This window comes from Peromyscus californicus, unplaced genomic scaffold, assembly GCF_007827085.1.
Source record: "Peromyscus californicus insignis strain IS unplaced genomic scaffold, ASM782708v3 Scaffold_2__1_contigs__length_46816999, whole genome shotgun sequence".
NCBI classification, from domain to species: Eukaryota; Metazoa; Chordata; class Mammalia; order Rodentia; family Cricetidae; genus Peromyscus; species Peromyscus californicus.
The window spans coordinates 2,238,928-2,299,875 of record NW_026294540.1 but is presented as its reverse complement, the minus strand read 5'-3'; the positions used below and the strand labels follow the sequence as shown (position 1 = coordinate 2,299,875).

The window sequence follows — 60,948 nt, the reverse complement described above, 5'->3', positions numbered from 1 at the left end:
TCATGTAGCCCAGGCTGACTCCAAGCTCTCTATGTAGCTGAGGCTGGCTTTCCTGCCTCCACATCCCAAGTGCTGGGATTACAGGTGTGCATCACCACGCAGGGCTGTGGACTCCGGTCCTTCTAACCTCCTGAGTCCAGACTCTTAGACGCTCTCAGTTCCTGCTTTGGGGGAACCGTCATTCATAATGATAAGCACTTCTTCTGTTAACAAGGATGGTAAAAGTGGCCAAGACCCAGCTCACGTGGAGGTCAGAGGACAACTTGAAGGAATCAGTTCCTTCCGTCCATCACGTGGTCCTGAGCATTGAAGTCGGGTCATCAGGCTTGGTGGTAGGCACCCCTTTGAGACATCTCATCAGCCATCAGCCTCCACTTGGTCTTTGTTTGTTTGTTTTTGTTTTTCGAGACAGGGTTTCTCTGTGTAGCCCTGGCTGTCCTGGAACTCGCTCTGTAGACCAGGCTGGCTTCGAACTCACAGAGATCCACCTGCTTCTGCCTCCTGATTGCTGGGATTAAGGGCGTGCGCCACCACTGCCCGACCCACTTTGTCTTTTTATTTCCAATTTAATCCACAACATAATTGAGGCTCAGAGGCATTAGGAACCCGCACAAAGGTACTCAGCTCACAGGTGTGGGATGCAGACCAGGCTGTTGCCTGTGGAGGCCGCGCGCGTCCCATCTACCCTTCGCCAAGTCCCGCATGGGTGACAGCTCTTTTGCTCTTGCAGGAAGGAAGAGGTGTTGCTGTTTCCTGGCCATCAGGAGACTCGCTCTTTATCCGGGTCATCTCGCTCAGCCGCGGGGGCGAGTTTTACCACAAGTGGTTCCTGCCGTGCTACCTACTCCTGTGACAGGCCCTTCTCAGGCTGCCTCAGAGGCAGGGTTCAGGGGGTTCCACGCCTTGGGTGTTTGTCCGCCACGCTTTGCTTCGTGAAGCATGTTTGCAAGCCGCAGCCTCTTGCTCCTGCGTGCACACCCACAGACCCTTCCACAGGTCTTGCCGACTGCACCGGCTCTGGCCCTGACCAACACTCTTACCTCCCCCTCCGAAGACTTGTGCTCTGTCTGCTCTGTATTTGCTATCCAAAGCCCTTGCCCCGTGCCCCTGGGGTTTAGAATGCCCCTCCTTCCAAGCCTCTGTAGAATTGTCTCCACCCTTTAAATGAGTGGCCTCAAGCCAGAGCCTGACGCCCAGCTAGAAGAGGCAGGGGCATGTGGAGTGGTAGAGGAGGGTAGGTGTGGGGAGTGGAGGAGGGTAGAGACGGCAGCCCTGAGGTCTGGCTTATGCCTGTCCTATCATGCAGACGGACAGAAGGTCACACACTGTCAAGGTGATGCTGGACCCCAGGTCTAGTGTTTCCCTGGTCCTAGTCAGGAGTCCTGTGGAACTGATGGAGGTGGAGTGTCCACCTCTCATTTTCCCTAGTGCTGTCCCTGGGGCGGGCCACTGTTCCCTCCCCACTAAAGCCAGAGCTGCTGACATGTCCACCCTGGGCCTTGGCCAGGACTGGCTTTTGTTTCGACCACTGGCTTGCTGAGTCTGTGTTTGTCCCTCGGGGGCCCCTGCCCCTTTCCTGCCTATAAGAGCCTGACCTTGTCTGGTCCTGGTTCTGACATGTGCTCTGGGCCCTTCTTGGTAAGTCTGGGTGGGAGGCAGGAGTGGAGCTGAGCTGTCTGGTGGCATCCTTTTGGGGATGTCACTGGTCACCCTGAATGCCACCATAACCCAGGTAGTCTCCGAATGTCCAGACTGTTGCTGCCTATGACTTATTTAAATGCAAAACCCCCCACCCCCGCCACTGTTCTGTGGCCTATGTGTCCACTATGAGAGCCATGCCTTGGGCTAGCATTGCACTTTTGTGTGTATGTGTTGGTGTGTGTGTGTGTGTGTGGGGAGTAGTGATGCATCCACCTCATTCCACCCAAATAGCCACAGCCACCCCACTGTGAGCTGGGGCTGGAGGTGATGACACCCAGATGTGGCTGAGGAGATGCCGTTTGCAGGTGGGCGGGATGGGAGAAGGGTCACCCCAGTTTAGGAACACCCAGACCCATCTGGATTCTGCCCCTGCTTCAGTCAGGGAGTCAAAGGTGACTGTGTTCTTCTCTCTGTAGGACCGGGCCAACATGACCCTGCAGTGCACCAAGTCAGCCGGACACTGGAGGGTAGGGAGTGGCCCCGGGGAGCAGGCGTCCTGGGAGGAGAGGGCGGAAACCAAGCTAAGAACCCCCCAAACAGAACTTTACTGAACCCTCTGTCCTGGGGGAGGGGTGCCAACTGCCATGCACCCAAGTCTCAGACCAGGGAGTCACACAGCCTGAGCTTGAACTTGGGTCTTCTGGTCCCCACCATTGACCCACTTCACACAATCTTCCTGCTGTATTTCTTTGACCATGCTTGGCTTCAGAAAGAGGAACTCAAAGCTGGGTGTGATGGATGGCACATGCCCATAATCCTAGCCTGAGCAAGTGCAGGCCAGAAGCTTGTGAGTTCAAGGCCAGCCTGGGCCTCATGAGATCGTCTCTCAAAACAAAGAGTATGGAGGAGCCATGTAAAAGTATTCCGTGAAGGCCTTGAGAAATGGAAGCTCTGTCTGCATTTCCCCCCCTGATGTCAGCGGGGAGTGATGGTGGACAGAAGTCGTCCATACTCTAGGCCTACACTGTCCAGGACAGCCCACAGTCCACCCTGCTCACCCACCTGGCCCTGGAGGCACTTGGTTTTCCTGTTTGGCCTCACCCCGAGTCCAGGGCGAGACCCTCACTGCTCACAGAACCCTGATGTCCACACATCTCCCTTCTTTCCTATGCAGATGGTGGTGTGGGATGAAGAGGGCTTCCAGGGCCGTCGGCATGAGTTCACAGCTGAGTGTCCCAGCGTGCTGGAGCTCGGCTTTGAGACCGTGCGGTCTTTGAAAGTCCTGAGTGGAGCGTGAGTATGGAAGATATTGAGTCAGGATGGGGAGGCAGAGGTGGAGCTTGAACTTGGGTCTTCTGGTCCCCACCATTGACCCACTTCACACAATCTTCCTGCTGTATTTCTTTGACCATGCTTGGCTTCAGAAAGAGGAACTCAAAGCTGGGTGTGATGGATGGCACATGCCCATAATCCTAGCCTGAGCAAGTGCAGGCCAGAAGCTTGTGAGTTCAAGGCCAGCCTGGGCCTCATGAGATCGTCTCTCAAAACAAATAGTATGGAGGAGCCATGTAAAAGTCTACTGCGAAGGCCTTGAGGTGGGGAGGGGGACAGGAAGGGATCCGGAGAGGACGCTGGAACCCATACATGTTCCCAGACATATCTTTCTAGGCTTTGACTGTACCTCTGTGTTCCTCCCAGGTGCAGAAGAGAATGCAGGGTTGTTGAGTCACATTATCCAGGTCGTGCACGTCCCACTTGTAAGGGACACCATCACACAGTCCCTGCCCATTAGATGAGGCAGCCCCATTGGGTCTGAAGATGTCCCTCTTAGACGTAAACTGAAAGTAAGCATCATTTACCCTTGGCCCTCGAGACTAGCAGCCTGCAGCAGCCCTTCCTACAAGGATGGGGAGATTTATAAATCTACTGAATCTGCTCGAGAGTCACTGGCCACATGTGACCACTGAGGAAGAATTTCATATGCATATTCTGTGACTTAGGAGCTGAATTTTAATTTTTACTTAATCTTCAGATTAATTGTAATTAGTTTGTATGTGGCTGATGCTTATTCCATTGGGTAGAAGATCCCAGAAAATTAGGAAGAAAACCAAAAGGAGAGTGGTACTTTCTCTGTATGACTCAGAGCCAAGGCTACTTCTGTGGGTGCCTCCCAAGGTCACCTTGGTGGTCTGTATGCATCTTACACCACGGCAATTGTTTTAAGATTTGTTTATTTATTATGTATACAGCGCTCTGTCTGCATGTATCCCTGCAGGCCAGAAGAGGGCACCAGATGTCCTTACAGATGGTTGTGAGCCGCCACGTGGTTGCTGGGAACTGAACTCAGGACCTCTGGAAGAGCAGCCAGTGCTCTTAACCTCTGAGCCATCTCTCCAGCCTGGCGATTGTTCTTGATTGTTCTTTTAGCTTCTGCTCTATTCAGGTGGGAGACAGGGCTCAGGACAGCTGCCTATCTAGGGAGGGTGTCCTGCAAACTGCCAGGTGAGGCTGGACAGGAGGAAAAGAGCCTGGATAGACTCAGAGCACTTATCACTTACACAGACAGCACACACACAAGTCTCCAGGGTTCTCTGTCCCTGAGGGAGACACAACACAAGGGGACTGATAGGGCGCTGCTTCCATGCTTCTGCCCAAGGTGGGGATGCGGAAGGCCCTCCTGCCGTGGGGAATGAGCATGAGGGAGAAGCTGTCCCAGAACCTGGGGAGGGGGAATGAGCAACAGCTCAGGGCAGACAGCTCCTGACTCCTGTCAATCTCTGTGTCTGACAGGATCATGAGGAGTCACAGCCCATGGCTGAACCCTGTCTACACGATGTGACCTTTGTGGCAATGAATGTGTGAGGACCCCAGAGCACCTGCCTAGGGCAGACCCTTCCCTGTTGGACACAGGAAGCCAGTGTGATGCTGGCTCTAGGCAGAATTTCCTATGCTGGGCTTAGGCAGGGTTTCTCACACTTGGCATTAGCAAGGTCTAGGCATGACTGTTCTTGGGCAGGGTGACCTGGGTGCTGCTCCACTGTTGGCTTCCACTTACTGAAAGGCCATTGCGTCCCCTCCCAAGTTGTAAAGCTGTAACAACCCAGGTACTGTCCACTGGCCTCAGAGGCTCACTCACCCCCATTAGAGCCCTGACCCAGTTCTCAGGCTGGCAGCTCTTCTTTCTTGCCATTTCTGCCCTGTTTGTCTGCAGGTGGGTGGGCTTTGAGCATGCTGGCTTCCAAGGGCAACAATACGTGCTGGAGAGAGGGGAGTACCCAGGCTGGGACGCCTGGAGTGGCAACACAGCCTACCCCGCTGAGAGGCTTACTTCCTTCCGGCCTGTGGCCTGCGCTGTGAGTCCTACTGCCTGTACACACACACACACACACACTCCGTGACCAGAGCCCTGCTCATGGACACTTGGGAAGCAGATCTCTAAGCTCAAGCTCTCATCCATCAAGAGAGTGATATGGGTGGTCTCTCTCTTCAGTTACCCCCAGTCTCTGTAATTTGGCAGAAAGTGATAGCACCCATGCTGTGGCTACACCCCAACACGAAATCTCAGCCTGTAGCAATTTTGGGTACGGCGGGAGCCCCTTTGTTGGTATTTCCCTCTTTTCATGGTTCAGGGCCCCTGGGAGAGCTGGATGCCAGGGAAGGCAGAGCTGGCTGGGAGGATGGGTCCTACATATTGTCCCCAACTCACCGTCTCCTCTCCATTGTACATTGCTGCTGTTGATGGAGATGGACGGAGCCAGGCATTGCTCTCCCATCCCAAAGATGGAAGGGAGATATGGTTGGCTCCGTGTTAAAGCTATGGGAAAGTAGAGCCCCAGAAACACTCACTGGGTGGTGCACTTGAGCTCAGTCAGCTGGCAAAGGGCAGAATCAGGAGTCTAACCCAGATATTCACATGGTTTTTATAGCACAACACCCTGTCTTCGTGCCTGGTCTCCTGCTATGGGACATTTAGCTCAGTTCCTTTATTTTTCACAGTTATGGTGGATATCCTTGTAGTTTTTGTTCTGTCCTTGTGGAAGACAGATGCTGAAGCATCTTGTAAAGCTTCCCGTCGCCTGCTGCCCTTCTCAGAGCTCTGGATAGAAGGCTGACTTGGGAGACAAAGGCTGAGCAAGGGGCAGTGGCTCCTGTGTGTCCCATCCGGCACCTGGCGGTCTGACCCAGCTCTCTGTTGTCTGTAGAACCACCGTGACTCGAGGCTGACCATCTTCGAGCAGGAGAACTTCCTCGGCAGGAAAGGCGAGCTGAGCGATGACTATCCCTCTCTGCAGGCCATGGGCTGGGACGGCACGGAAGTGGGCTCCTTCCATGTTCAGTCTGGGGCGTAAGTGGACCCCTACGGCTCTGGCTGCCAGGACAAAAGAGATGTGGGAAGGGCTGGGACACATTCTGTAGAGACTGTGTGCCCAGCATGCCGGAGAACATGGAGGCACAGAGGGCATCAGACAGAATGTATGGGGTTGCAAGTGGCAGATGGGCACCCAGGGCAAGCTGGTTTAGGGACAAAGGATGTATGTGGGTCCCGGTGAACAGCTTCAGGCACAGCTGGATCCAGAAACTGCTGGAATCTGCCGCCCTCCCCGTCTCACTACACCTAGCTCTGTTCTTAAACCAGCTCTCCCCCAATGTAAAGCCAAAGATGGAGACTTCGGCGTTACACTCTGTCCACAGCGCGAGAGACGATGCCTGACTCCATCTATCCAGCTTGGGTCATGTGCTCCCCGCTGAACCAATCACCATGTCCAAATGAATGGGATACTCTGATTGGCTGGATAGGGTCACATGGTTTTTGAGACTCTTGCTTCAGTGTCGTATGTCTCCCCCAAAACCGCCCCCCCCCCAACCACTTGACTGGGACCGGGAAGGAGATCAGGTGGGAGGGAGATCGGGTGTGTGAGGCCAAGTCTCCTTCTCCAGGGCTCTTGGCTCCTACAAGCAAGGATGAAGGTGCGAAGTGGGCCTTTTGTTTAGACGGTGACGAACCAGATTCAGGATGTGTCTCAATATGGGTGACACTGTTCTGGAGAGAGGAAGGTGGACGCTCAGGAAACCCAAGTCAAGAATCCCTGTCGTGAATAACGCAAGGGGTCTATGCCTCGGAACAACTGTGAGGGAGGGCTGGACAGAGAAAGACTTCCTGTCCATCCCCTCATTCCTGCTTTCCTCATGAGCCGTTCACTGGTTCCTCTGGTGCACAGTGTCTGTGCAGGGAGACTGAGGGATGAGCTCCAGGCGTCCGGCGCCAGGGCTTACTCTAGGGAAGGCAGACAGCTCAAAAAGTAATCTTAAAATTATCCAGTTTGGGGCTGGAGAGATGGCTCAGCAGTTAAGAGCACTGGGTATTCTTCCAGAGGTCCTGAGTTCAATTCCCAGCAACCACATGGTGGCTCACAACCACCTGTAATGAGATCTGGCGCTCTCTTCTGGCCTGCAGGGACACATGCAGACAGAACACTGTATACATAATAAATAAATAAATCTTTAAAAAAATTATCCAGTTTTATCCCTGTTAAGAAGGGACAACCAGGGGCCTGGTAGAGACAGGTGGATGGACAGTCTTGAGAGAGACCATACACTGTGGCCCTGAAGAGTGGCTGGAAGGCTGTCTCTGCCCCGGGGAACAGCAGCAGTGAAGGCCTTGTGGGGGGAGACAGCTCCTGCGCACACGTGTGGGGTACCAGGGCCACGAAGCCCACCTGGCTGGTTGGGCTTTTCAGGGCATCTCTGCCTGACTTGGTTTGGGCCTCAGAGCCCCTGTGTGGTAACCGTCTCTTCCATTTTCCAGGTGGGTTTGTTCCCAGTTTCCCGGCTACCGAGGTTTTCAGTACGTACTGGAGAGCGATCACCACTCGGGTGACTACAAGCACTTTAGGGAGTGGGGCTCCCATGCCCACACCTTCCAGGTGCAGAGTGTGCGCAGGATCCAGCAGTGAGCAGGCACAGGCGCACTGGGGTGCCTCCGTGAACGACTGAGTGACTGGCTGGAGATGTGGCTGTTCTTGGTTCTGGCTACCCCTATGTCTCCTGGGAACCCCGCACCCCTGTCAGCCAGCCCATGCCCCACCAGCTCACGAAGCTCAAAGAAATAAAATTAAAAACAAAAGGCTCAGTATCACTTGTGTTTTTCAATTTCACCTCTCTTCCTGATGAAGCGATCTGTAGCTTTATAAAATTTCTGTCATTTGTCTGGTTTTAAGGCTTATTTGTGTGTGTGTGTGTGTGTGTGTGTGTGTGTGTGTGTGTGTGTGTGTGTCACATGCACCTATGTTTGTGAATGCCATATATGCAGAAGGCGGCTTGGAGCTGGGTTACAGGTGGTTGTGAGGGGCTGGGTGTGGGAAATCTGGTCCACATGCTAGAACAGCAAGCCCTCTCAGATGCTGAACCCTCTCTATCCCTAATCTCTCTCTCTCTCTCTCTCTCTCTCTCTCTCTCTCTCTCTCTCTCTCTCTCTCTCTTGGTTTTTTGAGACAGGGTTTCTCTGTGTAGCTTTGTGCCTTTCCTGGAACTCATTCTGTAGCCCAGGCTGGCCTCAAACTCACAGAGATCCACCTGGCTCTGCCTCCCGAGTGCTGGGATTAAAGGTGTGCGCCACCACCGCCCAGCTCCTATTGTCCCTTTTACTGATTTATGCTATAATTTTTTTCTTTTATTTCATGTGTCTGGGTGTTTTGCCTGCATGTAGGTCTGTGCACCCAAAGAGGGCGTCAGATCCTCTGAGACCAGAGTTAGAGACAGATGTGTGGTTGATATATTGTGCACCCCAATAAACTTATCTGGGGGTCAGAGAACAGAACAGCCATAATATTAAACATAGAGGTTAGGCAGTGGTAGCACATGCCTTTAATCCTAGCATTCCAGAGGCAGAGATCCATCTGGATCTCTGCGAGTTCAAAGCTACACTGGAAACAGCCAGGCATGGTGACTCACGCCTTTAATCCCAGGAAGTGATGGCAGGAAGCAGAAAGGTATATAAGGTGTGAGGACCAGGAACTAGAGCTGGTTAAGCTTTTAAGTTTTTGAGCAGCAATTCAGCTGAGATTCGTTCTGCATGAGGACTCAGAGGCTTCCAGTCTGAAGAAACAGAATCAGCTGAGGAATTGGCAAGGTGAGGAAGCTGTGACTTGTTCTGCTTCTCTGACCTTCCAGCATTCACCCCAATACCAGGCTCTGGGTTTGTTTTTATTAAGACCATTTAAGATTCATGCTACACAGATGTGAGCCTCCATGTCCATGCTGGGAATTGAACCTGGGTCCTCTGGGAACAGCTTATTCAATGGCCATGCACACACTCTGTCAGCCTTCGCACTCAGATCAGAGGAAGGCTTTGACACTGCCATGGTCTGAGGCGTTTGTTCTTGTCCACAATCCACACTCACCCAGGGCTTCCTCAGCTCCCTACAGGGGAGGGTCTCTCGGTGAAACCCAGAGCTCCCAGACAAAGCTAATCTTTGCTCCCTTGACTCAGCCCTCTCTTCTCACAGGCTACCAAACCCACCCAGCATTTACACAGGTTCTGGAGATCTGAACTTGCGTCCTCACGCTTTGGTGGCAAACGGTTAGCCACCGAGTGCCCCCCTTTTTGAGAATGCCATTACATAGCCCAGGTTGCCCTCGGGCCACCATCCTCTTGGGTTGTGCTAGGGTTTAGTCGTGAAACATTCTGCTTGTTTTCTGTGTGTAAGTTATCGGGATTGGACTAAAGTCCCAGGCATGCTAGGTGAGTGGTTTGCCACTGAGTTATAACCCAGCCTCATCTCACCATTTTGTCTATTTATGCTACATCTTCCTACCCCAAGAATTTTGATAAACCAAGAATAGCGGCACATGCCCATTGGGATCAGCACTCAAGAGACTGAGGCAAAAGGATTACTATGAGTTTGAGGCTAGCCTGGACTATACAGTGAATGGAGGCTCAGAGAGGTCAAGGAATTTTCCTGAGGACACTCAGCCCATAGGATCATTTAGTCCACTGTGAGTCGTGCAAGATTTCGGGGGCATGATGAAGAGCTAAAGGGGATCAAATGAGGCTTATAAACAATAAGTTTGATGGGCTCATGCTTTGCCCTAAGAGTTAAGAAAGCAGTCCTCACAGTTTAGTACGAGTAACTGTGCATCCTCTTATATACGGGAGCAAGGCAGGGAATATGGGTGGAAGGGAAAAGAGAGGGTCAGAGAGGTCACAGGTGATTGGTGACCTCTGTTAAGAGCCAGCTCAAGCCAGAGCCAGGAGGGAGGCTGGCAACTGTATTTAAAAAAAAAAAAAAAGTCCCAGATGTGAGGCTGTGTTGGAGTGACAGAGAAGAAAACAGTTGACCCAGCGGGGCGATCTTGGGAGGGAAGCAGAAAGCATGAAATTATTCTTCAAATCTTCCCAGGAGGTCAGTTTCCCAAGATCCTAAAAGAAAGGCAATTAAAGCTGGTTGCTTCGGACCAAAGCAGCCAGCAGGCAGGGGGCACCTGTCACCGCAAACACTGCTTAGCAGAGAAAGGACTGACCGCAGGGTTCAGGAGGGAGGAGCCACAAGCTGGTGAAATCCTGGCCCAGAGAGCACAAAGGACTGGCCCAGGGTGACGCAGTGAAATGCCTCTGTGCCTCTGCCCTTCGTGGCCTCCTTCTGGCTACTCACATCTCCCCAGGAAGTAGTCACACCTGGAGTTGGATTAGACCCGGTGGCCTCTGGCAGCTGTTCTTCCTCACCAAGCCTTGGGTTCCCTTCCCCGTGAAGGCACAGTATAGAGGTCCAGGGGGTGGTAAATGAGGAAGAAAACGCTGTGAAAACAAGACAAGCCTGTGCCTTTGTGGTCTCCTCCTGGTCTCCTCCGGGTGGCTCCTCCCACTGCTGAACCAGTGCCCAGGAGTAGAGACCAGAGAGCAGGCAGCAATGGCACCAGAGGGCCAGGAAGGAACCTCTCTGTGACAGCTTGAGTGTGTGTGTGTGTGTGTGTGTGTGTGTGTGTGTGTGTGTGTGTGAGAGAGAGAGAGAGAGAGAGAGAGAGAGAGAGAGAGAGAGAGAGAGAGAGAGAGAGAGAGGACAGCTCTAGAAAGAGGAGACTGTTGTTTGACGCTGTTCCCAGGGAAATGTGAACAAATGACCACACACCCCAGCAGACAGGGAATCAAAAACAGACCAAAGTTCAGATACCATTAAAGTCAGACTTGGTGAACCAATCATTTTTATTGGAGTTACTTACAGGAGTATGGGTGAAAGGTCACTGACAGGAGCAGAAATGACTTCAAGGCAGCTGCATCACCAAAGCCCACCCCAGCCCGGGTGACAGCTCATAAAGCTGGGAACCTGGAGTGCACTGCACAGCCTGCAGGCGGCTCAATGGGTCAAGAGTGTCCTTTCCTGGTGCCTCAGTTGGTCTGAGCCTCTTCCAGGCAGGTGGCTCCTCAGAGTGACTCTTTATCACTTATATCCTCTTGGGGAGGGGCGGGCCTAGTGAATCTGCTCAGTTTCAGGGACTTCCTGGAGCTGTTGTGAGTTGCTTCCTTCCTGAGCCTAAGGAGCTTCTCTGCAGGATGGAGTGTTTCACCGTAAACACCCTGAGTCTTAAAGAGCTTCCCTCCTCCGAGATGGAAGGGTCTAACCTCAGAGGGAACTGCTGCACAGTAGAAAGAGTGGGAGGGGAGAGGAAGATAAGGAAGTGGAAGGCAAAGAGGAGGAGGAGGAAGAGGAGGAGGAGAGGGAGGAGAAGGAGGAGGAGAAGGAAGAGGAGAAGGAGAAGGAGGAGGAGAAGGAGGAGGAGGAGGAAGAGAAGGAGAAGGAGGAGAAGGAGAAGGAAGAGAAGGAGGAAGAGAAGGAGAAGGAGGAGGAGAAGGAGGAGGAGGAGGAGGAGGAGGAGGAGGAGGAGGAGGAGGAGGAGGAGAAGCCAACCTTCCTTTCCACCCCCTGTGCTGCTGTCAACCGTCCTCCCCAAGAAGGAGCCGTGTGTTGCTGCTCCTCAGCCTGTGGGTGGGGATTCTGCCCACCCTCCTTCCAGGCCCATAATTACCAGATTAATAGACAGGGAAACCACAGGTGGGCGGCGCCTCCCTTTCCTGCCCACCCCTGGCTCTGCTCCAAGTCTTCCCTGAACTTGCCAACATAGAGGCTGTTTTGGTCCACACATTAGGGAGGGGCATCAGGGGAGCAGCAGAGGGGGACAGACATTTGTGCTCCAGAGGAGAAGCTCTAGCCTTGCACACTGTAGACTGAATCAATCCCCTCCCCCCGCCTTCTGCCCTGAGCTCACAGTCTCAGCCAGAGAGACCACAATCCTTTGTCACCCTGTTCTCTTGTCCCTTGCACAGATGGAAAGATTGAGGCCAACAAAAGCACACTGGTGTGCTCAAACCCACACAGAGGACCCAGCAAAGTTGCAGCACAAATCCTGGCCACCCCCACTCTCTCCAAGTACCCCTTTCCCATCATGAGTATGCCAGGCACCTTGAGCCAGCCAGGTGGGGTGGTTTTTCGAGACAGGGTTTCTCTGTGTAGTTTTGGTGCTTGTCCTGGATCTCGCTCTGTAGCCCAGGCTGGCCTCACAGAGATCTGCCTGGCTCTGCCTCCCGAGTGCTGGCATTAAAGGCATGCGCCACCACCACCTGGCTGGGGACTAACTTTTTAAAAATGATAATTTCACCTAAAAATTTATTATTATTATTATTTGTGTGTGTGTGTGTGGTTTATGCAGTAAGTGGAGATCGGAGGGCAACTTTTGGAGTTGATTGTCTTCTTCCACCACGTAGGTCTCAGTGTCCAAACTCGGGTCATCAGGCTTGGCAGCAAGTGCTTTTATCTGTAAGCCAGGGGTGGGGGGCAGATCTGAAGGGAGGGGGAGGAAGAGAGTTGGGGTGGGAAGGGGAGGCAGATTTTAGCTTAGGCTGGACACGAGCTCAAGCTGATCTTCCGGGTGACAGGCTGAACCCCAACACACCCTACCTCCACTTACCCCAGCTCCCATTCAGGCCCCCTCCCCACCACTGACACCCCCTTTCCCCATGGTACTGGCTTCTTTACTGAGGCCCTGGCAACTCCCAGGCTCCCCAGCATCTGTTTCTCTCTTGTGTGCTCGGGGATCAGGGCCTGCGCAGCCCTGACCCCTGGTGGTGAAATGTGAAAAACCCACCCACCCCGACGATGCTGAAGACTCCTGCCTCGGGGTGGGTGTGGGGTGCTGGAGCAGAGGGGGCTGGGCCAACCGGAGGGAAGACTTGATGCCAAGGAGAGGGGGCTTCCGGATGAGGTTGGGGCCTGAGCTTCTTCCTGCTTTCAAAGTAGCCATAGCAGAATCTCTGCATCTGTGTGTTTTCTGGGCCACAGTGGACATGTGTGAAATTGCATTTCCCTTTTCTCACTGGCTTCCAGGTTGCTCAGAACCAACACTGACCAGTCAGCTCCCAGCAACTGTTCAGAGCAGAGTGATTGGTGTCTAGAATAATTAGATCTCTGTTGATTCGGTCTTTTCCAAATTCCATTCTTCTCATTTGGTTTCTTATTTTGTCTGTGTAGCCCAGGCTGGACGAGAGCTGATTTTCTGCCTCGGCCACCGAAGTGCTGGGGTTATGGACATGTGCTGCCAACCCTAGGCTCCCTACCTTATTTTATGTAACATGGTATATGTAATATTTTATTACTGGTATGTATAATGTGGGTGTGGGTGTTGGGTGCATGTGTGTGCCTGTGCCTACGAAGGCTGGAGAGGTGGGGCACGGCCATAGTGTCATCCTCAGGGAAACCTCCTTTGAGGCAGGGTCTCTCTCTCACTGGCCTAGAGCTCTCTGATTAGATGAGGTTGTGTGACTAGTGAGCCCTGAGGATCAGTTTGTCTCTGTTTCCCCAGGGCTGGGATTACAGCCGAGTGTCACAGTGCCAGGGTACTGGAAGATCAGACACAGTCCTACTGCAGCAAGCACCTTACCAACTGAGTCTCCACAGACCTTATTTTGTATTCAGTTGTCTGGTTATGCTAAAACTGACCCCCTCTGTGTGTGTGTGTGTGTGTGTGTGTGTGTGTGTGTGTGTGTGTGTGTGTGTGTGATGCTGGGGGTCAAATCCAGACATCTGTGTGTGTTAGATTAGAACTTCCTCACTGGTCCATGCCCAGGCCTGTTAGCATCTTAAAGGCCATCTTAACTCTCCTCTTTGTGGGGAGAGTGGTACCAAGTCCAACATTGGTTAGGAAAGAGCATGCCTACACCCTGCACACCCACCCCCTGCACACCCACACCCTGCACACCCACACCCTGCATGACTGGCTTTCCTCTCCCGTGCCTGGACCACTGAGCATCTCAGTCACTCTTCTGCTCACCCAGGCCCCTCCTGGGCTCTCCGCAAATGCCTCGGACAAGCCAGAGAACAAAGGTTACTAGAAGCACCCATATGTTCCCACCCTTACTCTGCTACATGGGCCCAGCAGAAACCAGACTAGAGCCTCGACCCAGCCCAGCCCCCTTCTACTGGGGCACGCTGGCTGCAGAGCCCCGCCTCCCTCCTCCAAGCATACAGGCCGGGCTTGGCTGGTCCAGAGAGAGCCAGAGGCATCTCATAAATACAGAATGCACTGTGTGCAGACTGGCTGTGGTGGGACAGCAGGAGGGTGCGTGCAGCCGAGCTGAGAGGATCTCCCTAGGACTGCCGGGCCGACGGTGGGAGTGGGGTCTGGGCTGGACTTGGATGAAGAATGCCAGGGCTGTATCTTGGCTCAGACCTGTTTGTTCAGCTTCAGTTTCCTGGTCTGTAAAGTGGGCCTGGTGCCGATCCCTGGTACCACACCGGCTGGCTGTGTCTCTAGCAGCTGCAGTACCAGTCCCAGAATGGAACTCAGCAGGCCCTGAGTGTGCAAGTCCTCCCCCCCCACCCCCCACCCCCGGTGGCCATCCAACCTGAGGGTCTCCTGAGGAGTCTGTGGTATTTGTGCTATGAGCACAGTGGCCCTGCCTGTGTGCAAGTGTAGGACAGGCACATGTAATCTAAGAGGAGGAAGACACTGTCATCGACCCAGATAAGCCAGGTGTGCCCTGAGAGGGTCTGCAATTCTGTCACCCTTGAGCAGGGTGCTTGAGGGCTGGGTCGCCTTCTATAGGAGAGGGTCATCTTTTGGAGACAGTTGAAGCCCAGGGCTGCTGGAGACCTGGACTGCTCTGTCTCAGGCCGCGTGGGAGCAGACCCGGGCCCATACTCTTCTCTCACAGGTTGGTTTACACAGCTGTATGTCCAAAAGGCCTTCCAGACCATAGCCTGCTCAGCTGTTCTGTCTGCATGAGGACACAGAGGGCCTCCACCAGGGCAGACCCTTTGTCAAGCCGTGAAGTGAGAGAGGAAACAGAGCAAACGTCTTCCCTGAGGAGTTTCACAGGCTAGTATGTGTGTGCCAATGTGTGTAGGCATGTATGTGTGTGTGTGTGTGTGTGTGTGTGTGTGTGTGTCTATTCATGTATGCGTGCATGAGTGAGAATGTATGTAGATGTGTGTGCATATATGTGTGAATATGTGTTGTGTGGGCATGTATGTGTGCAGGCATATATATGCATGGACTCATAAACAAAAGGACTTATAATCTCATGCTCAAATCAGCCCCAGAGTAGAGGCTGTATCTACCCAGGGGTCATGAACCTCCGAACCCTGGCTTTATCTGGAAATGAGCAGGACCCCCAGAGAACACGAGGCTGGGCTGGACACGCCCATTTGGTAATGCCAGAGCTAGGTAAGGGATCACGGAGCTAGCAGGCAGCCAAGGCCAGGGCAGGACTTTGGAGGGCGGTGTAAAGCTTGCTGCTCCTGGTGAGGCCAGAGGGGCTGTGGCAGAGGACCGCTGAGGTCAGCCTGCATTTTCAGAGACTCCTGGAAGCGGCAAAGGGGACAAGTTGGGGCGCTTGGCGGGGGTAGCAGGAGCAGGCAACACGTTTAGTGATTCAGTGTGGGGGTGGGGGTGGGGGTGACACAGTGGGATGCTGGAGAGGATCCAGGGAAGGGCCTGGGTGGGGGCAGGGAAGGTGTGCTGTGAGTGTGGTATCCGTGAGGTCTTCCACAGGGCCCACCTCCCCCAACCCCAGTTCCTTCTGCCCCCTCTCTGGCCCCGCAGCATCTGTCGCATGGGTGGTGAAAAAGCCGAAAGACTTTGTCCCTGCTTCTGGGAGGCAGAGGGAGCAGCTGGAGGCCTGGCCGGTGCCTTTCTCTCCGCAGCAGCTCTGCGATTGGCTGGGCGGCACCTGCTGGGCGCCTGGGAGCCCAGGAGCAGGTGCAGGGCCGTCTGCAGGACTGTTTGCAGACGGATAATGAGGCGGGATGGAGGAGGCGCGTGTGCCCTGCCCTTCTCCATGGTCCAGACACAAAGGGCCAGACAAAGAAGCTCAGTGAGCAAGAGTGGAGGGGGGACGGGGCGGGGGCAAGGGGACAAGGGGACAGAGGGACAGGGGCCTGCGTGCAGCCCTAGGCACACAAAAGCGAAGGGGCAGAGATGACCCAACAAGGAGTCTGGGGGCAGGAGGCTCCAGAGCTGTCCTTGGGAGCAGTGTCCTGGCCCCTGAGCCCTGCTGTGGGGTGAGTCCTGGATGCCCTGGACTTTACTCTGTGAGCTCAAATCCTACTGATGAGGCCTGATGAGTGACCACGAGCATGGTGCAGGGAAGACATGGACACACACACACACACACACACACACACACACGTGAACAAGGCTCAGCGCTTGTGCGACTGTGCAGGAGTGCATTTGTATCTAAAGCCCTTTACAATAACTGCCTGGGGATGGGGATGTAGGGTCTCCCGAGCTGGGGAGGGAGAGACCTAAGCCAGCCGTGGGATAACGATAGGGAGAAAATTGAGTTATGTTTGAGAACGTGTGTGTGTGTGTGTGTGTGAGAGAGAGAGAGAGAGAGAGAGAGAGAGAGAGAGCAAACTAAGTCTCTGATGTCTCTCCTGCTTCCACGTGTGACACGATGGTACCCATGTGATGTGTCGAGCAGGTCACCGAGGCAGAGCCAGCGCAGGCAGCTTGGATCTGGATGTTTCCACCAGCAGAACTGCCGTCCACCTCAGGGGTTCTCAAGCTTCTCCCATTCATGACCCTTTCACCTGAGAAATGTTCACCCGATCCTGTGTGGAAAGATGGGAAATAGGTATACAAAGGAAGCAATCACCAAAGACACATCACAGATAAATTAATGTCCAGGCTGAGGAGATAGCCCAGTGGTTACAGAGCTCACCGTGCACAGGTGATGACTGAAGTTTGGATCGCTGGAACCCAAGACATGCTGGGTGGTGGACATTGCACCTGGCCTATAATTCCAGCCACAGAAGGGATGCCTGGGACAAGCTGTCTAGCCATATTGGTGAACTCTGGGTTTGATTGAGAGTCCTTGTCTCAATGAATAAGTAGGAAAAGCAATTGAGGATAGTTCCCAATCAGCCTTGGGGCCTCTACACACATATGAACACACATTCACACACATGGACCCCCCCTAGACATGCACCCTCACAGTGAGCCTACATGTATGCAAAACACCAATATACGTATTACACACACACAAATGAAAAAATATTTTTTAAAGATTTTAATTATTTACTTTAAATTAGGTAAATGTGTGTGTGTGTGTGTGTGTGTGTGTGTGTGTGTGTGTGTGTGTGTGTCCACGTGAGTGCAGGTGCCAGAGGAGGCCAGGCACCGGATCCACTGGAGCTGGAGTTAGAAGGGGTTGTGAGCCACCTGACATGGGTGCTGTAACAGAACTCGGGGTCTCTGTAGGAGCAACACTTCTGAACCACAGAGCCTTCTCTCCAGCCCCAGATGTTTTACTTTAAAACATTTCTTTTACCGGAAAGCTCACCTTTTATTGGAGGCAGAAGGTCGCACGCTTAAGAGGAGAGTTTTTACCAAATGTCTGATCCTGCAGGACCCAGGGCATCTCCAGCTTTTCAGAGTCGATTAATAGTTTGATTTCATAACTGTCAAATCTGAGAATGCTGTTTCACAGACAGTATACACAGGAGAAACATTCAGACTAATACACAAAGTTCTGGAAATTCTGTCCAAGCCCAAATTTATTTATTTATTTTTTTTGAAATGAAACCCAGGTCAGCCACTCAAACAGCAGTTTTTAAAATCATTCTCACAATTCAGCCACTGTGTTTGAAAGAGAGCAAACAACTGTGTGTACAGGTTGTTCCGCAGATGTAGAACAGTCATAGGCCCCGACCTGAGCACCACAGGTGCTGAGAAGCGTGTGTGTGTGTGTGTGTGTGTGTGTGTGTGTGTGTGTGTGTGTGTCTCGTGTGTTCAGCGCCAAGCTGATGAGACGCAACACAGGGCGCTGCCAGAAGCATCTTGGAGTCTTACATGTTTGATTTTGGATCCATTTTTAACCTTTGCACCTCAGAAACCTCTTACTGGTGCCAGTTTCTTGTGTGAATTCACATTCGGTTACATGACCCAATTTGAGGCGTGACCCTCTGTTTAAGCAGCTAGGATCAGGGTTGGAGGGATGCCCCCCGTGGGTAAGAGTGCTCAATGCTGCACAAGTGTGAGGATCTCTTCCCTCCTAGGGAGACCTGTGTGTGCCAACGTGACAGCAAGTGACTTTTCACGTGGAGCTGTGAACCAAGATTTACCCACCCCAGAGAGAGCATGAAGTAGTGAGCAGATCATGGAAACCGCCTGCTGCTCTGGCGACCACCCTGAGCGGGTGTTCCCTCTGAAGGGAGGCAGAGGTTAACTTCAGGGCGGTGCCTGCACCTGGGAAGGACTGCAGCACAGCCATGCATCCATGCCTAGCTGTGTGTGGCTCTTTGCTTCCCAGGGGACAATGGGCTGAGCATGGGTGCAGATGCTCTCAGGAAGCTTTGTTCCCCTCACAGCCTTACCACTCACTTCCTGGTTGGCTCGCCCCAGGTGAGCCCTTTGCTCCCTCGGAGTCTTCCAGACTTTATGTGTCTAGCAGAGATGATACCAGCAGTTTCTCAGAGGGTTGGAGAAGGGAATGAGGGTAAAGCACTCAGAACAGTGCCCTACAAGGGTGTGGACATAAATTGGAGTTCACTGCTTCTGAAGGAGATGGTGGGACCTGGAATTAGCCGCAGGGACTTGACAGGCGCAGTCCTCTGGACATCTCTTTAGGGTTGAAGAAAGAATACACTCTTCTATTTCTTCTTTCTTAGACACATTGTCATGGTCAGAGTCCCCCTGGAATCATGGGTGGCTTCCTTGAAGCCATAGCGTCTCATGTGAAGGGGGTGGGCACCAGGTCCGGATTAGGGTGCCTGTTTTGTTCTCAAGGGCATCCTTTGAAGTCTGATGGTGCCTCCTCCTGTTGCCCTGACAACCAGCCCCCAACAAGAGTTGGCTGGGGTCACTTTAAAGAAAGGTAGACCGGGGGGTATCGGCTAGTGTCTTGGGGAGTGGGTCTGCTCAGGGACCCTTAGGGCTCAAGGTAGCTGCATCTGTGAACCTCTCCCGTAAGTCAGTATCTCTGGCTAGCAATGGCGATGTTGGTTGTGTTCACTCACCGTCTCTACTTAGGCAATGAGCCGTGGGGTCAGAGCTACACAAGTGGGGAGGTGGGCTGGATTCCATCTCTCGCTGCCAGGCTGTCCGGGAATTCCACAGAACCATGCTGGCTAGAGGGCGGGGAGTAGAGTATGCCGCACTCCATTTGGTTTTCAGCAGATGAACAAAGGGAGGTCAAAGGTTCAAGTGCATCCTCAGGAGGACTAGATGAAGAATGACACCATGATGGAGAACCAGGGACAGAGGACATCCGGCCAGCCTAGGCTGGCTTGGGGGTCTGCTGGACATGGGGTCTATCCTCTCCTTACACCTCTCGGTTTACTTCTCACCTAGAATCTGTTAGTGCTAACCACAATCTCCTTCACACAGAGCCCACAGCATCCCCTAGCAGTGTGCACTTTGCCTTCCACCCTGCCCACTTGAGAAGACACTGGCAAGCAGGACCACAGACACACTGCTGATTTTTGAAAGAACTAAGACGGGGGGGGGGGGGCTGGAGAAGTAAGGCAGCGGTGGGCAGGTGCCTCGAGTCTTCCCCAGATGGATATTGGAGACTGGGCTGGGAGAGGATTCAAGAACACGGTATGAGAAAGACAGTTCATCTTCAGCATGGTCAGCGTGTCTGGATTTGGAGTCACCTGGGAGATACACACACCCCTGGGAGTGCCTGTGAGGATGCGTCCAGAGAGGTTTGACCCAGGAGGGAAGACCCACCCTGGATGTAGGCCGCTGCATCTCATGGGCTGGATTCTGGGGACTGAATAAGAAGGAGAAAGCAAGCTGAGGGTGGCCTTCACCCCTCTTTGCTTCCTGACGGCAGATGAAGTGTGACCAGTCACCTCACACTCCGGCAGCCGCGCCCTCTCAAGACACCGTGCTGGACACTACCCTCAAACCAGGAGCCGAAGCAAACCCTCCTTCCTTAGGTTGGTCTGTCAGGTCATTGACTACAGCAACAAGGCCGACAGGGGTTGCTTGGGAGTCTCAGAGAAGAAAGAGGCCACCTGTGTGCACCCTCCCTGTTCACTGCCAACCTTTCGGCTTGTACCATGGCAGGCCAGGAGGGGAAGCCAAGGTCAGGTGCTCTGCTCTAGGAATCATGACCAAGCACATTTGATTTGCTAATTGGCCCATGTGAGCGCTTCGTCCCCGGCAGGGATGTGTCCGAGGCCACGCTGGTGCCATCGGTTATCCAGTGCTGACCTCCAGCTCTGAACTTGGGACATGTGCTTGCGGGTCTGCTGAAAGGCAGGCTGGGGGCCCTCAGGGAGAGATGTGCATGACGATGACAGAACCTGGAAGCGTGAGTTCGAATCTCTCGCAGGTCTCTCACGGAGGCTGTGTACGGCCACCGTCACCTCTCACGGCCCCTGGATGTGAGCAGTGACGCTCAATAGATACCCAAATGTAAAAAATGAAAGGTGAGGGCCAGCCAGGGGGACAGCTCAGAGGGTCACTGCCTGCTAAGCCTGACCCCAGCTGGATTCCATTCCCTGGATCTACCAGGTGGGAGACGAGATCACACACTCTGTTGTCCTCTGAGCCCCACAGGCACGCTGTGTGAGCTGTGCCCACCCAACCCTACTAAAAGAAGTTTTAAAAAAAATTAAAAAGAAAATGAAAGGTGAGCTAGTTTAATCAGGAGAATGGCTTGCTCCCCCCACCCCACCCCGCAGTGCCATCTTGCGCTGGGTGCCCCTCCCCTGTTTAGCGCCTCCCCAGACTGGAAAGGGATAGAGACCCAGTTTGAGGAGATACTCATGCACATCTGGTCACATCTGGTCAAGGGCATGGTCAGAGCTGGAATTTAAGCTGAGGACCAGTGCCGGTTCTAGAAGTCGGTGGAATGTTCTAGCACGACAGTTGCTCATCTGGAAGGGGCCTTAGAATTACCCAGTGGTTCCATTTCATAAGTTTCGGTTCAGTGGCACTACAGTGGGGCCTAGGAGGTGACAGCTACGTCATGGTCTCGAAGGGTGTGGATGGCGCTGGCCGGGGAGCATCACAGAACCAAAAAGCTCCTGGCGACTCTTTAGCACCCCTGTGGAGATCATAATGGTGCCAAGGAGTGCAGGCCGAGCAGATGCCAAAGCTATAGACGTCTGCCACAGATTCGGGTTCGAATCTTGCCGCCGCCCTTACCATGGGTCTGCTTGGTAGTTCCCCGGGAGCCACGCCCCAGCCCCGTGGGGCTCAGGTCCCCTTCTGGGATCCAAGGCTGGGCTTCTCTTGCTTCAGCACCAGGTCCGTGGCTGCGCCTCCGACCGTCGTGCGCCTCTCCACTGGCCAGCGTTGCTATGGCAGCGCTGCAGGCAGGGATGCTGAGGCTGAGTCTCGCAGTAGCCCCTTTGTGAAGCGGAGGTGGGGAGGTGGGAGCGGGGGGGGGGAAGAGATGCACACCCCACGTCTCGCTGCCCCGAGCCCCGGACCGCAAGCTGGGTGTTTGTCGGGGGCGCCCCCACCCCCATCCCCGAGGCCGGGTGCGGCACCTCTCTCTGCCCGCCAGCCGCTCCTGCATTAAAATTTCATGGGCGCTGCAGTAAATGCGAAGACGACGCCGGCTGCGCTGGGGGGCCGTAGGGAGGGAGGCTGCGGACCAGTGCGGGGAGGAGTTTACGAGGGGAGGCGCTTGCAGGGGCTCCCCCAGTTCTGTTGAGAGCCGGGCACAAAGAGCCCTCTGCACTCCAGCCGCAGGAGCGAGGAGCCGAGGTAAGCCGGGGTCGCCATTCCCACTCCCCGCCCGGCGCACCTGATTCCTAGGAGGGTGACCGGGGTCCCAGGGCAGTGGTGGCCCGCGCTGGGTGGGTGACGGGACCCCCAACCCGCAATGGCCCCATGTGAGGCTCCAGTGGATGGGTCGTGGGGATGGAGACACGGAGGGTGCTCGGGGGTCTCGCAGTTACGGTCTGAGGGGGAACAAAGACCGTTTCCTTCCCCCAGAGCTAGATGCACATGGGCGTGGGAACCCCGGTACACACCAACCCACAAGGTTAGCAGGTAACTGCCCAGGCTGAGGACTGCGCCCAGGAGGTCTCAGCATGGACGGTGGGTTAGCGGATGGTGTCCCTGACTCTCCTTCCCTCACGCCCAGCCCTTACCCTTCCTCCACTTCTGGGACTCATCCCAGACCTGGGGAGTCCAGTGCAGCTTCAAACCGAATGCATCTCCGCACCCTCATTGCGACATCGCTCTCGATGGTGACTACACATCCTCGGGGAACCACCGCTTTGGCACTACAGCCCCGCCAGGTGGTAAGAACCCATTTTAGAGATGAGGAAAAGGAAGTCCAGACGGAGAGGGGCAGCAGCCTGTCCAAGGTCACACAGCCAGTGATTTTTTTGAGTCCAGACACGACGGACTCTGAAGCTCATGTGGTATCTCCAAAACGGTCTGGGGCAACCCCAAGAGCTTGGTTCCCCAGCCCTCCTAGGCTCTGAGACGTTCTCTGCAGAGGCTGGGGATTTGAGAGGGAAAGGTCCAGACCTCTCTCATCCCCGGCACGAGCGAGATTATTTGTTGGACGGAGGGATTCCGGGGAGCCCGGCCTCCCCACTCTCATCCCAGGCTCCCAGCACAGACCACCAGCCGCCTGGGATTGCTGGCGCGCACACCCCACTGCGGAGCGGAGTCGCGCCAGGAAAACGCCCCCACCTGCTGGAGGGAGGGGCGCGGGGAGCGAGCGCAGAGCGAGAACTTGCTGGAAGCAGGTTTGTTTTTCTCTCGGCGCTGAGCTGGGCGCAACCTCGCTGCCTCCCCAGAGCGCGCTTCCCAGGAGAGCCTCGGGCAGGGATGAGTAACCCCACTCCGCAGACGGGGGGCCCACGCTCCGGGGGCTCCCCGCAAGTGAACCGGTGTCCCGCCACGTGGCCCCACGCTGCGTCAGCGCATCTGGGGCGGGGGCTGCGCATCTGGAGGTGCTCAGAATGTCTCCTGCTCCCGGAGAGGGATCCCCTGGGACCTCCCCAACCGAGCAGCAGTCGCGGCAAACAGGTTCCTGGGGCCGCTCCATCTGCTCCCTGCTTTGGGAAGACACTGAACTCACCCCACCCCGAGTTTGGTTGATTTCCCACCGAAAGAATTCTGTTAGCAACTTTATCTCCTGCCCGCCCCACATCGTGTCCTTTTATGTCCATTGCGGTTGAGAATGACTCTGAAGTCCGCCCTATGCTGACCTTGCAGAAAATTTAGCCCCCTCCCCATCCCCCGCCCCCCCCCCCCCCCCGCCATAAGGGCGCTCTCGCGCTCGGAGGGGGAGGGGGGTGCATCTGACATCTTCAGGATGTCTTCCCCAAAGAAGTACCCGGAATCCTTCCCAGCAGGGTGAAGGCAACCTCTTGTACCTTGCATAAAAAATATGAGTGTTAGCCAGGCATGGTCCCTTGCAGTCTCAGAGCTTGGTGGCCTGAGGCTGGAGGATGCCAAGTTGGAGAACAGCCTAGGTTACAGAGCGAGTTTGAGCCAGTCAGGGTGAGTAAGATCCTGTGTAAGAAAGGAAAAGGAAGGGGGGGGGAGGAGGGGGGAGAGACAGAGAGGATGGGATGGAAGAAAAAAGAAGGGAGGGAGGAGGGAGGGAGGGAGGAGGGAGGAGGGAGGGAGGGAGGAGGGAGGAGGGAGGGAAAGACCATGTAAAAGTCGGGATGGCAGCTCACTCCTGCCATCTCAACACTTGGGAGGCTGAGGCGGGAGGATCACTTTTTTTTTTTCTTTTTTCCTGAGACAGGGTCCCACTCTGTCGACCAGGATGGCCTGGAGCTCACAGAGGTCCATCTGCTTCTGCCTCCCAAGAGCTGGGATCAAAGGCGTGCTCCTGCACCACCATACCTGGGTAAGGATCATACATTTAAGCTAACCTGGGTGACATCACGACACCCTGCCTCAATTTATTATTTTTTCATTTATAATTTGGGTACTCTTTTTTTTTTTTCTTGAAATCTACCTTCCTAGATTTAAGAAAGCAAACAGTAATTGTTAAGTGTCGGGAAAGAGAGACATAAGAGAAAATTTCATTTTCACTGAAACTCGCCTCATGAAGTGAGGAATTGCTGTGGAGTCAGGGCTTCCGGAGAAGCCTACCTGGCTCACAGACGCTCTCCCTTCTTCCAACCCTCCCCCATCGGTCCATCTTGTAGTAGATGGCTTTCCCCAGGCCCCCAGGCCCAGTTCACACCACCCCCAAGTGTACTCACAGGAGTTTTGGAGAGACAGAAAGGGCTGAGAGCGAGGTCTGTGTGTGAATCCTCCCCACCCGTGTCCGAGTCAGGAAGGAGTTTCCCAGCTCAGTCTCTTCAGCTGTCGTGTGGGTCATATTCTTGGGTGTGGGGGGGGGGCGGTTGGCTGTGAACCAGTGTCAGGCGCCCGTACTGGGGACAGACTCCGTTATGCACCTGCTGGGCCAGCTCACTCCTGTGGCACCTGTATGGCCCTGCTGCCCTTCAGGATGACCTTCTGCTGTTGACCAGTACGCTTCAGGGCATTGGGCCTTTTGTGCAGGTTCAATGGGCCAGAGAATAGCTTGAGGCTCAGCCCTCTGTTCCCAGGGGACCCCCCCACCCCCACCCCCCCACCCCCCACCCCCCCGCTTTTGAGGCCTGGCTCACATGTCAATCTGCGAAACAATAGTCAAGATGTTTAGAGGCACCGGCAGGCTGAGGGTGACATCTGTCTCTCATCCCTTTCTGCATTGATGAGCTCAGATGAGGCAGGTGTCCCCTCTCCCTCTGGGTGCCAGGTGGTCCCTCTGGAGGAGCCAAAGGGAATGAGGGTCTTGGCCATTGTGTCCCTCTGAGGGCGCGGAGTAGGAGACAGATGAAAAGGAACCCTAGCTACCCTGGCATGGCCACTCTGTGGACATCTGAAGATAAGCTGCTTAGCGCTGGGATGTGGCATGTGTTTGTGACCTCAGCACTTGGGGGGGGAGGGTGGAGGCAGGAGGATGAGGAGTTCACAGTTAGCTTTGGATACATAGCAAAGTCAGGCTAGCCTGGGCTACATAGGATTCCCCCCCACCCCCCCATCCCACCCCCGCGCCGCCCAAATAATAATCTTGCACTTAGATATTGGGTGTGTGTGTGTGTGTGTGAAAAGAGAGGCTCAGAGAGTTAAAGTGACCCGTTAAAGGTCGCACAGCAATTTAGTTTGGAGCCAGATTTCAAACCTGGATCTAGCATGTGTGTGATTGATGTGGTGCCACCTGTCCCTGCAAAGGGGGACTCAATGAGTTACCCTGGGGCCATGAAAGCAGCTGCAGTAAACTGACCCCAGATGGACATTAGACATGAGGATGTCTGTGGGTCTCTCTCATTCATCCCGTCTGTATTCAGAGCCCCGGAGGTCGCGCTCCCTCCTGAGGTGGGAGCCAGGCACTCCGGTCTCCTCAGGTAGAACGGGGATCACAATCCAGGTCCCTCCTGGCTTTTGCTCTTTCCCCCCACTCCTCTGGCTCCAGGCACTCCCTTTTATGCTCTGTCCCCTGCTCAAGTCACCGCCTGCAGATCCCTGGAAGGCTCCACTCAGTCTTACATTCCCAGGGGCTGCGGGAGCTCAGGGCACCGGAGCCTCCACGGCAGTTTGGGCCAGCGGCTCTCGTCGGCTCTCGTCGTTTGCTTCCGAAATGCGAGCAGCCGAAAGAGCAGGGGAGAGAGCAACATTGGGACCCTAGCTGCAGCCCTCGGCCTGCAGCCCTGGCAGCTCGTCACTGTTACAGGAACCGTGTGCATTGCTCGGGCGGCATGAGTGTGCCCTGTCGTTGTCGTCGAGTGCCACACCACCAAGAAGGTGGTGGTGGGAGGGCTGGTGGCCAGTCCCGTCGCCTCACGTGATAGCCATAGTGACATTGCTCTCACCCTCATTCTGTGGACAGGGAGACTGAGAAAGGAAGATCTCAAGTTGGAGGGGAGAGTGGGTTTGAGGCCAGCCTGGGCTACATGAGACAGACAGACAGACAGACAGACACACCACGCGCGCACACGCGCGCGCACACACACACACACACACACACACACACACACACACACACACACAGAGGGAGAAGGAGGGAGAGACACAAATCCAAAGCACAAAGTAATGATGGATTTGCTCTGGGTTCTGTGCTTCTTGCATGGAAGTTTTGGTGTAGCGTCCATGCTCTTCCCCCTCTCTCTGAGGGTTGTGGTGGTGTGGCCGGCGCTGGTATGGCTCTCCAGTGTGTCCAGCGTATACCCACTCTTCATTCCTGTCTGTCTGTCTGTCTCTGTGTCTGATAGCTGTGAGGCCCGTCTGTTCATGTGCACATGGCTGCCGGGTCTCGGTGGCACCTGGGGACGAAGCAAGTTTTCATCTGCGTGGATGCGGGGTGGCAGAGACCAACAGCTTCATCCACTTGGCTCTGTCTTGACAATCACGGGGGACTGAGCCTTCCGAACCTCAAGGTAGGAGGGACCTATGTCTTCTGGGTACTAGTCCTTTGTCAAACCTTCCATAGGGGGCTCCTCATCTTGGCTTTTGGTGTGTGAGGGGCAGAGCCACGAGCCAGGTCCACAATCCACACAACCTTTGACCATGAACTTCTCAGCTCCAATCCTTCTGTAATGCATGATTATCTTTTGTAGAAAATAATGCCATAGAGGTGCAATTAGCTTGTTTTTTTTAAAATTGGCGTACAAAATAATGGGTTTGGGGCAGGTAGAGTGCTTAGCTACCATTCATGAAGCCCTGGATTTGAGCCCCGGCACAGTGTGAACCAGATGTGGTAGCACAGGCCTATAATCGCAGCACTTGGGGAGTGGGCACAGGAAGATCAGAAGTTCAGAGTTAACTCTGGCTGCACAGTGAGTTTGAAGCCAGCCTGGGCTATTTGAGAGTCTAAGAAATTAAAAAACAGGGGCCGGAGAGGTGGCTTAGTGGTTAAGAGCACTGGTCACTCCGGCAGAGGACCCGGGTTTGATTTGCAGCCCAAATAGTAGCTCACAGCTGTGTATATAACTCCAATTTCAGGGCATCTGACCCCCTCTTCCAACCTTCCCAGATACTGCACACACATGGTACACAGACATGCATGCAGGCAAAACACTCAAACACAAAAATTTTAAGAAGCTAAAAATAAAAAACAAAAGAAATGAAAAGCAAAAGAAACTTGTGCGTGTCCCTTGCCTACGCGTCTGCTCCTAGGCTCAGCCTTCAGAGGGCCGGTGGCTGTGACCCCCTTGCACGTCAGGCTTGTGCCTCTATGTACCCCCCATCCCCCCAACTCAGTAGCTCAGCCCTTTTTTGTACAGCTTTATCACAGTGCATCACTTTCTGTTTCAGGGATGCACCCCAGAAATTTTTTTTCTTTTGAGACAGGGTTTCTCTGTGTATCCCTAGCTGTCCTGGAATTCATTCTATAGACCAGGCTGGCCTCAAACTCACAGAGATCCACCTGCCTCTGCCTCCCAAGTATTGAGATTAAAGGTGTGTGCCACTACCACCCAGCCAGCCCAGAGATCTTAATCACAGTTACCAAGTCCTGCAGCTGTGATTAATGACATCATCACATGTCCATTGCCCTAGTCAGATCCCCGAAACCTGGGAACCCATTCCTGTTCCATACCGGGCCATGAAGAGCAATAACCTGCGTTCCGTCACCCCCATTTCCCTTCTATGGGCATTTTGTATAAATTTGGCTACCTCCACTGCCCATCTTCTTAGTTTTTATTTTTAATTTTTGAGAGAGAGAGAGAGAGAGAGAGAGAGAGGAGAGAGAGAGAGAGAGAGAGTCAGTCTCATTATTCAGCCCAGGCTGGCATTGAACTCATGACCTTCCTGTCTCAGCCTCTCAAATGCTGGGATTCCAGGAGAGTACTACCACATACAGCTTGGACCTGTCTTTTCTTAGCAGGGCCTGTGTGGTTTGTCCAGGGTGTGTCAATAACCAACTCTTTTTTGCTGCCTGGTGGGTGCCACTGTGTTTCTGCGTTTATTCTCAAGGCTGAGGGGCCATGCTCTGTATTTCTGAGTGTAAGTCACTGATTGGTAATAATCCCGCCTAAACTTCCTGAATAACAGCTCAGAGTCACACATTGTGAACGTGGGATTGGAGAGCCATAGCCTCACCCTGTTTTTCTCTGGCTTCCAAACCTATGACTTCCTTCCTTTCTTTTTTTTTTTTTTTTTTTTTTTTTTTTGGTTTTTCGAGACAGGGTCTCTCTGTGTAGCTTTGCGCCTCTCCTGGAACTCACTTGGTAGCCCAGGCTGGCCTCGAACTCACAGAGATCCGCCTGGCTCTGCCTCCCGAGTGCTGGGATTAAAGGTGTGCACCACCACCGCCCGGCCTATGACTTCCTTTCTATGCTATGAGACCCAGTCACCCCAGTCATAGCTGGGGTTCCCTGGAAGACTGACTCCACTGTCCCCACAATGACCGGGATTCTGGGTCCGCACCCTGTGACAGGGTCGCTGTGGGTTTATTTGCAGAGTTCCTGCTGGTTCCCAGGTCGCAGAAGAGAATAGGGAATTGGGAAGGGTCACAGGCACCCTGCGAAGCAGCCTTACAGATAAGTATCCCTTCACCAGCCCCCTCTGCACCAGCCTGCTTTCTGCTGGTGCATCTGTGAAGGAGGGTTGGCTCTGGAACCCCCAAGAGGGAGGGTGGATATCCTGTGTATGACTCTGGCTCTTGAGGATGGCATTTGTAAACTTGGACAGACTCCTTGGTCTTGCAGACACATGGAGACCTCTGCAGGGTTTCCCACGGGACGCATTGTCTCCACTCAGCTCTAGGCTCCTGTGACAGCCGGCTCCGAGATGCCTCCCCGTCCCCGACTCAGGCCCTGGAGGACAGATGTAGTATAATTGTCAGAAAAGAGCAAATCTGAGTGCTGGGTTGAGATTCAGGGCATCTTCTCCATCCTGGTGACTTACAGTGGCCTGGCTGAGCCCTGTACCGCCCTCTGGCTCCAGACATGTTCTCTGCTGTGGGAGTCACGGAAGGGTGGGGGGCTGAGGTGGGCTGAAGAGCTGCTGTCATTTCCTGGCCACTGCCCTGAATGGCCCTTGTGTGTGACAGGGCGGGATGTGTCCCTGGGTCCAGACAGAGGCATAGGCTTCCAGTGACCGCATCAGTACTGAGGTCAGAGTTCCAGTCCCCTACTCTGTCAGGACTCCCCTTTCCGCTGTCCCTAAGCTGCCCAGCTTCCTGTGAGTTTTCCTGGGTCGCAAAGGAAACCACCATGTGCCCATGTTTGTGAAGGATGCTCTGGGTAGCAGGGAAGGAGGAGGCAGGGTGGCTCTTGGGCCCAAAGCAGGCCTTGAGTGTGGTCCTCTCCTGTGCCGGGCTTGGCTCTTCTGTCTTCCCAGAGTCATCCTGTGATGTCCGTGTGGGAGGAGCTAGGAGCTAGGCCTGCGATGAAGTCAGGTAAGAGTGAGAGGCTTGCTTCCTTTTAGGAGGGTGGGTGGTCCTCTCTCTCACATCCCATGACCAGAGCCTTTCTGCCTCTGAGGAGGCCTGGGAGCCAGAAGCAGAAGGCTTGCTGTGCATGGCCTCAGTGGGGAGGAGGGGAGTGATCTGAACCCCACAGGCTCTGGGCCGGGGGCGGGGGGGTCATCATCTCACATAGATACGAACCTGACCTTCTTTAAGGAGATGCTGGGTGTCCAGAGGTGAATGACAGAGACATGGTCCTCTCCCCTGAGGTCTTCAAGTAAGAAAACGCATCACCACAGCTCAGCGAGGGGGGTGAGTTTTCTGTCCTGTGGAGTATATGTGTCCGTCTGGGGTGGGGTGTACATAGGGTTTCATTTCAGACCACTGGGGACTCTGGGGTCTCTCTCCTCCTGCACTTGGCCGCTTCTCGGCCCCTGGAGTCACTCTGGGCCACCTGCCATTGGCTTTCTGCTGATCCTTTGAGTGAACCCCACCTTCCTCTCTAAGTTTATTGGAAAAGATTCGTATCCCAAGCTTTCTGTTCTGCCGCACGTGTGTGTCGGGAGCACAGGTCGCAGAGTGGGGTATCTGGGGTGCCTCACCATCTTTCATTGTGTCTCCCTCAGATAGCTCTGCGTGTCTCCAGACCTTGGTCTGCTTTGGAGCCCTGGAGATCCCCTGGATTCTGACCTCATGGAACTGGGGAACAACCTGTCTCCCTGAAGATCCTGTCCTTGCCAGTGCCAGAGATGGAGCCCCCTGGAGAAGAGCCACACCTAGAAGATAACACTGCTTAGCATCCACCCTGTTTTTGATGGACAGATCCAGGGTGGGAGAGGCTGCAGTTTAGAGTCCTGGGGCACTGGAGGCCCCTCCTGATCCCATGTGGACTGGAATCCTCCTCCAGTGTCTGGAGGTGGGGTGGAGCCCCACCTGAGCCCCCCCTAAGGACCTGTGGGTAGGGCAGGGACTCCATGGGCATGGAGGAGGAGCTGCTGGGAAGGAGCCTGATGTCTGTCTTTTGTCTGTTTTTCTTCCTTTGGTCTGTTTGCTGCTTGAGTGATGGTTCTGTTTGGGTGCTTCCTGGGTGAGGCTTAGCTCCTGGTTGGTTGTGGTGGACAGCCAATCCTGGTCTGGGAGGAGCCTGGCTAGCCTTTGTGCATTCCAGAAAGGGTGAGTCCTGAGATAAGGAGACCTAGTCGGGAGGCTTACTGGCAGACTCACAGCTCCAACTTCCTCAGTCACTAGAGAGTGGGCTGCCCCCAGTCTGCAGGGGCTGCAGAGCCTTTGCCCAGGACATGGGGCTACTCAGCCAGCACCCCCATCTGTGTTGAGTAGCTGCGGAGGGGCTGAGACTGGCAGACATCTGCACCCCTGCTCAGGGTGAAGTGTCCCAGTATGACACCCCCCCCCACCCCCCACCCCCGTCCATTGTCCACCTCTGGTCACGGTCCCTCCTGGAGGAGATGGTTTTGCAGTATGTAGCCTTCTTCGGGACAGCCTAGAAAGCCCTTTCCCTGGGGTGGGAAGGGTTGTGTATTTATCGGCTCAGGCTGTGGGGCTCAGCACCAGAGACCCACGCCCCGCCTTCCCCTCCCCTGGGCTTGAGGCCAGCAGAGCAAGATCAAGGTGCCAGAAGTAGCTTTATGTTGTGTGGCCTTTCTCTGAATCCAGAGTAAGTGGGCTCCAGGGATTTGTCCCACAAGGTCACAGTCTTGCCATTTGAGGACCTAGGCTTATGACCTCATCTGGGCTTAAGTACACCCTTGATGGTCTTGTCTCTCCATACCTTCCCATAGCGGCTAGGGAGTTCAGCCTGTGCCTCTTGGGGGACACAATTTGGACTCTTAACAGGGTGGTCCCACAAACATGAATAGGTAGAGCCATCTGCCCTCCAGAATTCCCCACATAGGGAGGAGCAGATGAATGTAAAATGGGTACAGAGTTACAGGTGCTGTGCCAGGGAACTTGGGAACATGGTGGCTGCAGCCAGTGCAGAACCAGCTCAGGCCCCGGGGCACCCTCTGCTGTACAAGTCGCCTTGATTTCTACTTTGTCATGTGGGCCGGCTGCTCTCCTGGTGGCCCCGGCAGCTTTCACAGGGCTCCTGTGCCTGGCTCAGTCCTGGGCTCTTAGTAGGTGCTCCCTACGGTCGTGTCTATGTGGGGATTTAGGGAGGTTAGGTTGAGGGTGCATCTAGGTAGGGTGCTTACTGATCCAGAGGCGTTCCTGGCTGGGCCACCCCACCTGCCTTCCCAACAAGCCTGGGGCTGCAGCCGCCATTGGTCTCCGTGGTAACTTGCCATGTTTTCCGGAAGGGAAGGAGTCATGTTTCCTGCTGCCAATATGGAGTCCACTCTGGCTCTTGGCTGTGAGCCAGTTTGGGCACCGGTGCTGTCCAGCCGTCCTTCAGACACTTGGGAGGGAAAGAGTACCTAGGAAGAAGTACACCATGGGCAGTCAGCGGAGGCCCCGGGGTGCGAGGGAGACCCCAGTTCTGGCTCTCCGGAGGGGCTTCCTAGTCAGGCTGACCCAACCAGGGCCTTGGGGGATGAGAGAGGTACAGTTTAACTGAGTGCTTTGGGGGAGGAAATTAAAGCAAAAAGCAGGACTTTTTCAGAGCCCCGACAATGCCAGTGAGCATACTTCAGATACTCAGGGAGGGATAGGAGGAGGAACTGTGTCCCCGTTTTTGCTGGCTGCAGAATTATTTTCTTACCGAACACTGTCTAGAATGCTGGGAGACACAGGTTGGTCCTTAGGAGTGCCAAGAGTGATAGGTGGTACAGCCAGGGCATCCTCGGGCATCTTGGGGTGCCTGGGAAGGAAGGGAAATGGGGGTATGGGGGAGGGGGAGGCGTCTAAGCTTCATTTTAGGACTCAGGCCGGTTCCTTGCAGTGTTTGTGGAGGAAGGCAGGCCAGGCCAGTGGTGGGAGCAGTGAGAAGCCTGGGAGTTGGTGATAGAAGAGATGTATTTTCAAGCATGGCAGCTCTGGGGTGGATGGGTTAGATGTTTGGTGGAAAGATGCTGATGTGTGGGTGCGTGGGTGTGCATGCATGTGTGTGTGTGTGTGTGTGTGTGTGTGTGTGTGTGTGTGTGTGAGAAGATCCTTCTGGGAAGGGGCTGGCCACAACCAGGCAGGGGGTTTGCACTGAGAACAAGCAGGACACATTTTCAGCAGTGCTAGAGTATTTGTGGGGCTCTGAGATCCACAACAGAGAAACGGAAGCTCTGGGCTTCCACCGGGGGTCACTGAGGTCAGGCTTGATTCCCTGGGAGGGGCGTTGAGGGGTGCAGAGGCAGACCCCCTGCCGTGGTCAGGCCCTCATGCCCAAGCTGGTGGGGATGGGACTGTGTGGTAGGTGTGTGGGGGGGGGGGATGAAAGGGGAGGGCTGCATGGTGTGATTAACCTACTAACCAACCCAGGGCTCGGCCAGGACGCTGTGGCACGCGACGAGATGCCTGGCCTTCTGTCAGATGACTAATCCACTAACCTGGCCCGAGCATGTCCTACTAACCCTGCGGCAGCCCGAACCCCACTAACTCCCAGAGGCCGGGGCGGACGAGGCTCCGGAAGGCCCTGCCTGGGGCCTGGGATCTATGTGCAGACCCATCCTGCAGGGCGAGGGCGTGCTGAGAGACTTACCAACTCTGCCACTTGCTGCTGGAGACTGTGTGCCAGTCACCTGCCCTCTCTCTCCGAGCTGCTCCCCCCACCACCCCCCCGGGGTGGGATGGGATCTCTTCTACTCCCCCGGATGCCTGTGGTAGGGCAACCAAGGCTTTGCTGCCCTTGCAGGGACCTCAAAATGGAAAAAGACAGGGTGAGGGCAGGCTGCAGGGAACTCGGTGATACGTCCATCCCCTGACCGCGGGGGGGTTCTGCACACAGACCCTTCTGCCTGGGGCAGACATGTGCTTTGAACCCTTAACCGTCTCTTCCGGTTCTCCCCCGCCTCTTGCCAGCTTTCTCTCCCATAGGCAAGCTCTTTTGATTACTAATTGTCTAACCCCGGGGCACACCCCACCCGCACCCTGCCGCCCCTTAACTAACTCACGGCCCTGCTGCCTTCTTCTCTCCTAGTGGCTCCTGTGTGTGTTCGCTGAGGTGCCCCGTCTGCTGGTGCTGTGCGCTGACCTACTAACCTGGCCCTACTAACCGGTTTCTCTAACTAATCCAGCCCTGCCGAGCTCTGGGCCTCCCGGGGGCTGGTCCCTCCTACTGGCAGACAGATGTCCCCCAGGCTGACCAGGCCAGGTCTGAGGCAGGGGGACAGCCATGTTAATGATGCCCAGAGGAGGAGGAGGAGGAGGCCTGTCCTGTAGCTGTGGGACGCTGGGCTCCGAGCATGACCTCTCTCCTCTGTGCACGGGTCTGGTTGCCACTAGGAGTGGATGGGACCAGGGGATCTTGTGGGAGCCAGTGTGGGGCCTGGGGGTCTAGAGTGGGCAATTCTGGGCCTTCATTAGCCTAGGCCCTCTGTGATTTAGGCCAGGGAGAAAGGGGGTAGGGATCCCAGGGGGCTGGCCATCTTGGACAGGAGCTCAAGGGTGTGTGTGTTTGAACCCGAAGCCAACAGAGTCTCATACCCTACTTGGAAGCTGTACGTGAGTTTCCTAAGTAGGAAGTATGTGAAGGGACCTTTCCCTGGAAAACCGCAGAACAGAGTCAGGCATTCCCCAAGTGAAGGCCGAGGAAACAGCACCTGGACACTGTGAGGAGAGATGGCCAGTGACCAGGGAGAAGGGTCTTCACACAGCTAGAGCGGCCCTTCCCACGGGGAGGGGTGGAAATCTCAATCTGGAAGGAGATGCGGGACCATTTTCACACAGGAAGTAGGTGTGAGGATATTTTCCCTCAGGAAGTGTTTAGAAAGACTCGTCGGCCTCACGCTTAGAAAGGACAGACGGCCAGTTAGTCAGCGTGGTGTCCAGATTGGGGAAGTGTCCCTACAGGCCGTTGGGGGGCTTACTGGAAGGGGGACTAGGTACCGGGACGTGAATCCTAGGGGCTCAAAGGCCACTGGGGGGAGTCATACCAGCTGTTTATGTTTTGTCCGGTGGACGCCCATGCCTCTGCCCCAGCCAGCCTCCCCCAGAGCCCGCCAGCTGCTAAAGCCAGGGCCACACCTGGGGGTGATTTCATGCCTCACCTCCAGTAGGCTCAAGGCCTCTCTGGGCTTAACCTCTAGCTTCTTCGCACTAACTCTAGCTTTTACCCAGCTAATCCCTGCCTCTCCACGGCTGCCCGGGGACTGACCACTAACAGCCAGCCCTGCCCATTGTGTGTGTGTGTGGGGGGGGGGGGGGCAGGCGGGAAGGGGAGGGTCCAGGTTCCTGGCCTGGCTTCGGCCGGCTCCCGTGAACTACCCTTTCCTCTGGACTAATCCGTGCCTTTCTGGTCTGTTCCTTCCGGCAGAAATGAATGGCTGTGGCTTTCTCTCTGTAACAGGTTTCATCTTCTTCTCACTGTCACCGCTTGTGAGATGGCTTGGATGGCGGCATTGGCCGGGAAGGGGGCTGACACAGGTTCTGAGCTTGGTTGATACGGGGAGAGCTTCCCTGAGCATCTTGGTGGGGGTCAGATGTACAGTCGTCCGGCTATTGTAGGTGTGGCCGCTGGCCCAATCCCATAACCTTAGGATCTGCAGTGGCTCTTAACTCCTGGAGACTACAGCCCCAGTCCTCGCAAGCAGAGGCAGCAGCATGCAAGAACCTCAGACAGCTACCTGTCTGGTTTCTTGAAAGGATTTGTTATTTATGGAATCATTGGACACAAGGCCAGGGCCTGCCTTGAGTCCTTGTTTGAGTTATGTCCCTGTAACACCAAGATCCAGATAGAAATAATCCAGAAGGGCTGTAGATTCTCCAGCCACTCACACCCTAGAGTGAAATAGCTCAACCTCTCCTTCTAACGCCTCTACTGTGGCCCTTTTTACACAGGGTAGGTGCGTGGAGGGAAAAGGGGTGTGGCTGGCAAGGAGTGGGGGGCCTCTTAAGTCAAGGGGAAGCCCTTGGGGAGCAGAGACAGAAAGCCATGAGCCCAGGGGACCCTTGTGGAGCAGGGGGTGACACCAGGTTGAGGTGGGCGAGTGAGTCTTGTTTCTCTGAGTTGGTCCGGAGGTCACAGCCTGGAATACTGGAGGTTCAGCGACATTGGTGGGCCTGTGGGTGACCCCAGGGACAGGTTGCCTGGGTCAGGGGGTGCTGTGTGAACCGCTTTCCCACGGGCTTAGGGCTGACTGTGTTGAGCCACCAGGGAGCCTGCAGGAGCCCCTGGGGGGCCTGAGCTGCAGTGGAAATGGAGGAGATGCCCCTTAGGGAGGTGGGTGGGTTAGCACACCAGAAGGGCTGGGATGCACCCGCTGCGGCCCTCTCATGGCCGCCGTGCTTCATTTTACCCACAATGCCCAGGAACTCCCACAGCAGAGGTTGCCCTGCTGAGGCCCTAGCAGCTCCAGCTAGGCTCTGCTCCAGATGCTGAGACTGGACCACAGCCTTCTCATCGAAGGCATGACAGGGTCCAGATACGGACGCTAGCTGGTCCTCAGTGGCTGCAATTCTGTGCGGTGTGGGGAATCCAGGACAGAGTGGGGGATCAGGAGAGCTAGGGTGAGGCAGGCATGGGGAGGGCTCTCAGAAGAAGGGTCACATCAGCTAGACCTTGGTAAGCAGGGCATGGCTGGGTACAAACCCTGGCAACTCAAGATCAGAGAGGGTCCAAACAGATCCTGGGGGAGTGTATTGAGGGGCTCAGGATGTGTTCAGTCCCAGGCCTTGCTGCCAGCAATCATGGGCTTCATCCCTTGGGATGCCAGATGTGGTCTACACTTGTAATTCCAGCACTAGGGTGTTAGAGACAGATCTGTAGAGTCTGCTGGCCTGTCGGCTTCACTCATGTGGTCTGAGCGGGTGGCAGGGCTAGAGTTTCAGGCTTCCTCGTTCACTTCAGCCCAGCAAAGAGGAGCTTGCAACACCTGCCGGCCATGTTCTAGGCAGCGCCCGAGCTTCTGGTCACTAGGAAGACCCTTTGGTCCAACTGGAGAGGAGCAGGTTCATAGTGCTCGCCCTCAGCCCTCACTGGGGTTCGTGGGAGATACCTGGGAAGCAAGGGACAGAGGGAACAGTAAGGAACTTAGAATTTAACAGAGGTCCTCATGATGTATGTCTCCTCCAGAAGATCTGGAGGTAGGTGGTGGTGACGGTGATGGTAATGGCGTGTGTGTGTGTGTGTGTGTGTGTGTGTGTGTGTGTGTGTGTGTGTGTGCATGCATGAGAGGGGTGGGGGAGGAAAGAGAGGGTATGACTAGAGGAAGCTGAGCCACGAAAGGTACATTCATTTGTCTCTGGGCTGCTCTTGCTCCCTGCCCCCCCATTCCATTGAACTTTAGGCTTGTTTTGAGCAGGACCCTGTGGGCGGCAGATCGGTCTCCTGTCTGAAGGTGTCAGTACCTCTTCACAGCCTGCCTGGAGGGAGGAGCCACTGAGGGTCCTGGCCCAGGGTCGGGCTGTAGTGAGGACAGCCTGGGGGTGCTCAGGTTGGGAGCCCTGTTCCAGCCACTCAGGGTCCCCCAAGAGCCTCTCTGGAATCTGTCCAGGGGCCTGTTGTTTTATAACCAGCTCAGCAAAGATGTCTGTTCCGTGTTGTTCCTGCCAGGGGATGCTGCGTGTGGGTCCTGAAAGCCCAATGTTGCTTAAAGACTAGCTCTTTTTGTGGGTTCAGCCACAGTTACTGGGTGTTCTGCTTTTAATGCTTGTAGCTGCTTCTGTATAATTCATAATTTTGATATTAAAACCGGCACACACTGGAACGTGACTGGTTTATGAGGTGGAGGGATGTGTTGTCCCTGGGAAGGGGCAATCAGTGGGGCTTCTAGGGCAGGGTGAGTGGAGTTGCCGAGTTAGCAGAATGAAGGAAGCACTCATTTTATTTGATTAAAACATTTGGAGCCAGGTGTGGTGGCACATTCCTTTAATCCCAGCACTTGGGAGGCAGAGGCAGGTGGATCTCTGTGAGTTCGAGGCCAGCCTGGTCTACAGAATGAGTTCTAGGATAGGCTCCAAAGCTACACAGAGAAACCCTGTTTCAAAAAAATCAGCAAAACAAAAACAAACAAACAAACAAACAAACAACAAACATTTGGAGCCAGGTGTGGTGGCTCACACCTTTAATCCCAGCACTTGGGAGGCAGAGGCAGGTGGATCTCTGTGAGTTTGAGGGCAGCCTGGTCTACAAAGTGAGCAGCCAAGTCTATTACACAGAGAGACCCTGTCTCAAAAAACCCAAACCAAACCAAAACGAAAACCAACCAAGCAAACAAACAAACAAAAAAACCCACAAAACCCCCAACAAACAACCAAGTGACAGAACTGACCAAACAAACACAGCTGTCTGGGTAACACGGCCCAGCAGGCCGAAGGGCTAAAATCCACAGCAGGAACAGAAAATGGGTTCCTGAGAGGTTGTCCACTGAACTCTGCACATCCTGGGGTACCATCCACCCCCCTCCCCCTGCCTCTCTCAGGATATAAAATAGAACCGTGAGGACCTGAGTTCGGGTCTCAGCACCCACAGGAAGAAGCTGGCTATGCTGTGTGCCTGTCATCCCAGCACAGGGGAGGCAGAGACTGCTGGACCTCACTGAGCAGCCAGCATGGACTAGTCGGTGAGCTTCAGCCGGCAAGAAGCTCTGTCTCAGAACATGAGATGGGGGCGTGATATCTGAGGTTGAATGTGTGTGTGCACCCTACCCATGTACACACCCCAAACACCGCCCCCCCCACATACACACCTCAAACACACCACACACACATACACACACACATATACACACACCACACACAGACACACGCCTCAAACACCACACACACACACACACACACACACACACACACACACACACACACACCCCACACACGTGTTTTGGAGATAGTCTCACCAGAGTGGCTTCAAACCTGACTTCCTGCCTCAGGTTCTGCAGTGGCTGATTACAGGTGAGTGCTCTACCACAGCCAGAGCGTTTGTGCGGTTGACTGTGAAGAACACACATGAGTTTGACCATCTTCACCATTTTAAGTGGAGAACTTCGTGGTATTAAATGTACTGCCTTCACCACTATTGGTAATTTTCTTTCTTTCTTTCTTTCTTTCTTTCTTTCTTTCTTTCTTTCTTTCTTTCTTTCTTTCTTTCTTTCTTTCTTTCCTTCCTTCCTTCCTTCCTTCCTTCCTTCCTTCTTTCTTTCTTTCTTTCTCTTTCTTTCTTTTTTCTTTCTTTCTTTTTTTTAAAATAGCTCCTTCTGTGTCCAGAATGGGGCTTTCCAGAGATTCAAGTCTCTCTCTCTCTCTTCTCTCTCTCTCTCTCTCTCTCTCTCTCTCTCTCCCTGCAATCTTGTGACATGTAACCTCCTCCATGGAAGAAGGAAAAGGTGCTCAGTGTATGGCTGTGAAGGATGATGAACATCTGACATACAGTACTGTTTCTCTCGGCAGCACCAGTGGCAGACATTACTAGTTGATCACCTATCTCTCTTTGGGACTTAGATGTCTCTTTAGGTTCTTTTTCAGAACAATGTTCTAGGCAACTAGAGTGAGTCTTGTGTGTTTTTTGTTTTGTTTTCTTTTTTTTTTTTTTTAGAACTTTGGAATCAGAGTTGTTCCTCAATTCTCCTGAGGAACCAGTATGAATCTGGGCATGGCCAGTTCCGTGCTGTGACTGGAGGAGAGTTGACTCTCTCTGAGCTGCCATTTGCTTTGTGCGATGGAGACCACACTCTCACCCAGTATGGGTGATGTGAAGGTCTCCCAGGGTTCTTGCTGAGCTGAGCTGAGCTCCAACTGTGACCCACCAGGTGGTAGAGTGGATGGAACAGGAAGCAGGGCTTCCTGGAAGAGGCTGACAGGAAGCAGCTGCCACAGATCCCAGCATTTAGGGATGTTCCTTCAAGATGCATCGTGAAGTCCTGGGGAGACAAGGAATGTGTGGACGTTGAGATAGGGCTAGGGGGCACCAGAAGAGGTCTAGCCTGTACTAAGATCCGAGGGCTGATCCATGCAGCGGTGCTCGAGGCATGATTAGGAGTGCTGAGGTTCTCAGGGTTGGTGATGCCGAGGGTCAGGGAGCGTGGCATACACTTGGTGAGCATAGAGAAGGGAGAGAGGCCGGTGGTTTTGGGGAAATCCATCTGCAGTGTTGGCAGAGCATGAGTACCACAGCCAGATGCACACGTGGGTGTATGATCATCTACACGGCACGCCCAGCACCTCCTGAAACTTCCCTGGCCCAGAACGTGGGTCCCATGTGTGGTTCTAAGCTGCCACGAACCTGCCAGGTGATCCCAGGAGCCTTCTCCTGTCTCTATTCCTGGGCTTCTGGGGCTTCTGCCAAGCTGTATGTCCCTTGAGGGCATCTCTGAAGCCTCGTGCTCTCGGTTTTCCCAGAGACACCTGGATACACTGTGGCTTCTTCTGCTCCACTCGTGACTCTCCATGGGCATCTCACTGCCCCTCTCTGTCCACGCAGGAGCTGTGCATCGAGTGCTTCTGTGACCTGGGCACTGATCTGTAGTGGGTAGCCATTCCAGCTTTGGTCTGGAAGTTCCAACCCCCATTGAGGCTTTGGTAACTGCCATGCCTACAAGGAGGGCCAAGAGAGAGGACCCTGAAGACCCAAGATCGGGATGTGCGCCTTCTCTTGGTTCCCAGACCCTGGATGCTGGAGGTAGACCGAGCAGAGTTCTCTAGAGAACACTGCTGGACTGTGCTACATCTTCCCCAGACCCTGTAGTCTATCCCTTCATTTGTGAGTTACCCCACAAAATAAACCTCCCTTTTAACTACGTGGAGTGGCCTTAATAATTTCACCAATACTGACCGACTGCTGGGGTCTCAAGGTGACCTTTCTGGGACCCTCCAGCACCTGCCTGTTTTCTCTGAAGGCCTTTCTTTGCCGGACTAAGGCCCTCTTCCACCTGGCCCACAAGGCTCTCAGCTCACCACCGAAGACAGTCTGCTTGGGAGATCCACCTGTGGCCATTGCTCTTTTCCCTCACGGTGACAAGATGCCCGGCAGAAACCACATGGTTTGGCTCATGTTTCAGAGGCTTCACTATGTTACCCGTTGGCTGCTTGGGTAGACCATCCCAGCGGCCAGCATGTGTGGTGAGGTCTTCACCTCATGGTGGACAGGAAGCAGAGTAGGGCAGCTACAGGAAGGGGCAAGGCTGGGCGCAGTTCCAGGTCACCCACCAGGGCAGGAGTGAAGTCCCAGCCTCCTGACAGTGTGTTCACACCATGTGCTCACACCACACATTCACACCATGTGTTCACACCACACATTCACACCACGCATTCACACCATGTGTTCACACCAGGCATTCACACCATGAGTCCAGTGGGTCCCTCAGGTAACAGACACACCCAGTGCCCTCACAGCTCTCAGTCTGGTCAGGTGGGATCCCTCTCGCTGGATCTCTGATGCAAAGGTCAGCTTTGTCAGTGAGACACAGTGCAGAGTCACCTGGGAAGGGAGTCTCACCGAGGGGTTGTCTAGATCAGGCTGGCCTGTGGGTGAGCCTGGGGTGACGGTCCCGATCCCATTAACTGACGTGGGAAGGTCCAGCCTCAAAGCGGGCGGCACGACTCTCTGTGTTTGGAGCCTGAATTGAGTGAGAGCGGAGATGGGATGGAACAGTAGTCCGTGCGTTGACCTCTCTCTGCTCGAGACCGTGGGTCACGTGACCCCTTCCTTCCCGCTTCTTCCCCTCGGTGATGGGCTGCAACCGTAGGAGGAACCACCCTTTTCTTGCTCAAGCTGTTTTCTGTCGGGGTATTTTGTCACAGCAAGAGAATGAGAAACTAGGCCAGATGTTTGGGTCCCACGCCCCCTTCCTACTCAGCGCCATCACATGCCCAGGGCTCAACCGGCCACCTTCTCACAGACCTCACCCGTGAGGCTGACTGCTGGCCTATGTTAACCGGGGTGATGGGCTCACAGGACACAGGCAGCACCTTTGTGGGGCTCACAGTCCCGGGTGAGATGCTTTAAACGAGATGTAGATGGGAAAGTGACGTGGGGTAACTGTAATAAAACGCTCCTCACAAGTTATCATAAAGCCATGCTTCACGAAAGCCACTGTTTTCCAAAGCAGAGCATGCTCAGTGTGGAGATGGTGAATGTTTCTGTGGGCCTCTTCACTGAGTGACCTGCTGGGGAGTCTCTGGTCTCCGACCCTGCTCAGTTCCTTCCAGTGTCAAACGCTGGGTACACCTGGCCCAGTGGAGACCACAGTTGTAGAAATGACCAGCATGGGGCTGGAGAGATGGCTCAGAGGTTAAGCACACTGGCTGCTCTTCCAGAGGTCCTGAGTTCAATTCCCAGCAACCACATGGTGGCTCACAACCATCTGTAATGAGATCTGGTGCCCTCTTCTGGCCTGCAGACATACATGCAGGCAGAACACTGCATACCTAATAAATAAATAAATCTTTTTTAAAAAGTGGCCAGCAGATGGCAGCATCACACCAAATCCTCTGCCCCCTTTCCCACTGGGTTTGGACTGGATCCTCTCCCAGTAGCCTTTGGGGCTGCTCTAATGCAGGCAGGTGTGGGCTCCTGGGACGTGAGGGATTTGAGTGGAGTCTGGCATGAGTGAGGGAGCCAGAAGCTAGAGTATGTGCAGCTGAAGACAGAAACAGAAGCAGCTAAAGCCGGCAACAGCCCTCCATGAACCTCAGGTTTTTCCTCTGCAAAATAGGCACAGTGTTTCTAGGTTCTGTGCCGCCAAACTGCTCTTGGCAGGGGTCCTTTTACAGTTATCCTTTAATAACACTGGTTTTCCCCGACCTTTTCCCCGGATGATCAAAGTCTCCCAAGACCCCACCGATGCTGGGGCTGTGCCTGCAGCCAAGACTCTCTCTCCTCATCCCCAGGCCTGGGGCCATCTCCCACTGGGTTGACAAGTGGTCAGTACTCATAGCTAGTGCTTCTTGGATGCCAGGCTCAGGCTGAATGGTTGGGGCTTCCTGATTGAAGAGCACACTGCTGTCAGATTCTCGCTGGCCCTATTGCCTATGATGTGTGTGTGTGAGGGGGCAATACAGCTAATGTTCAGAGAAGACAAGAAACTTACCCAGCGGCACACAGCAGAAGGATTGGAAAGTGCCTTCAAGATGCCTGCCACACACATGGGGTGAATGCACCCCAAATGCAGAGCCTGTGTTCTCATTGAGTTTGAGGCTGCACTGGGGCTGTGCCTCTGTAATAGAGCGCCCCCCCACACGCACGCACGCACACACGCACACACATGCACACACACACACACACACACACACACACCACCCTCCTAGACCAACGGCCATGAAGATGAGCCAGGTGGCCGCTGTGCCGCCCCTATCTCCTCTCTTCCTTCTCTGGGGAAGGTGCTTCGCCCTGGGACCAATCAAAGTCAGTTGCTTGGGTCTTTGATTTCAGCCTCTCACCCTGTGCCAGGGCTCTGTCGTCACAGGCCAGTCCTGCCCTGGTCACCACAGTATAGCAGAAAAGGAGGCTGAGCCCTGCCTGAGATCCCTGGAGACCTGCAGGATGCTTGTCCCGGGTTTCGGTTCTGGGCCACCCTGGACAAGCCACTTCACCTGGCTGAGCCTCTGTGGAAGGACTGTGGCGTCTCCTTCACGGGGTGGTCCTGATGGAATGGAGTGCAGGTGACTGGAGAGTCCTGGACTCAGGGAGTTCTGCACACGGGGGGAGGGGAGACAGGCACAGGGACGTCTCAAGCTGTGGGACTGAGTCATCTATAAAATGGGAACAAAGCATGTCCCTGTCAGAGGACACGAGGGTCACAGGGTGTCTGCGGCTCACAGGCAGGGAATGGCCAGGCCTTACTTTTCTTTTGGCCCTGGGCAGATTTTTTTCTTGGCAACAGAACTGAGCAGGATGGTGGGAGGGCCTGAGGATCAGATGGGTGCCAGGACCACATCACCGAGCAAGCCAGCATGCCATCTTGGGTTGTCCGTCTCTGAGCCTGTCCGGCTGGGATCATCTGTGAAGCTACAGTTATGTGGCCTGTTAGTGGCCCAGGCCCTACTGGTGCCCATCAGCAGGTGAACAGACCCACCTGCCCAGGGCACAATGACGCTGGTGGGTACCAGAGCACAGACCCAGCTTCCTTATCTTCACGTAAGAGTTCTCGTCGTGGGAAATCTTCCTTCTCAGAAATCTTGGAATCTGTGGAATGTACTGGAGGCAGCAGGCCCAGGACATCAGGCCTTGGATGTGCAGGATGGCTGGGGCACTTTCCCAGAAACACAGGCTGCTTGACTCATACCAGACGTCACCTTCTAGCTCAGGGGTCAGGCTTTGAGCGCCTCAAAACTTTCCAGGTTCTCAGTCCCTGGCAGATTCTCACAGGCTAGTCTGATTTCACACTCTCTCTCCTGTGCACCAGCTCCCTGGAGGGGGGGGGCTGGAGCCAGTTCTGTGCTGGGCACCAAGGTGTTGGGAAAACTGCCTGAGACTCCTAGAGGCCAGCAAGATGCAGGGTCCAGCCTGGGCTCAAGTGCTGTGCCACCCCGGACAAGCCACTTCTCTTGGCTGAGACTCCGAGTCTCTGGTGTAAAATGGTGTGTGACAGTGGCATTTCTTCATGGGATGGGTGTGAGGGGAAGGGCGCAGGGGTGAAGTTCCTGGTGTGATGGGCAAGCTATTTCCGTCACTCTGCACATTGTCTTTTCTGAAGAATGCTATGGCGGTTTTCCCCTTCTCACAGGACCTTGATACTCTCTTTGATTTTTAAAATTACATTTATCTGTTTATGTAGGTATGTGTACGTGCGTTCAGGTTGTTAGGTGTCCGTGGTGTCCAGTGGACTCAACCAACAAACCACCTCTCTTGACTGTGTGGCTGTTTTTTGAGGCAGGGTTTCAACTCCAGTGGCTCAGGCTGGCCTAGAACATACAACCTCAGCCTCCTGGGATGACAGGTGTGTGCCATTGCACCTGGCTAGGCATGTGACCAGCAGAGGTGACATTCTGTGGCTTCTAAGTTAAGGTCATAAAACTTACGCATTTGCTCAGAGCACAGCCACCCTGCCGTGGGGAGCCGAAGCCGCTGTGAAGAGGCCACGTGGAGAGGAGACCTCACCCCTAAGCAGAGCTCCCAGCTGGTGGCCAGCCCCAACTCGGCAATCACAGGAACCATTTGTCCTCAGCTCCAGGAAAGCCACCCCAGCCGATGCTGCCGGGGACGGAGTGAACTGTCCCCACTGAGTCCGGCCCAAGCTGCCGGTCCATGAACAAAACAAGTGATGGTTGCTTCCAACTTCTGGGGTCTTACATTCTCAGCTGGTGAAGTGGCCTGTGGGAAGCTCTTTTTACTGCTGGGTTTGGGGCTCGCCCCTCAGCCCGGTGCCACCTCCTCTGTGGTGAGGTTGTCCTTCTCTGTCGCTCCCCAAGTGACCACGACAGGGTTGTGTCATTTCACTCCCTGGTTCTGGTTTTCCTTACCTCCTGTCCAGGGTCCCTGGCTAACTCAGCAACTGCTCTGGGTGGCTGTGTGGCGTCCTCACTGGCTGGAATCCTGGCACATAAAAGATTTGGTTGATAAGAGTACCACGTGTCTTTTCATCTGCCATGAGAAGCTGGAGACCTTTGCTTCTCCTGCACACTACCATCTTTGTCCCCTGAGGAGCCTGAGAGAAGACTGAGGGACCCTGTCCTGTGTCCAGCATCCCATGGACTGACCCATCCGGTCCATTCTCTGCTTTGGCTTCCAGAGATGCAGGTCCCACCCTCACTGTATTCAATAGTGACCCCATGTGGGCGGAGTGCTAACCATGCTGGCCATGTGGAGGCCCCCAGGACACTGTAGTATGAGAAGAGCTGTGTGCCGCATGGTTTTATGTCAACTTGACATGAGCTAAAGTCATCTGAGAGGAGGGAGCCTCAGTTAAGAAAATGCCTCTATAAAATATGTCTGTACACAAGCCTGTAGGGCATTTTCTTCATCAGTGATTGATGGGGGAGGGGCTATCCCATGGTGGGCAGTGCCATCCTTGGGCTGGTGGTCCTGGGTTCTATAAGAAAGCAGACTGAACAGGGAATGATGAGCAAGCTAGTAAGCAGCTCCCCTCCATGGCCTCTGCATCAGCTCCTGTCTCCAGGTCCCTGTCCTGCTTGAGTTCCTGCCCTGACTTCCTTCGGTGATGAACTGTGATGTGGACGTGTGAGCCAAACACACCCTTTCTTCTCGAGTTGCTCCAGTCATGTAACTAAGACACGCCCTCTGTGCTCCGGGGACTCCTGGGCCAGTGGGCAGTCAGGGGTTCTGGGCACAGACCCTCGGGAGCAATCAAACCAAATCAGTGGCTGAGCGCCACGTAGCTCAGGCCAGTGCGACCCATGGATGGAAGGAGGGTCAGTCACGCTGTAAGGACATGGGAGCTGGGGGTGGGCTGGGGCTTCTCAGAGCAGACGGCATGTGACTGTGGAGGGCCATCAGCCACGTGACCTTGGAGCTTGGCTCTGGAGCGAAGTAGAGTTGGGTGGATAGGAAGATAAAGGCTCTTGCTGTCAGGCCCTGAATACCTGGGGTCAGTCCCCAGCAGTAGGAGGGGACCGAGTCCAGCAAGTTGTCCCTAACATGCTCATGTCCTCTGTGGCATACGTGCCTCCTCCCAGAAAACAAATGAATACAATTTAAAAAAGGTTCGAGTGTTGACGGTTCAATCCTTAGCTTGGGGGAAACCATGGGGAGTTGGAGGAACCTTGAAGAGAAGGTCTTCTGAGAAGTTCTTAGGCCTCTGGGGGAGGGGTAGCCTGGGATGATGGGCCCTTGTTCCACCAAGAACCTGTCCTGAGGCATCTCCTCGCCACAGTCCCTAAGGACAGTTGTCTCTTACTGAAGCACCCCCAGTCTGGGAGCCACATAGACCTTCCTCCCCCTTAAACTGGCTAGCTCGAGCATTGTGTTACAGTCACAGAAAGCTGATGAACACAGACTTTAGGGGGTAGAGGACATGGATAGAGGGAACATCCAGGCCAAGTCCCACTGTGGGAATGGATCTGGTGAGACAGAGGGGCCCTCCCTGGTGAGGCCAGAGCATAGAGGCTTTGGATGTGAGGGTTGCAGGGAGGGGTAAGTGAGGCTGGGTCATACAGAGCCTACTCAGGCTTTGTGAGGGTGGTTTTGACCTGAAGTGTGTCTGGAAGGCACAGAGCATTTGCAGACAACACAGCTGATATGTGCATCGTGCATCGGGCCTCTAGCCTTGGGCTGTGCAATGGGAGTACGTCCAGGAGCCTGGAAGAAGCCTGCAGGGGACTCAGTGGGAGACCGTGACAGGTACCACTGGGACAGTCCTTCCTCACAGGTACCACTGCGCTGAGACTCCTCCCGCACAGTGGCCCTGCCGCTCTGAGGCTGGCTGGCTGTCACCTCTGTTTTTCTTTCGGACTTGTCCAGCTTTCGGCCTGCAGGCCACATGCCCTCACGAATCGCTGCTGATGCAGCCAAACACCAACACCAAAACTTAACATTAAATGTGAGATCGTCTTATGTTATTTTGGTAACTCAGTTGTACATTTCTTGAGAGTGAATTTTGTGGACGACAATGTCAATGTCACATAGTCGAAAGGTTGGACCCACCTGCCTCTCTCTCTCTCTCTCTCTCTCTCTCTCTCTCTCTCTCTCTCTCTCTCTCTCTCGTTTTTTTGTAACAGCCCTGGCTTATCCTGGATCTCACTCTGTAGACCAGGCTGGCCTCGAACTCACAGAGATCCACCTGCCTCTGCCTCCCGAGTGCTGGGATTAAAGGTGTGCGCCACCGCTGGCTGGCTCCCCCATCTCTTTTGAGACAGGGTTTTGCAATGATAACCTCCTCTCCTGAGTGTAGGGGTCATGGGCTTGTGCCGCCATGCCCATCAACCTTGTCTCACTTCATACTCCCTGTCCCCGTCCACTTTGAAGGGCTACGTCCTTCCATGAGGTCCCCACGGCCTCGTCGATGGTGAACACTGGATTTGCTTTCTCACTGAGATGCTCTGGCTGTGTGAGCTCGGCAAGTCGCTTCCTCACAGCCTCAGTTTCCCCATGTTCATGGAATCACTGTTAGCTCAAGAAGACGGGGACCAGTGAAGGATGTCTGCCTGTGCTGTGAGGGGCTGTTTGAGTTGAGGAAGGTTCTCCAGACGACTTATGCATCGGTGTTTCCAGAAGGCTTGAAGGGTAGAGACAGACCCTCACTGCCATCCCAGTGGTCCGGAAACGCTATAGGCACATAACCAGCACCCATTGAAGTGGGTATTGTCCAACATCAAGGTCACCTTGTACATGATGACCAGACTTCACCTATCTCTTTTTTTTTTGATGGACCCAGGTCAAGAATATGGGGTTGTCATGTTCTCGAATGTTTTGGCTCCTCCCTCCTAGACAGCACGTGACTTTTCACACGGAGCTGTGGACAAGGATCTACTCACTCCAGACAGGGCATCAATGACAGACCACAGAGACCTCAAGTCCAGCTCAGGGGGCCAGCGAGTTTACTGGGGTCACTTACAGGAGCGGTAACACTGAAAAGCCAGCACAGGTAGAATTTCATGAAAACCGCTTCCTGGGAGTTACAGCAGGTGGTAGCAGAGTCTACTCCTCAGCGCTGTTTCTGCTTCTCTACCTGGTTCAGGGGCTTGGGAACCTGATGGATGTGGCGCTTCCTGGGGCTTGTGGGTTTGTTTACCTCGTGAGGCTCCCTCAGTCAGGGAGCTGCTGTGCAAGCCCGGAGTCCAAAGAAATCCTTTTGCCCCTGAGTCGATCCCTGTGAGGTATTTGGTAACAGCAATAAAAAAGAGCCATAAATATAAGGGCTTGTTAATGCCCCTAACACACACACACACACACACACACACACACACACACACACACACTCACTCACGCACACATGCACACACGCACCCTAGGACTCACACAGCATGGAGAGGAAGCAAGGCTCCACCTCTTTATAGGACATTTGCCAGGAATTCTGAGGCTCAGGTGTTCGGTGCCACTGCATTCTGAGAGAGAGGTGTGTGAGCTGTCCCTGGATGCCCTGCTGGAAGCCCATGCCAGCAGATGTGTGTTGAAGAAATAAACAAGATTTGAGACGGGGATGTGGGGCCTGGGCTTTATCCCTTACCGTTCTCAGTCCTTATGGAGAGTCTCTACACAGACACCAGATCTCACTGTGTTTCTGTGCTCCAGGGGAACGTCTCCACCTCCATGGGGCATTAGCTGCTCATTAATACACAGCGCTGTAAGAGTCATCTGTAATCAGATGCTAACCGAGTTTAGGAGTGGGCGGGCCAGGTCATGGACGAAAGCCGAGCCAGCTGATGGTTATGATCGATCGATAACCTATTTATTTCCCACAGTTTCTATTAACCTCTGCGAGCTGATCGCGGTTTCAATTTGGAAGGCTGGGGCCCGCTTTGCTGACTGGACGAGTCTGATTGAGAGCCGGCCCCTGACGTGACCCCAAGGGCGAAATCCAATTAAAATGATTTTCACTTGTAGATTAATATTTTTAGCATGTTCTACATCCTGGGATTTATCTTCCCCGGCAGTAAGTAATGTCTTGTGACAGGAGCAGGTGGATTGGCGCTGACATCAATAGTAGTAGTGATTTGTTAGCTCGCCAGGACCCGGGACAGCTTTGGGGTGGCAGCCAGAGCAGTTTCTGGAGGTGCTCTCTCCAGCCCACGTCCCTGCCAGCTCTTTTCTGGGAGGCGGTTGGGTTTATCTGTGTCTGAGTAAGCCGTTCTTGGGACCCTGGGCTCCTGGAGGTCCAGTGTGGTGTCACGTGCGTTCTGTAATCTGCTATGGTTTGTTGTGTCTTTGCCTGGAGATGGACCCCGCTGTCCTCATCCACTCGGTGACAGTGGGGGCCGCTGTATTGATGCAGTATGGCTCTGACACGGGAGCCTGTTGATCGGAACAGAGGCCGGGACCATTCCAAGCTGGGCCAATGGAAGTTTTGTGGGTCCACTCGTTGGAGGAAGAAGGCTTTGCTCAAACTGGGCCAATCGGTGTCTTCACGGGGAAGTGGAAATGAAGCAGGAGGGACAGGGTCCCACCGGGCCAGTACAGGGGCCTGGGTGAGCTCTCCCTGTTCTGAACTCCCATGGTAGTGACCCTGGGAGAGGATGATGAGGCCATAGAGGAAGGGACATGGGTGAACCTGACTGAGCCTGCTCCTTTCAACCCAAAGTGGTCCAGATATTTAGAGTCCAAGGGTTGCCCAGAACACGCTGGATGCTGGAGACTGAGTTAAATTCAGTATCCACAAGCCATTCATGATGGTGCCTACATCATTGGAGCCCCACTGACAAGACGGCTGGCCGGAGCCCCAACATCTCTTCCTCCAGAGAGAACACAGAGCACCTGTGTGGTGGTGAACCTGCAGAGCTTGCCCTGAGAGGTCAGTAATGCACACTGCTGGGGCCCAGCACCGCAATCCATGGCCAGGCAAGCCAGTCTCCAACTGAGAAGCACTCTGCTCTAGGAGTGTGTGTGTGTGTGTGCACATGCGCTGGGCCTCTCCACACTGTCCCCTGGCTCTGTCTGGAGGCCACCATCCAGGCACGGTCATTTCATACTGCAGGTCATTTCATGTGTCAGGCTAGGGACAGGGCATAGAACAGAGCATTTGTCTGGCGTGCACGAGCCCCGAGTTTGAGCCTCAGGACCTCCGGTCCCACCATGTTCCACGCTACTGTCTTGACCATGGGTGACCTGAGGACACACCCACTTCACAGTCTTGCTTCACCTCCCGATGTCTTTGTTCTCTGGGGACGTGTGTGTCCCCTCGGCACATATCAGCATCCTGTTTGACTCTGGGAGCTGTAGGCTCCATGCTGTACATCCGCCTTCTAGAATACGTTCGCCTGGTATGGTGGGAACAGTGTGCCCTTTGACCTTCCATCCTCACCTATGGCACCCGTCACAGTTTGAATAAGAAATGTCCCCCATAGTCTTGGGCCCTTGAATGCTCGCTCTCCAGTTGGTGGCACTGGTTGGGGGATGTTTAGATGGTGTGGGCCTGCTGGAGGAAGTATGTCACTGTGGGGGCGGTGGACTTTGAATGAGAAAGCCTCACCTACTTCCTGTTTTCTTGCTCTGCTTCACGCTTGCGGTTCATGATGTGAGAGCCCAGCTTCCTGTTCCTGTACGATGCCTGACACTTGCTTACACGCTTCCAGCCCTGATGGACTCACTCTCTGGAACTGTATGCAAAAATAAACCCTTCTTCTGTAAGTTGCCTTGGTCATGGTGTTTTGAAAAAGCAACAAAAAACTAAAATGGTGCCTGTCCAGTCACACTGCGTCTGTGCCCAAGAGCACCTTGGCATCTGTGCCCACGACCACCTTGGCATCTGTGCCCATGACCATCTTGGCATTTGTGCCCAAGAGCACCTTGGTATCTGTGCCCACTACCACCTTGGTATCTGTGCCCACGAGCATCTTGGCATCTGTGCCCACGAGCACCTTGGCATCTGTGCCCATGAGCACCTTGGCATCTGTGCCCACAAGCACCTTGGCATCTGTGCCCATGACACCTTGGTATCTGTGCCCAAGAGTACCTTGGTATCTGTGCCCATGAGCACCTTGGCATTTGTGTCCATGACCACCTTAGTATCTGTGTTCATGACCGCCTTGGTATCTGTGCCCAAGAGCACCTTGGCATCTGTGCCCAAGAGTACTTTGGCATCTGTGCCCATGAGCACCTTGGTATCTGTGCCCATGACCACCTTGGCATCTGTGCCCATGACCGCCTTAGTATCTGTGCTCATGACCACCTTGATTTCACACACAGTGAGTAAGAGCTCAGCATTTGTCTTTCTATGTTGGCCAGATTCTTTTTGGAAAAAGAAATCAGGGTGGGCCTCTGTGAGGAGGTGAACTTTGGACAGAGGCCTGTGTGTTAGTTATCCACTCCAGCTAACAGATAACCTAGTACCTGGAGCAATGTGTGAGGATTATCTCACAATGTCTGTGGGTCAGGACTCTTTGGCTAGGGAATTTGTCATGGAAGATGTGGGCATGGTCCCTCCTGGACTTCAGGCTCAGATGGGGCAGAAAGCTTCCAAGCCAGAGGCAGGTGGATCTCTGTGAGTTCGAGGCCAGCCTGGGCTACACAGTGAGTTCCAGGACAGCCAGGGCTACATATGAGACTGTGCCTAAAAAAAAGCGGATAGGTCAGTGTCTTTGGCACGGCTTCATTTCCATGGAGGTCAGAGGTCAGACTGAAGCTAGAGGACTCACCTCTGTCAGCACCTGAGTTGGTGCTTGCAGCCCTGTCTGCTTCCTCCCGTCCCCTCCATCCCCTCCGTCGGGGTGGCGTTTGATGAACAGCGCCACTGAGCTGATTGTCCCTGGGCTCTGAGTGAGTGGGGAGACCAACTGCAAATCTGAACGGCCGAATGTAATTTCTGCTTCCCAGCACTTGTGACTCCGAGGCTGGGGAGAGTGGACAGATTTAGCTGCGGGGATGTGTGCCTGCCGATCGGGCTCTGTCTCCCTGCTTTATCGTGGTGAGATCCGAGGCCTGAGCTGATTCCCGGGGCCCATGCTCCCCCATTGATTGCAACTTGTGTGGCGTCTGCCCATCGGAACGAATCTTTTTCTCAGTGTTTCTTCTCTTTTAATTATTAAAAAGCGCGTGCTTGTTCTTTGGAGGGTGGACGTTGATTCGAAGCGTGTTGAGCAGAATGTGATTTTTTTTTTTTCTTCCTCACTGCACTCAAAACCAACAGCCCAGGGCACCATGTAGACTGTGTCCAGAGGACCACGGGCTGTCTCTGTGACCCATAAATGTCACTGCGATGTTATGGCAGACAATAGCAACAGCGGGACAGTCACCAATCCCCATGGATGGGTGTGCTGGGGGAAAAGACTCAGTGCTCCAGGCTGCTGGTGGAATTTGATGAGTGACTGCCCGCCCCCCCGTGACCGCCCCCCACTCCCCCCACCCCCCCAGCTGGTGGGATGGCTGTGAGACATGGCACATTCTTAGTGCCCTGTCCCAGGTCATCTAGTAAGCTGTGAGTCAGGATGCTTGTTGAGTTGGGGATGCAGCTTGCTGGCAGAGTGCTTGTCTGGCACACACAAGACGCAGAGTTCCGTCCCCAGCACCACCGGCTCAGTTTCTTTTTTTTCATGGCTGTGATGAAATACCCTGACAAAGGCAGTGGGAGGGGGAACAGGCTTATTTTGGCGCATCACGGTGGCAGCAGGCGCTTGGAGCAGTTGGTCATATGGCATCCGTTACCAAGAAGCAGAGATTCATGAGTGCATGCTCCGCAGCTCCCTTGATCCACTCACTCCTCCAGGTCAGGATCCCAGCTGGGGGGCAGAGGGAACGGCACCACCCACTGTGGGCAGGCCTTCACACCTCAATCCACAGAATCAAGACAGCCCCCCAACAGGTGTGTCCAGAGGCCCATCTTCTGGGTGATTCTAGAGCCTGTCAAATGGAAAACACTAACATCCCACCCAGTGCCACAAAACAAAAGCACACGGTCCCCAAACCCAAAGGGTAGAGAGAGGCTCCCACACTGGTCAGGTGGTGTTTTGGGTTTGGGAACTTTCATTCGGTTGGGGGTGTGTGTCAGGCAAGGGCTGTGAAATGCACTTTGCTCTCTTAGTATTTTAACACTTGGAACATGTTCCAGAGTGTGCACGGCCGAAGCACATGTGGCACACGCCCCTGGGAAAACACCAACGCCCCTGGGAAAACACTTGGGCTTTTTCGACATCTTTGCTTCAAAAATCTTGCCACGGTGACCCTTGACCTCAGATGCCTTTCACACATTAAAGAATCACAATGTGCACACAGTGTACATTTGAGCAGACAGTCCCTAAGGTCTGTCTCCTGGTTCCCTGGACAAGAAAAGTCACCAGCAGCAGCAGCAGACCTGGGAACTTTCCAGAGTGTATGCCCTTCAGGGAGGTGTGTGCACATAGTTGTACAAACGTGTGTGTGGGATGTACACACTTATTACCGGGGGATGTGTGGCAAAGTTTGGTTGAGGGAAGAAGGATTTGTTCTGGCTTGTAGATGGAGGGTGCAGTCTGTCGCTGTGGGGATGCCATGACAGCGGGAGGCAGCTGTCACGTCACGCCTATAGTCAGGAAGCAGAGAGAGGCGGGTCCTGGGGTTCAGTTTGCCTTCTCCTTTGTATGCAGTCTGAGACCCCAGCTTATGGGATGGTGCCCCCTTCCCCCAGTTATGGCCTGTTTGCCCACTCGGTCCTTCAAGTTGAAAAATTTAACCATCATACATAACAGACATTAAAAAAAAAACATTCTGGGGTAAAAACCAGGGTCTCCCACACACTAGATGAGCGCTGTGGGACTGAGGTGCATCCCTCGTCAACACTTCTTGAAGCTATACAACCGAAAGCTGGGCACGGTGGCCACTTGAATACCAGCAGTCCGGGAACAGACACAGTAACCTTGTGAGTTCAGGCCAGCCAGGGCTACACACCGAGACCCTGTCTCAAACATGAGCATGCAAATGGTACCGTGCCTGCACATTATTTTCTCGGTAACAATATAAATGAGAAGTTGCAACACAGGAGAACAGAATGATTGCCTGAGTTGGTATTTATGTGTTTTTTTTGAGAGAATGATTTATTCATTATTCATATACATAGCTAAATATGTTTAATACATTTGCATATAATATGTATGAATATATTTGAAGGGTTACAGAGAAAAATCTTTCACGTCTATGGGGACTCCAAGTAAATATGATTGTCTGTGCCTGTTAGTGTTGATACATTCCTCACACAAGAGCTACCCACAGTGTAACAACATATTTGTATCCTTATTTTATATCCTTTTAAAAGACTTATTTGTATTATTTTTAAGTATATGCATGTGTGAGAAGGTGCACATGGTGCAGGCGCCTGCTTGAGGAGGGCAGAGGCATTGGATGCCCTGGAGCTGGAGTTACAGCTGGTTCTGAGGAGACCCGACTGGGTGCCGGGAACTGAACTCGGGTCCTCCGCCAGAGCAGGACACACTCTAAACCATTAACCATCCCCCCAGCCCTCAAAGGAGGTTTCCTTCATTTCTGTATCCAGATCTTTTTGCTTTCTACCTGCAGGCCGCATTGTTTCTGGTGTCTCTCTCTGTAGATGGTGCCAGGCTCCCCCAGAGCCCACCCACAGCCTGCCTTTCTCTCTGGATAGTGATGCCCACAACAGATTCTACATCTGGGCAGAGGTGGTCCTGCCTGGGCGCTCTGTGGGGTGTCGGTGCCACCCAAGCCAAGCAACAGTTTGCGGGCCTGCGGAGCAACATGCCTAAGTTTTATTGTGACTGCTGTGATACGTATCTGACCCACGATTCTCCATCTGTGAGAAAGACACCCTGCAGTGGTCGGAAACACAAAGAGAATGTGAAAGACCACTACCAGAAATGGATGGAAGAGCAGGCCCAGAGCCTGACTGACAGAACAACGGCTGCATTTCAACAAGGAAAGATACCTCCAGCTCCATTCTCTGCTCCTCCTCCTGCAGGGGCCATGATCCCACCTCCCCGCAGTCTCCCGGGTCCTCCTCGCCCTGGCATGATGCCTGCACCCCACATGGGAGGCCCTCCCATGATGCCAATGATGGGCCCTCCTCCTCCTGGGATGATGCCCGTGGGACCTGCTCCTGGAATGAGGCCACCCATGGGAGGCCACATGCCCATGATGCCTCGGCCTCCAATGATGAGACCTCCTGCTCGGCCTATGATGGTGCCCACTCGGCCTGGCATGACTCGGCCAGACAGATAAGAGCAGAAAGGCTCTTTATCAGTTTTGTACTTCTTGTTCTGTTTCACCAGGAGATGACGGTGCTGAGCCTGAGTGTTTTCTAGCTGCGTGACAGGAAGGCTTCCCCTTCCTAACAGAGAGAAGTGGGACAAAAAAAGTGCAGCTTTTACTGATATTGTGAAATGTGAAAATAAAATTGTCAGTGGTTTTAGTTTAAAAAAAAAAGAAAGAAAGAAACAGTGTACTTAGCTTGTGCAAATGGACACACCGGTGCTAGACGCTCTGTCACTGAGTACAAGGGTACAACCGTTGGATGGACGTGGTTGGGGTTGGCTCTGCAGGGTGGGATGGTAAGTTGGATTCAGGTTTCTGTGCCCCTTGGATCCTTCCTTCCTACAACTCCTGACCAGCCTTCTCTGGATAGTGTGCTTGTTTCTGAAGCTCCATCAAGCTGTGGCCCCACAGAAATGCATTCCTGTAGGTAACCGATGGAGGGTAACAGTTGTTCTCAGTCAAATGCTGAGGCTGTTTTTTTTTTTTTTTTTTTTTTGCAGGGCTTCTCAGAGCCTTTAGTTTGTGAATACACACATGCATCCTATGATTACGAATCTTTAAATCTACCCTATGAAGGGTATGTAGGAGTCATAACTGTGTGGAATACAGGGTCAGGAAGACTGATATGATTTCTCTCTTCTTCACTTTACTGCAGGGGACTCTGAAGCTCAGAGAGGGACAGTAACCTGTCCAGGCCACACAGCATGATGGAGATCTGCACCCACAGCCTCACTGTCGGGGTGTCAGCAGGGAGGCACGCAACCCCCTTCCTTGTCCCAGTGGTTCTCACAGGAAGAGCTTGTAAAGGATACCCAGGATTCATGATATTACACGTAACTGCACATTGACGTTTCAAAGGGTCAAGAGTGCCGAAACCGGAAGGTGAGAGGTGCCACTGATGGGGGAGAGCAGGTGACGCCTCGTGCATGCTCCTGCTGGGGTCCACTGTTGAGAAAGCAAATTGGTGAATTAGAAGATAAAACAAGAAAAAAAATCTGCAGATTTGTGGCTAATATGGAGCAAGGTTCCTCCTCAGCTTTGCAGCTTGCACTCCAGAACCGGGATACTTATGCTGGGGTGAAGGGGTCACCGGGGACTCAGCCAGATCTGTGCAGCCTTCTGTGAATCTAGGTTGACTTATAAATAAAAAGCTAAAAAAAAAACAAAACCCAATATATGTAGTTTATACCAAACCAAACATCACTACATGCCAGCGCCATAAATAAATGGGCCAAAATATTTCAGGCCGCCATTCTGGTTAGCTTTGTCACCTTGACACAGTGTTGTCTTGATTGTTCAATGATGCCTACATTTTGTTTTGTGTTAGCCCGGAAGACTTTTCTTTCTGCTTCTGTTAGACCATGAGTATTAGATTACTGGAGGAAAGCTGGGGGTTTCATGGACACCTAAAAACAAATTCGTCTGTTCTGACGGGCTCAAGGCTTGTGCTTGTGAACGGGCAAACTGCGGAAGGTAAAGCTGTCACCGGTGGAGACCAATCCCTGACTGATCCAAACAGGCTGGACTTTGTTAGTCCGTGTGTGGGAAGTTCACGCCCCAGTAGAAGCCTGTCATGGGTGCCTGTCCATCTCCTCCCTACCTGCTCCACCCTTCTAGATCCCAGTGGGCGCTGGTGTACTAAGTGCTGCTCAGTCCTGCCTCAGGGCCTTTGCTCTGCTGCTCCTTCTGATTGTGTTGCTGAGCCTTCTAACCACTGTGTGTGTTACACACACACACTCACACACTCACACACACGCACTCACACACACACTCACACACTTACACACACACTCACACACACACACACACACACACACACACACACACACACACACACACACACACGGATATGCACACACATCATTTCCCATTCTCCCTTCTCTTGTCTCCAGTAGCCATTTGGCCAAGCCATTGTTGTATGGGCTTCAGTCTCTCAGCATCTAGGACTCCTGGTTCTGAGAGAGTCGCCTTTTGTTTCTCTCCCTCAGTGATATGGCTCAGCCACAGAAACGTTCTGAAAAGGACCAGGTGACTTTCCAAAAGGAAAGCTCGGGAGGTCTGGGGTCCCAGTGGGCCCTGCTCTTGCTCAGTTTCCCTGGGAGAAAGACACCGCCCACACCGTGAGCCTGTCCCTGGTGACTTCCTTCTGAGAGTTCATCCACAGAAGGATCACTAAGGGGTGGGGCTGGCTCCCAGAGAGGGGTCGGAACAGCATGTGCCGTGACATTGGAGATGAAGCCAGCAGGGTAATCTTGTCGCCTGAGCGTTGGAAGGTCACATGACACTGGGCGGCCTTCCCCAGACTCCAGCTGTTGCTGGCCCTCATGGGGCGTGAGGAGGCAGCTTTGTGGGTGGAGGTGAAGGTCACCCCTCTTTACCTGGTCTTTTGAATTCCTCTCTTGACTTTTTGATGGTTTAATCTCGATTGTCAACTTGATGGGATTTAAATCACCATGGAAACCGACCTCTGGGCCCGTCTATGAGGGAGTTTCTAGATGAGGTTAATTGAAGTAGGAAGACCCACCTGAATGTGGGCTGTGCCGCGGGTTGGGGTCTTTGACCGAGTGAAAAGGAGAGAGTGAGCTGAGCACCAGCCTTCATCTGCCTGCTTCCTGACTGTGGCACAGCGTCACCCTTGAGCCCGGATAAACAGCGGATCTATGTTGTGCCTTTGAAGCAGCCATGGTCCTTGTTAACCTGACACTCCACAGGGGGAAACTGAGGTTCAGAGAAAGCTGAGCGCCTTGCCCAGGGCTGCTCAGCCTGTATGTGGCCAGAGTGCTTTTAACTGCTTCTCGTCACTGCCTTGGTTTCCTCCCAACTTGTCCGAATTCACAGGCTTCATGTTGGGTGGCCACTGTTGCCTCCAGTGAAGAGGAAGGAAGGCCCAGGACTCTGCTTTTGTTTCTGTTGCTGTGATAAAACATCCCAACAAAAGCAACAGAATGGGGAGAAAGGCTTTATTTGCGCTCCGTCAGGAAGACACACATGCATGCCTACGGCTCAGCCCACTTCCTTCACTCTGGGAGAAGGCCAGGGAATGCTGCTACCCACAGTGGGCAGGATTTCCCACCTCAATTAACGTAATCAAGAGAATCCCCCACAGGGATGCCCACAGGCCAATCTTATCTAGACAACCCCTCGTTCAGACTCTTCCCAGGTGACTCTGCCTTGTGCCAAGTTGACAATGAAAACTAAGAGCCACTCAGTCTCTCCAGGTTCTGTCACCTGCTCACGGTGGTGGGCTTGTGTACTCTTTCTTCAGCTACTAACAATGTCGGCTGTGACTTCCAGTTTCTGGAAGCTGGTTAGAAATGGGGGGGGGGAGACCAGCCCCCACCTTTACCTGGGTACTCTTGAGGAGTGAGGGATAAGAGATTTAGATAGAAATATAGAGGGGAGAGAGAAAGACAGAAACACAGGATAGCCTCGGGAGGGCCTGGATCCTTATCCACCAGTCCAGAACTTTATTCAAAAGTCTTTTTATAACAATGCCAAGGGGCGAGGCAAAAGACCTCCGCCTGCTAGATACGACCAAGTATAGACCCTTCCAAACACCTGGTACCCAGGCCCGTGATCCAGTCATCCTCTTATGCAGTCCTGCTGGGTAAAGCAAGCTCAGATCTCACTAGGAAACCTCTGTGGGCTCCCGCAGAAATGCAGACTACTAGCCAGTGTCTCAGACTTCCAGAATTAGATGAAGTAGGGAAGCCCTGTGCTAAAGAGAAAGGAAGCCCTGAGGCGCATGGCCACACACCTGGTACTGACTTTGTAATTATCATTTGGGGTCTTCACATATGAAGGTGTGAAGGGGATGGCCAAGCCGAAGCCTTTGGGGGTGGCTAGCTGGAAGCCTTAGAACATGGGGACCTGTAGCTGGGCTTAGGCTACATCAAGAGGCCCTCTCTCTGTGCAATCACCAGAGCCTACAAGGGTAAGATCAAGGTCACCCTCCTGGGCATGCTCTGGAGGACAGACAGGGATGGGGGAGGTAGACACAGGAATGAGAAGAAGAAGGACGTGGTAGTCAGTGTTCACCACCATGTAATGAGTGGGAGGCTGTAGCATGAATCTTTTTTTTTTTTTGTTTTTTTTTTTGTTTTTTTTTTTTGTTTTTCGAGACAGGGTTTCTCTGTGTAGCTTTGCGCCTTTCCTGGGACTCACTTGGTAGCCCAGGCTGGCCTCGAACTCACAGAGATCCGCCTGGCTCTGCCTCCCAAGTGCTGGGATTAAAGGCGTGCGCCACCACCGCCCGGCAGTAGCATGAATCTTAACAGGTCTTATTAATAAAACAAACCTGGAGCCAGGTATTGGGGTAAATGCTGGAAGATCAGAGAAGCAGAACAAACCACAGCCACCTCACCTCGCTAGTTCCTCAGCTGATCCTGTTTCCTCAGACTGGAAGCCTCTGAGTCCTCATCTGAATGGATCTCAGCTGAGCTGTGCTGCTCAAAGCCTAAAAGCTTAACCAGCCAAAAGCTTCTAGTTTCTGGTCTTCACGCCTTATATACCTTTCTGCTTTCTACCATCACTTCCTGGGATTAAAGGCTCATGTAGCCATGCCTGGCTGTTTCCAGTGTGGCTTTAAACTCAGGGATCCGGATGGATCTCTGTCTCCCAAGTGATAGGATTAAAGGCATGTGTGCCACCATTTTCTGGCCTCTATATCTAGTGGCTGTTCTGTCTCTGACCCCAGATAAGTTTATTAGGGTGCACAATATTTTGGAGAACACAATACCCACACAGGAGGCAGGGCGGGTAGGTGGAGGCCAGCTGCAGGGAAGCCCAGGAAGGCAGGGAGTGTGACAGAGATCCAGGGGGAGCTGGTGGCTGGGGGAGTGGGGTAATGTCTTGCTTTGAAGTTCACTGGAATCCATCCATTGGAATCTGCAGCTCACAGAAGCCAGGCTGCCATCTTCATAGTCAGCCCAAGTCACCAGTGAGAAGATGGGCGATGCTTCCAGGGGAGCACTGAGTGGGGACCCATGTGGGTCAAAGTTCCCACTTCCCAGGTGAGGGATAAGCCGGGACATCAGGAGAAGCCCCTCCCCCTCTGACTCCTCTTTCTTTGCTTAGCTGCTCCAAGATTGCTGTGGTCCGATTGTTTTTTTAAAGATTTTATTTATTTATTATGTATACAGTGTTCTGCCTGCATGTATGTCTGCAGGCCAGAAGAGGGCGCCAAATCTCATTACAGATGGTTGTGAGCCACCATGTGGTTGCTGGGAACCTTATCATCTTACTTTAGAGGGGGAAGAGGGAGAGCAAGGAGCGGCAGGAAGGGAGTGTGGTATTGTGTTCCCCCAAATATTGTGCACCCTAATAAACTTACCTGGGGTCAGAGACAGAGCAGCCACAATATTAAACATAGAAGTTAGGCAGTGGTAGCACACGCCTTTAATCCTAGCATTCCAGAGGCAGAAATTCATGTGTTCAAGGATACAGACAGGCATGGTGACTCATCACACCTTTAATCCCAGGGAGTGATGGTAGAAAGCAGAAAGGTATATAAGGTGTGGAGACCAGAAACTAGAAGCATTTGGCTGGTTAAGCTTTCGGGCTCCTAGCAGCAGTTCAG

The 60,948-nt window shown here is 53.7% G+C and overlaps 3 protein-coding genes and 2 long non-coding RNA genes across 5 annotated transcripts; 3 read left to right on the top strand and 2 right to left on the bottom strand.

Moving 5' to 3' along the window:
* Positions 1–2,815: 2,815 nt before the first annotated feature.
* Positions 2,816–7,852, top strand: Cryba4 (crystallin beta A4). The gene is made up of 4 exons (XM_052754741.1): positions 2,816–2,934; positions 4,853–4,994; positions 5,844–5,986; positions 7,448–7,852. The coding sequence occupies exons 1-4, from the start codon at positions 2,816–2,818 to the stop codon at positions 7,593–7,595; spliced, it is 552 nt and encodes a 183-aa protein (XP_052610701.1). The 3' UTR covers positions 7,596–7,852.
* Positions 5,546–10,467, bottom strand: LOC128120585 (uncharacterized). Its single transcript, XR_008221900.1, has 2 exons — positions 10,316–10,467; positions 5,546–6,010 (listed from the first exon to the last, which is right to left on the bottom strand). It is a non-coding gene; the product is annotated as an uncharacterized LOC128120585 (long non-coding RNA).
* Positions 10,468–16,099: 5,632 nt separating this feature from the next.
* On the bottom strand, positions 16,100–23,158 carry LOC128120721 (uncharacterized). Its single transcript, XM_052754928.1, has 3 exons — positions 22,761–23,158; positions 21,292–21,905; positions 16,100–16,742 (listed from the first exon to the last, which is right to left on the bottom strand). The coding sequence occupies exons 1-3, from the start codon at positions 23,156–23,158 to the stop codon at positions 16,546–16,548; spliced, it is 1,209 nt and encodes a 402-aa protein (XP_052610888.1). The 3' UTR covers positions 16,100–16,545.
* Positions 23,159–23,382: 224 nt separating this feature from the next.
* Positions 23,383–29,840, top strand: LOC128120749 (uncharacterized). Its single transcript, XR_008221943.1, has 5 exons — positions 23,383–23,616; positions 23,870–23,974; positions 26,391–26,555; positions 28,579–29,518; positions 29,744–29,840. It is a non-coding gene; the product is annotated as an uncharacterized LOC128120749 (long non-coding RNA).
* A 25,008-nt stretch (positions 29,841–54,848) lies between these two features.
* On the top strand, positions 54,849–55,474 carry LOC128120582 (U1 small nuclear ribonucleoprotein C-like). Its single transcript, XM_052754740.1, has one exon. It carries the CDS (start codon positions 54,858–54,860, stop codon positions 55,335–55,337), a length of 480 nt encoding a protein of 159 aa, XP_052610700.1. The 5' UTR covers positions 54,849–54,857; the 3' UTR covers positions 55,338–55,474.
* Positions 55,475–60,948: the final 5,474 nt, after the last annotated feature.

Coding starts and splice junctions, on each gene's coding strand:
- LOC128120721 (XM_052754928.1), bottom strand. CDS start 23,158: ATGGAGCGGCCCCAGGAACCTGTTTGCCGCGACTGCTGCTCGGTTGGG. Junction 21,906..22,760: donor CGACTCCGCTCCGCAGTGGG/GTGTGCGCGCCA, acceptor TCACCCTCCTAG/GAATCAGGTGCGCCGGGCGG. Junction 16,743..21,291: donor AACTACCAAGCAGACCCATG/GTAAGGGCGGCG, acceptor CTTTCCACACAG/GATCGGGTGAACATTTCTCA.
- LOC128120582 (XM_052754740.1), top strand. CDS start 54,858: ATGCCTAAGTTTTATTGTGACTGCTGTGATACGTATCTGACCCACGAT.
- Cryba4 (XM_052754741.1), top strand. CDS start 2,816: ATGGTGGTGTGGGATGAAGAGGGCTTCCAGGGCCGTCGGCATGAGTTC. Junction 2,935..4,852: donor TTGAAAGTCCTGAGTGGAGC/GTGAGTATGGAA, acceptor GTTTGTCTGCAG/GTGGGTGGGCTTTGAGCATG. Junction 5,987..7,447: donor TTCCATGTTCAGTCTGGGGC/GTAAGTGGACCC, acceptor TCCATTTTCCAG/GTGGGTTTGTTCCCAGTTTC.